The 57,474-nt window shown below is 31.3% G+C and overlaps 6 protein-coding genes and 1 pseudogene across 7 annotated transcripts; 6 read left to right on the forward strand and 1 right to left on the reverse strand.

Moving 5' to 3' along the window:
* The first annotated feature begins 3,831 nt into the window (after positions 1–3,831).
* LOC114408550 (expansin-A11-like) lies at positions 3,832–5,743 on the forward strand. The gene is made up of 3 exons (XM_028371642.1): positions 3,832–4,072; positions 4,298–4,619; positions 5,141–5,743. Exons 1-3 carry the CDS (start codon positions 3,931–3,933, stop codon positions 5,445–5,447), a joined length of 771 nt encoding a protein of 256 aa, XP_028227443.1. The 5' UTR covers positions 3,832–3,930; the 3' UTR covers positions 5,448–5,743.
* A 3,558-nt stretch (positions 5,744–9,301) lies between these two features.
* Positions 9,302–12,192, forward strand: LOC114408552 (FAM206 family protein-like). 2 transcript variants are annotated; one of them, XM_028371643.1, is made up of 6 exons: positions 9,303–9,623; positions 9,744–9,792; positions 9,891–10,017; positions 10,390–10,460; positions 10,615–10,687; positions 11,777–12,192. In XM_028371643.1, the coding sequence occupies exons 1-6, from the start codon at positions 9,452–9,454 to the stop codon at positions 11,888–11,890; spliced, it is 606 nt and encodes a 201-aa protein (XP_028227444.1). In that variant the 5' UTR covers positions 9,303–9,451; the 3' UTR covers positions 11,891–12,192. The 2 variants fall into 2 exon arrangements, with proteins under 2 accessions (XP_028227445.1, XP_028227444.1); XM_028371644.1 differs by lacking the exon at positions 10,615–10,687 and having other exon boundaries at positions 9,302–9,623.
* Positions 12,193–13,967: 1,775 nt separating this feature from the next.
* Positions 13,968–15,679, reverse strand: LOC114408287 (UPF0496 protein At1g20180-like). The gene is made up of 2 exons (XM_028371326.1): positions 15,637–15,679; positions 13,968–15,273 (listed from the first exon to the last, which is right to left on the reverse strand). The coding sequence occupies exons 1-2, from the start codon at positions 15,677–15,679 to the stop codon at positions 14,240–14,242; spliced, it is 1,077 nt and encodes a 358-aa protein (XP_028227127.1). The 3' UTR covers positions 13,968–14,239.
* A 5,141-nt stretch (positions 15,680–20,820) lies between these two features.
* Positions 20,821–26,519, forward strand: LOC114408553 (la-related protein 1C-like). Its single transcript, XM_028371645.1, has 6 exons — positions 20,821–21,631; positions 21,862–22,453; positions 22,533–22,677; positions 22,771–22,861; positions 25,556–25,627; positions 25,819–26,519. The coding sequence occupies exons 1-6, from the start codon at positions 21,218–21,220 to the stop codon at positions 26,065–26,067; spliced, it is 1,563 nt and encodes a 520-aa protein (XP_028227446.1). The 5' UTR covers positions 20,821–21,217; the 3' UTR covers positions 26,068–26,519.
* A 1,977-nt stretch (positions 26,520–28,496) lies between these two features.
* LOC114408554 (protein FD-like) lies at positions 28,497–30,657 on the forward strand. Its single transcript, XM_028371646.1, has 3 exons — positions 28,497–29,284; positions 29,389–29,466; positions 30,309–30,657. Exons 1-3 carry the CDS (start codon positions 28,892–28,894, stop codon positions 30,390–30,392), a joined length of 555 nt encoding a protein of 184 aa, XP_028227447.1. The 5' UTR covers positions 28,497–28,891; the 3' UTR covers positions 30,393–30,657.
* Positions 30,658–40,260: 9,603 nt separating this feature from the next.
* Positions 40,261–44,915, forward strand: LOC114408288 (annotated as a pseudogene).
* Positions 44,916–51,852: 6,937 nt separating this feature from the next.
* LOC114408557 (CO(2)-response secreted protease-like) lies at positions 51,853–55,874 on the forward strand. The gene is made up of 9 exons (XM_028371648.1): positions 51,853–52,104; positions 52,198–52,454; positions 52,611–52,722; positions 52,953–53,475; positions 53,855–53,955; positions 54,048–54,290; positions 54,593–54,707; positions 54,799–55,009; positions 55,265–55,874. Exons 1-9 carry the CDS (start codon positions 51,911–51,913, stop codon positions 55,819–55,821), a joined length of 2,313 nt encoding a protein of 770 aa, XP_028227449.1. The 5' UTR covers positions 51,853–51,910; the 3' UTR covers positions 55,822–55,874.
* Positions 55,875–57,474: the final 1,600 nt, after the last annotated feature.

Below are 57,474 nucleotides of genomic sequence, written 5' to 3' on the forward strand. Positions count from 1 at the left end.
ATCAACTGGTGCGTCATTGTGGGATGCCATGAAAGATGAATTTTCGACTGAGTTTGACACCTTTTTCTGCAGTGCTGTTTCTTCCAAAATGATCATGGAACGAGCTTTATAGAACTGAGGAAGTGAATCAGCATGACGAATTTGGGATCCCACAGCAGCATATGCATCGGTTAGTCCCGAAATGAGTTGAAGAACTAAACGTTCATTTGATATAGGGGCACCAACATTAGCTAGTTGATCAGAGAGAGACTTGAGATGCTGACAGTAGGAGGAAGCATCAGAGAATTGCTCCATATGAGTTCGCGAAAATTCTTGCTCTAGGTAGAGAGCCCTAGAATTCTTGTTATCATAAAAGATGTCGAATAAGCGATTCCACGCGGTTGCAGCGGTGGAATTATGTTCGATGATAGTGTTGAGAAGATCATCGGAGATTGTTCCATATATCCACTGCAAAACGACGGCGTCGAGACGAAGCCATAACTGTGGATTGGTAGTTTTGAGAGAGGGATCTGCGGCTGGTTTAGAGGGAATGATATGGTCAATCACTTGAAAAACTCGAGCATGAATTTTGAAAAGTTCGGACCACGTGTTACACGTGCCTTTTTCAATGCTCAGAGTAATCTTAATGAAGTCGGAAGAATCAGCAGAGGTAGTCATGGCTGTTTTGCAGTGGTTGAAGAGAGAAAAGAGAATGAAAGATAGGAAGAGAGAAGGGTGGCAGCTAGTTTTAGGGTTTGGGATAAAACCAAGTCTGATACATGTAAGATAATTTAGGCCGTGTCTTTTCCATTGATCTGATAGTCTTTTATATGCACAATACAATTATGTGGTTATGATTCTAATAATCATTGGTTATGATTCTAATAATCATTGTAGTTAATACTATTATGTGGTTATGATTCTAATAATCATTGGTTATGATTCTAATAATCATTGTAGTTAATACTAATAATAATGTTTCTATATTTACATATCTAATACTAAAGACTCACTTACCGTTTGCATTCATAATTAATTTGGCTTATTTTGTGGATGAGGTCGCGGATCCTTTGCAGTTAAAGATGTCTCCGGAAATATTTAGGTTTTTTATATGTAAAGTCATGATTGTATGTGGTTGTAAAGTCCCTGCAGAGTATCCGATCGGATGAAATGTGCAAAGGAACTTAGCATTTGATACATAGTCTCGCCCATTTCACCTCAAAATTAGTTAATAAAGATGAACACGTACTCCGTCAACGAACATCGTCTATTACTTCACTGCTTGGTGGTGTCATCTACGTAAGTAAATGGATGATATGCCTACGCATGTTCACGCGATGATGTATGTGAAGTGCCCAGCACACATTTTTTATTTGCATCTAGTGCTAATACAAGCGTATTATTTGTCATGGTTCACAGAGTTGACCCTCGTTTTGGACTTAAATTGGATTGGGATTAAAAAAAAAAATGGATTCATCCCATTACTTGTGTTTGGACTTTGGAGTAACTATTGTTTGTTTAAGACTTTATTATTTTTAATTGCTAAATGACCTTTAGGATTACTTTTGTTGTCCGTTCATTTATATTGTATACTATTCATGTTTTATATTTTAGAAAATGAAAATAAATTTCTGAAATATTTTAGGATTGTAAAATTTAAAATAGATTAAAATTAAATTCTAATTCAATTATGATGTAATTTAATGTTTTTCTATGCTTTTTTAATGTATGTTTGATGACAGTTTTCACTTTTTTCTTGGTTCACAATGAAAAGTATAAAGATATTGGTACTCTGGAAATAATGACATTGAAGCAAACACTTTTTGTAATTTATTTTTTTTTCCCAATTATGACACCCAACTTTATCACGTTTTTGTACATAACATTTTCGTATGAAAAAATAGTTTTCTTAAAATAATAATTATTGGCAAAAAAAATGAAAAAAAGGTTAAAAAATATTTATTTAATGTCCCAAGGCTTAAACTGTTTCGTAGGAGTTTTACACTTTTTTTTCTCAGATGTCTCCTCCTTTGGAGACAATTATGTTGGAGGCATGATCAGACCCTAGAGTTTTACACTTATGATTATTGATTACAAAACCCTTTTTATAATTTTTTTAAAAGATTTTTTTTTTATCAGATCTCCAAATTGTTTGAATCGTCCAAACATTCACTTGCAAGAAGTGGCAAGATGTTTACTCAAACTATATATATGATAAGGATAGAATTTGAATTATTTAAAAAAACAATAATAAAATTAAAGTACCGTTAAACAACTTATATGGGAGGATATCATCAATATATGTGAATATTCACATATTGTTGCAAATTAATTGAAAAGTGTTATATGGTGCAAAACAGTTATTTATTTATTCTATTTATTATTATTATTATTTGCACCGAAAGTATTTCTAAATAAAGATTCGCATCATAAAAAGTATGTGAATTTTATATTTCTTAATAATAAATTATTTTGCTTCGGTAATTTTTTTAATAATTTTACTTTCTATTACCCATTAAAAATATTTTTTTGCATTAAATATATAATTTGATACAATTAATATATCTTTATCATAATTTTTTATATTTTATTTATTAATTTCTAATTCATTATAAAAACACTCAGCAAACTAATCCAATACAGATTTCAAGAAAAGGAGTTCCTGATGATATAAGTTATACAGTCAAAATTTTCGAATGTTTTTCGCACAGAATATCCCTTCGTACTCCGACAAGCATTTTGGTCTTTGGAATGTAAATACTCATGTCGGAAAGAGTCAGAAATAAACAAAAAAAGGTAAAAAAAAAATGAATAATATTATTTCCAGGATTTTTTTTTTTTCAACAATGTTCATAATTAAGAGAAAAATAGAAAAAAAAATATAATGTGATAAGTAAAGTTTTCTAAAAAAATTACGAAAGTTAGAAAAATTGGAAAGCCGGTGAATACTGAATTATATCTTGATTGTAGTTGCCTATGCGTCCAATGTGAACTTCATTGTCGCTCGCTTTGCTTGACGGTGCCGACCAGTCATCACTAGATTAAATCAAGTAATGATCATTTCGATAGGTTTTCAGTATTTTATTTCACAAATGAGACAATATATATCCAACCACCAATACTGTGATTTTAGATGCACATAATATAGATGACACATTGTGTATTTTATTTTTATTTTTATCCATAAATATCAATTATTAGTTTATTATTACTTTTTGTTTGAAGGAGGGATCAAACTCACATAGTTTTTTCTCCTTTTTTTTTTTTTTTAACCATCCAATCCATCAAACCAATCTTATATGTATTCACGTTGTGTATTCTCTAATTAAATCAACGGTGATATTGCCAATTAAGCTTGTGACTTCTAGCACCATAATACAGTCGTGACAATCTGTATTAGTAGTCAAAATGGGACATGTGGATATTACTCATTAATTATGACATTGCCAAGCATTTGCATGTGACCATCAGTGACATTTGCTCCATTGCATAAAAATATTACCTGTCATTTTATCCGCAAATAGCTGCAAACCAAGAAGTCAAATGAAACGATGGAACTAAAATTGGGAAAAAGATTGAGAAGGAAAATAAGAAAAGACAGGACCAGATGGGGATGTGCAATGAATCGTTGGATTTGTTTGGATGCATTCACGGCTCTTGTGCATGTGAGCAAGAAGGGAGGTGTCAGACGAGAGAACGTGGGAATAATTGAATGGCATCTAGAACTGTACCGATATGCACACACAAATATAATGCAAGTAAATGATTTTTTTTTTCTCAGTTCTTTCTTGTTGCGGCATTCACATGTGGCATCGTTGCCTTAGCGACTCTGATCCCTTATTTAAACACTAACTCCGTGCTTAATACAAATTCTCTCATCACATCCTTTCTTTTTCACTCGGGGCCATTGACTTGAGCATATTCAGTGCGTCGTAAAGCAAAAAGATACTAATGGCTAAAGTCATGTTTGGTTTGGTCTGCAGCTTCCTCGTATTATGCTGTTTCACAATCAACACTAGCGCCTTCTCACCTTCTGGATGGACCAATGCCCATGCCACTTTTTATGGAGGTAGCGATGCCTCGGGGACCATGGGTTAGTCATAGTACTAGTAACCTTTAACGTTAACTAATTAAGTAGTTTATTTTTCTATATTTTAATTCCCTTACGATCCCTGTAAAATATATCATGGTACTCGCATGATTGAGTGTAGAATGCACTAATTATTATATTTGATAAAAAAAAATATGTTTTTGACATGTCACTCAACGACAACAAAGTAAGAGAATTTAAAGTTTTTTCCCTTTTGCATGAGTGCAGGAGGAGCTTGTGGGTATGGGAATCTGTATTCGACAGGGTACGGAACTGATACAGCGGCATTAAGTACTGCCATATTTAACGATGGAGCTTCATGTGGGGAGTGTTACAAAATCATATGCGATTATCAAACAGATCCCAGATGGTGCTTGAAAGGAGCATCAGTAACCATAACTGCCACAAACTTCTGCCCTCCCAATTTTGCTCTTCCCAACAACAACGGAGGATGGTGCAACCCACCTCTCAAACATTTCGACATGGCTCAACCCGCATGGGAAAAGATTGGTATCTATCGAGGAGGGATCGTGCCAGTGTTGTTCCAAAGGTTTGAACTCTATTCAATATCTGTCTTATAATACTACCTTTAAAACTAGACGGAGGGGTGCATGTATCTTTTCTAACAGACAGACATTCTATTGATTAAAATTTATTAAATTATAAGAGGTAGTGTCAAAAAGTAAGTTAATTCTAATTTAATCTTAAAAAATTGGTATTAGGATTGTTTTCTATTTATGTAGTCTATGTCGACATTATTTTAACAATGTGAGATTTAAATATGTTTTGTCTTTGTTTATATTACATATGTGAAACTTTTAACCTATTTTTTTATCTAGGGTGACTATAATTTAGATTCTGTTTCTAATATGTAATTAAATAAAATATGAGATGAAAAAAATTTAAGATTTTTAATAAATTTCAATCAACAATATAATGTGGTAAAAATAGTATGTTAGAGATATAGAACTGGAAATGTGTTGCTATGATTTTCTCAATTAGATATAGACATGAATATAAGGTGAGCATTTTTTGTAGGTGGCAAATGAATTAACGTTGTCTTGCTTGCAGGGTTCCATGCGTGAAGAAGGGAGGGATTAGGTTCAGTGTGAATGGGAGAGACTACTTTGAGCTTGTATTGATCAGCAACGTGGGAGGGGCTGGATCTATTCAATCTGTGTCTATCAAAGGCTCAAAAACTGGATGGATGACTATGTCAAGAAACTGGGGAGCTAATTGGCAATCCAATGCGTATTTGAATGGTCAATCTTTGTCCTTCAGGGTCACAACCACCGATGGTGTAACTAGGTTTTTCCAAGACGTTGTTCCATCAAATTGGGCTTTTGGCCAGACTTTCCCTACTAGTGTCCAGTTTTAAGGGCCCAAAACAACTATTGAGTTGTGGGTTTTGGACTTTCTCATGGACGAAACGGCAGTGGCGTGCTTATTATTTTACTGGGAGCAGCCCGCCACCTATCTACTCTGCTTTTGAATTGGGTAAATATAGTGAGACCGAACCCATGAACTTGATGTCCTTAATGAAGGAGCCCAAAGTGGCATTGCATTTACGTGAATTATTATTTTATAAGGAATTATATGTCAGCTGTAAGCCACGTAAAAGTAAACATATTCAGAGTTTGAATCATACCATACTATAAAATGTTGTTATGCGAACACTTTTGTTGAGTTTTTAGTACAGCTGTATTGCGGGAATTGGGACCACACTAATTCCCTGAAATCGTTGTTTCTGCATACCAGACTATTAGGTCGTCAGTTGCATCACACACTTAAAAAAGCACAATAGTTTTTTATTTGAATTTTCTCTTGAAAACGAGATTGCTTTATTATTTAAGTAAAAAAATGTCACCAAGACTATTTTTTTTATAAAATATTTTATGAATTTAATGGTCATGTAAAACAGTTTATATTATCATTTAGATATAAATTATCATTTGTGTGATTTTAAATATAATTATTATAAAATTAATAAATTTATCATTTATAATGTTTTGTGTGTTGGAAAATAAAATAAAAAAGGAAAGAAAATAAATACGAAGAAGATGCATAATCTTGAATTAAATAACAAAATAACAGTAGTAAAATAAATTTAATTGACAACATGAATAATGCATTATGACATACAATAAGCACAAGGAAAAAAAATTAGGGAAAGAAAAATTTAGCGTGGGTTTAAGTGCGTAAACGTGATCTTTAGAGAGAAAACGCCCCAATGCATTGGTAGAAAAATTTGATTGCCCTCCTCTCCCAAGCGACAACTCGTTGATTCGGATCGTGTGCAACGAAAGGATCCCCGAACCTTTTGAACAATCATGCTCTTACTCTCAAGAAATAAGTTTTTACAAGAGAAGAGATATAAAATTTTAGGGAGAAAGGAACGAGACTGTAACTCTGTCGGTATTCTCTCTCTAGAGAGGAAGAGATATAAGCATTTATGCAACAACAGAATGATACATGACTGTTGGAAAATATGATCGTTAGATAACAATTTAGAGGTATCAAAACAACCCTAACAAATTGTTGACTCGTTACAACAAAATCTTAAGAAAATCTAAAATAAATATTTTATTTTATAAAATAGAATTAATATAATTAATATATATTCATAAATTTTAAATTAAAACACAAATATTTATCAACATGTTGGGATGATATGGTAAGATTATCATGTATTATTTTTTTTCATATTTTATTATTATTTTAAATTTATCAAAAATTATATCAATTTCATTTTATAAATTTCACTTCATGATTTTTAATAAAGTTTAATCTAACAATAATATTTTTTATTAAATTAGTAAATGTATCATTAACACTTATAAAAAATAAAAGATATATATATATATATATATATATATATATATATATATATATATATATATAATTTTGATACATTATATATTGGTGTAAACATTCTACACTGTGAACACTCAAAAAAATTAGAAAATACTTATGACTTTACAAGTAATAATTATTGTGTGTATGTTTAGCAAACAATTTTATTGGACTTTTAGTTTTTTATGAGTGGAAAATTTTATTTGATCTTATTAATCATTTGGATCATAAAATACATCGAACAGTTTAAACTCATCCATGCAATTCTATAGTACAATACCATTTACGACAGTCATAGAAGTAAGGAAATGATAGAAATAGTGCGCCAAACTAAGACATGAATATAAATTACCGATTGATATTCCATTGTAGAACCAAATTGATACCACACCAAAACTAGAACTAAAATTGAGGAATACATGAATTATAAACAACAAAACAACAATTAAATTCATGTGACTGCATCAATTTTATTATAGGCCACGAACCTAAAATTATAAATACATGAAATCTCAAAGGCGGTAGCACAACCAACTTTCGCAGAAGCAACTTCCACGATTTTCTTAGAACCGAAACCGATTTGTCTCTAAGCAACCATTTCACGAACTAACGAATTACATAGGTGAAAAGGAAAACTCACGATCGAGGAACACAAACGTCAGGGGAATCCACGCCATCACTATTCGTCACCAACACAATTGGCTTCGACGCGTTGAATTCAACAATATACGAGTTCTCGATGGGTTGTTCTTGTTCCGCATTCTTGTTCAAATTTAAATTGGATTCGAGATAACAAAATTAATTTTGAATGAAATTGATTTTAAGAAATTAATTATTGTAAAACAGATTTTGATAGAAGTGGAATTATTTTTACTTCAATTTTATCTTATTTTTTTTCATCGTAATTTTTAAAAAATTTGATCAAAATCAAGGTTGACTTTTCTCATCATGTTTTATCAATGATTAGATTTTGATCAAATTTTGCATCATTAGATTTTTTTAAAATCAACATAAAATCGTACGAGTTAAATCGTGAGTAAAATCACAAATCGAGTAGAATCGATAAAAAACTCAATAGAATCGAAGTAAACTCGATAAAATCGAATCAAACTTGGAGTTAAGTTATAATCTTCAGCTTTTTATATTATTTATAGGTTCATGCAAAGAGAAAAAACTACTTGCATAAAAAAAAAGATGAATGATTTGGTTTATGTGATGTATAACTTGAAGGTGAAAAATAGACAAATAAGAAAAATTGTTGCTAGATCTTCCATTTGAAGATATGAAATCTGATGATGTGTGGATAACAGAAGAGGAATATGATATCTTTTATGAAGACAATGTCCAAGTTGAGCAACCTCTAGGCGAAAGTGATAGTGGGAGCAATATTAACTTGGTTTGAGGAAGTTTAAGTGATCTAACTTTGAATGCACTTAATATTGACAATTTGGTTTTGAATGACAATGTTGAAAATTACTTGTCAACCCAGGAAGATCTTGAAGATGATGGTGGTGGTAGTGATATTAACAATTATTTAATTAAAGGATTGATAGACATTTGAACTATTTTTATGTTTTTTAAATGCTTTTATTTTAAGAACTTATGTTTTGTATTGTATGAATTTATATTTGATTACACACACATGCACACACACATTAAAAAAATATTCACTTCCTTTATACTTTTCTCCCCCTACTATCTTATTTTTGAATTCTTAGCCTCCACGAGTGGTGCACTTTTTTTGGCATGTGTTTGTTCAACAAAGATGTGATTTTGCTGTGTGACAATATGTAACAGAATCATATTTTCATTGTATGTTGAATAAAAGTACACAACAAAAATGTGAATCCATAGTGTATGTCATTAAGATACATAATGAAATCATATTTTCGTTTAGTGTTTAATAAAATTGCACAACGAAAACACATTTTTGTTGTGTATCTCATTGGGATATATCACAAAAACATATTTCCATTATACACTTTTATTATACACCAAACAGAAACACTGTTTTATTAACAAGGGAGTTCAAAAAGTTTAAAAGAAAACACATTTTTGTTATAATAATGACAGGTGCAAAAAGTACAAAAAGAAAACACATTCCCGTTATGTTATATTAATGAGGGCGGTACAAAAAGTACGAAACATTAATACGATTCCATGGTTCCATCAATAGGGTATTTTCATAAATAAGAAAATTTTCAGCACATGGGTAGAGAAAATAGCAAATGATGGGGTGAGAATAGCAACACGGAAAGAATCCTCAATCCTAAGTCAGATTGAAAAGGAGGTATGTGGAGGCCGTGGCCCATCAGTGGGCAACATTGGATTGAAATGGGTGAGGCCCAATCAGATGTAAGAAGAAACACAGAATCCTCAATCATACGTTGTTGTTGTCACTTCACTTGTAACTTGTAAGGTGGTTCTGTAACCTCTGTTACCACTCACGAGTTACGACTGTTACCCTATTTGTAGAAGGCTGGTTGTCGCGGTTGTTATTTTTCTCATTTAAATTTGAATAAATAAAACATGTCAACAATAAACGAGGACCATATCGTCGACGAATCGAACTGTTCAGAAACCAAACTAGTCGAAGAGGAAGAGGAAGACTTACAGAAGCTTCTAGTCCCTGACTTGCAGAATCTTCCTCTCACTCCTGCTTCCGCCGTTGAAACCAACTTTGCCATTTACTTCGCCCTAGGTAATCCTTTTCACACACTCACATAACATAACATTTTTCTCATAAACCCTAATCCTCGATTCTAGTTCGGTTAACATTTAATTCTGATGAGGATAATTAATTAATTAATTTGAATTGCAGATTTCATGAAGCCAGCTCACGATCAGTACGTTTACCGCCACGCCAATGGGTATATACTATTCATTCTTTCTTTTGAGATTCTACTTGGAATTGAATTGTGTTGGTATTTTTTTTTAATTCTCTATAACTGTTGTTGTTACCTTAAAGCTTGTGTGTGATTGGGTTGGCTCCTTCCCACATTGCTTTCAATGATGAAGGTGGAATCACAGCCGTTGATTTCAATGTTGGAAAGTCTGATCGCAGCGGGATAAAAGTCACTGGAAAGCGGAAGAAGGTACGTATTTTCTCAATTTTGAATTTTCACACTCTCCTTCTCTCTGTTTTTTAGTGCAAAATTGAAAAATGCTTTCATATTAGTGATATTACTTTTAAGACTAGAAGTCTAGAATGAATGGCTTTGTCGTTGTTAATGATATCCTTTCATTATTTCTCCAAGTGAATTGAGTTGCAAATTTTATCTTGTTATATCATATAGGGCGTTTTCACGAGAATGCAGAGCTTCTTGTTGTTTATTCCTTGCAATATATGTTGATGATCTCGCTAAGGCATGTGCCATAAAGTCACTGTTTAATGAATTTTGTGCGTTGTACTTTATGAAAAATAGCTTCTTCATCTCCTTCTTTTAATAGGATGTGTTTTCATGCAGAACGCACAACACTTTGAGTCCAATACGGCTCTGTGTAAAATTTCTACCAAAAATGATACTTATATTGTGAGGTAAATTTTCTATTATAATACATCCATATGATTAAAAGTTTGTTTATGTGTCTGTCTGTGTTTGTGTGCTTAGCCAAGTAAGCCAACTCCTCTTCTTTCATGTCCTTTAAAGTTTTAACTTTCTGATAGCTTGACTTGTGGTCATTTTTCATAGATGTTGCGTCAAAGGCTCCCTTTTAGAAATCAATCAACAACTAATCAAGCAGCCAGAACTGCTTAATGTTTCGGTAAGAATAACCAAGTTCTTATCCAGCCTGTTTTTTCATGCTGGATAACATAGATAAACTTTTCTTATAACAGGAGCAATTATGCATATTACAATGGTGAATTGAAAACCAGTATTGCCCCTTACATCTTAAATTTTATGATGACACCCAAAACTATGTTTGATCTGCTAACATTCTTCACAAATCACAATCAAATTTGGCTTGTAGTGGTTACTTAAATAGGGAATTTTTATTTGTTATTGAAGTTTCAGTGTGAACTAATAGGATCTTTGTGCAGAAACAATACCAGATTTATGTCTCACTCAAGTCTTACTTATGGTGACCAATGGGTATTTTATAGGTGCTGTAGTCTAATACTAGTATAATCATTAATGCAAATACAGTTCACAAAGGACAAGAAAGAGATGTTGAGAACTGTTGGTTGTGGTAGTATGGTTAAAAAAAATTGTGTTTATGGTTCATAGGATAGTGGGAAAATGCATGTAAGGCACTAGAAATATACTTGGGTAGATATGCACCTCATGTATGCACACCTAAGAAGGTTGATACCATCTCCAATCTACTCAAGACCCTATGAAGGAAAGGAGCCAATCTATAACTATACCTTAGCAGATGCATCTGTATGAAACATTATATTTTGAAAAATGATTTGTCTGATATGTGTTAGAAGAGGGAAAGTAGGGAATGACCCACTCCTCAGTCCTGATAGTTAAATATCGTTAAGAGTTAGTTAATGACTAATAAGAATCTGTTAGTTGGGAAATAGTTAGTAGCAGGTCGGGTAATTGATAATATGATAGATTAGGATGGAACTGTTTATAAAGGGATGTAGTAGGTAGAGTTGTGGGGCAGATAGGGGAGTAATCAGGAAATGCGAGGGAGAGTTTAGGTCTCTCAAATAAGGGTTCCTTGTATAAAGGTCCTTTTATATATTCATCTTCTTATCCAGTTCTATCAAAATGATTGTTGCTACTGCTAAATACTTGGGTCGTTGAGATTGTTAGAGCATACACGAGTTTGTGCTATGAACTATTCTCTAAGGTTTTTCTATTCCTCCTCCTTATGAATTTATTTTCATCAACCCTTCAGGCTGGCAGAGAAGGATACATTGCTATTATCATGCCAAAACCTGCTGATTGGCTCAAGGTCAAGGCTTCCCTTGTTAGCCTTCAGGAGTACAAGAAATCGAGGGAAGTCAATTGAATCTGGAACAAGAATGGTGCCATAATCAAAGTGCTAACCCCACATGATGCTTCATTTAGAGAGGTCCCAAATGCTACAAACTGGATCAAATTGATAAATTTTTAGGTGCAGTAGATGATGAGACACCTTACACCGTGGCCGGATGATTAGTTAAATCTCTTAACTCCCCATGGGCAACCAAGAATCTCATGATATTGGATCCACTTCATTCTTTAGGTTTTTCTCTTTTATTTTTTGCTTTGTTATTTTATTTCTTCTTTTTAACTATTTAAATTAATAAAAAATAATGATGATGATGATGATATGACTTTTGGCCACTTTTAAGATAATTACTGGCCAGAGGTGAGTGTTACAAATGTTTTTTTTTTAATAGAAGTGTGTTATTATAGTTTTATTAGAAATAAATTAAGAGTCGAAGTTCACCATTTATAAAGTATGAAACCAAAACTATTGTTTTTGAATCATAAAAACTAAGGCCAATTTTGATAAATAAAAAAATAAGAGATTAAAAACATATTTACCTGAAAAATATATAATATATAAGAGAAAGAGTAAATATTTTTTTATACTTTTTAATTAAAACATTCACAAAAATAATTGTACCAACAAAATTACTTTAAATAAGTATAGCTTTTTTTCTTAATTTATCCAAATATTTTGATGTATGTTTTTTTTGAAAGTTTTTGTATCGAGATTGAATCCCGTCAGTATGATCTAAATGTTTAATTGTAAGACAATTATCCGATATATTTTGATGTATGCTACTAACACGAGTAAATTAAAATTTGGATTGACACATGTTATATAAAAAAAATATTTAAATAAGATGTCCATTATATACTCTTGCAGCCAACTTTTTGTGTTTTATTTAATAAATTAATAGTTTGATATTTTATATGTCAACTTTCATGGAGAATGTTCTACCATGATGTTCGATATCACTGAAAATAGAAGAAACTTCCAAGAGAGGATTGAAAATAAATAATAAAAAAAAGGAATGAAAACAAGCTAACATTAATTCATTCATCTATTTTGGAGCCTTCCTAAATAGTGAAGGAATGAAAAGTCTGACTGTGCGAGTAGGTCTCGCATGAAGATGTGATCCTCTCAAATATGCAGGGAAGAGCTGAACAGGAAGAGAGAGAAGCATTTTTTTAATTATTTTTTGCCCTTTTAACTCTAGCCTTCGGCCCATCTATGTTTGGGCTTTAAATAATTGTGAAATCAAAGCCTCACAAATCCGTTCACGTAAAAGCAACAGGACTCCGGGAATTTCCTGCAACCCATTTTTTGGTTCTTGCACCCCCAAAAATTTCAATATCCCCTACTTACCCTCCTCTTCCTAGGCTCAAAACCCTAAAACCTCCTCTTCGTGAACCCCAAAATTATGAATTTTCTAAATTTTAGGAACTAAAATTGCAAATCAGAAATTAAAGGGAGGCAAAATTGTAATTTAACCTTGTTTTCTTGTTATCATGTTATAGGTGTGGAGTGTTCATCTATTTTATCAAGAGTAATGACATATGAACATCCATATGTCATAAACACCAACAACAATGCTTATATAAGTGATATCGGTTTGTGTTTTTTAACTAAGTAATTCAAGGTCCGAATCTTAACCTAAAAATGCTTATATAGTTGATGGAGTCGTCAGGTTATAATTTCACGCTGAAAAACACAAACCGATAGGATAGTTGATGGAGTCGTCAGGTTATAACTCCATCAATTATAACCTATAAATCATAAACATCTATTTAATACCCTTTTATTTTTTTTTATCTCTTTTTCCCTATCAAATCATATCATCCATCAAAGCTACACTTCTTTCTCTTTCTTTCTCGGTGTCAAATAGGATAGTTTCATTATCTTCTCCCGAACTTATTTTTCTTTTTCTTTTTTTACAAGATCAGCTTCTAGATGTTACGTACTATATTTGAACTCAAATATACTTTAACTAATATAATATTAGTAAATAGTTGATGGAGTCGTCAGGTTATAATTTCACGCTGAATAAAAATAAATCATGCGAATCAAGACTTATAACAGAAATTCTTGGCAACAAGATTAAGGAGGGGAGAGACTGTACAGTAAGAATTCTTATTATTTATTATGAATGAAGACGTAAAAAAAATCAAAAGAATTACGAAGACTATTTGAAAATTGAAAGAATGAGCACTGGTCAAAGTCACCTGGTCCCCGAAGGGAAGAAAAATTAATCCTCTTGTGAAACATTCCTCTAGGAACGGTGGGTGTGACATTGCAGAAGTTTCTAATCGAACGTGTCTCGCGCACTACTGCTAAAAAAACTCCTTCGCTATGATAAAAGCAAAAGAGTGGTGTCAATTTCTTTTAACGTTGTTTCCCCATAATTTCTTCCATAACCAATCTTCTAAATCTGTTTACGGTGAGAAAGCACAAATAGATATGCTCTTCAAGTTCTTCCAACATATCCAAAAAGTTAGATTCGTTGTCCTGAAATTCCTTCACAACCCGCTTCAATATTTCACACTTACAGTAATTCTTCACACAAATATCAGCAACCTGTCTCCAATGTTCAACCTCATCATCTAACCTCTTAACCATTCGGCTCATAGTGTCCAACTCATTGATCACCACATAAACCCCTTTGGCAGCAACATCAAGTTGCTCACACAATTTCATACAAGAGTTTCTAGTGTTGAACCTTTCACAACTCCTCTTAAATCTCTTCTTCATGACCAAACCAACTATGCACGGTGCAGCAGCCACAAACCCAATTACACTATGAAACGCAAATACCAATAAAGCCACCATAAGAACGCCTTGCGAAACGATTAAACCGATTCCTCCAACCTTCTTGCAAACGCTCTTTATGGTTAATATTCTTTGAATTTTCCTTTTCTTTGATAACAGCCTACTTAAGAGGGTCATGTATCTGTCGTGAATGTCATGGAACTGCACAATAGACAAAGGGTTATTTTGTAATAATACGAAGGAAGAAAGTTGTGTGTGGATAGGGTTTTGGGATTGGTCATAATAAGGCGCTGTTTGGCTTAGCTTGACAACGACATTGGTGACTCTTGCGTAAGCAAGTCTTGTTTGATGGATAGCTTGAACGATTGTCTCGCAACAACGGCATGCTTCTAAGCTGGCTTCGAAGTAGTCCACCAGAAGACGGTGCACCTTCATGTTTGCTACAATTTCTTGCTGGGGTGGTTCTAGAAGATATTCGGTAAGGTGCATCTTAAAGGAATTAGTATTAGTGCTTGCATTTCCCAGTTCCCTGTGTGCTATGTTGCATATTTCAACGTAAGACTTTGTTCTGAATGCCTCGAGGTATTCTCCATTCACGTTTGGCGTGCCGCAAAAGCTACCTTCTTCGTGTTCTTTCTTTCTGGATCTACCTGCATGGTTAATTAATTTGCATATGAGAAAGGGTGAAGGAGAAAGAGAAGAGAGAGATTACCGGTTTAATTCCTGTCTCCTATTTCTAATAAAACTAACAAATTAAACTAATCACCGATAAAAAAAATAATTTGCATAAATGAATTTCATTAATTAGATAATTATTTGGCTCGATTCTCTACGAATTAATTAAATTACCAATAACACTGATTTGGGAGTTTCGTGAAGATGAACAAAAGCAAAAAGAAAAAGAAAAACAAGGAAGATCATATATATGTAAAGTGTAATGTATACATACATGCTCACACATAAACGAAAGACGTATAAAAAAAGTTAAGTGCTGCAGAAATTATTAAACTCACCCGTTCTTCTTTGCAAGAGAGATAGCCACCTAGGGTTTGTCATCTCCTAAATAAAATTTAAAAAGGTTTAGAGATTAGAGGTGTAGTGTTATTATGTTGATCTTCTTTTTGTATGATATGTGTGTGTATATAAAGAGAGAGCTAGGTGTGTTATATATTTCTGGCTTGGGGAGAAATTAAGAGATTGAAGAACAAGAGAAGAAATCCATTTGGCAGTTTGCTACACCACAAATAAGTATGTTGTGGTAGGGCTTTGATTACAAGTTAGCTTACCTCACACGGTGTGTTCTCCCACGTGGACACTGGACAAGTGCTCCCACCACAAGCTCAATTTATCTATTTCTATTCATCTACGGTATATAAACTCAACCACTTCTTTCGTATTTTGGTCATTAGTCAAGTTAACCAAGCTTCTACGTACATAATTTCAAAGTAATCATTGATGTTTTGATTAATCCAAAGCGGTTAGGTCAATTAAGTTGTAAGTGACTAGAAGGATCAGCCTGGGGACTGGAACCATCACCTTAGAGTGTCTTTGGTTAATTTGGTGATAAAAAAACTATGATGAGTTAAAATCATAGTGAATTTGATCACCACAAAAATAATTATTTGTTGCTTCCAAAAAATTATGGTGACTTCAACTCATCATCAATCTAAATACACACTTAGTATGATTGGAATAAATCATGTCCAAAATTAGGGATTAAATTTCTTGGTTTAATATTCTTATTGAAAAAATTAATGACATTTTAATTATATAGTTAATAAGATGTATATATGGGACTATTATTGGGTTTTGAGGTCTAATTAGACAACGAATCTTAGAGTAATTTTTTATTTTATAATTTAATCATATATTCTAATATGCGTATGATGAAATTATTAGTTTTTATAATAATTGTTAATTAAAATCATATTTAGAATATTTTTAATATATTAACAATATTGATGTCCGTGTTAATGTGCAGCAAACACATTATTTTACATTTGTGTAATTGTATGTAATAAAATAAAGATATATCAGTAAAAATTAAAATAAGATTTAATTGCAACCCATATAATAAATATTGCGTAAATATAACCATTACCCACACGCATACAAATCATATGAAATGATTTATATTCCAATTAAGTCTGCAAAAACTTGGGCATGAAGCCTTTATACTAGCACAAAATGGTGGATGGTTTTGGAAAATTCACGTTTGCTTGCAAAACAGCTGGGATACTAACATGAGATAACATTGGTAACGAACGAGTTTCTGTACAAGATACAAAGCACATATGGCGTCATATAAACGTATTAACGTGGGGTCTCGCAACTCTCGTTCAATATTTCTATGTGCCTTTGCCACGTGATTTGAGGAGTGATTTCATTTTTACATCCTTATTTATTAAATTAAGTTCTTTCTAAAACAAATTATTGGTATGGTCTCTTTTGATTAAAATTCAAGATTGAACTCATAATTTGAAAATTTGACAGTCCAGTTAATAAAAAAAATGAAATAATAATTTTAAATGAAGTAAAATTTTTAAATTATTATTTTATCACATCAAAACAAAAAAAAAATTTGAAATTGTTGGTTTGTCACATTAATATTCAATAATTTAACATTTTTGGTTCGTTGATACAGTTATCCAATTATCTGCAATGGTTGATTTATATGCGTGCTACTTAATTATGTATGTAATTAAAAAGTACACAATATATGAATCAATATTAGTTCAAATACACTTGAAAATAACATTACACTTAAGCATCAAAACAACAATTTGCATTAAGTGGGTTCTTTGTTTCCCTAATTATATATATGTAGGTTTTTGCTCTTATAATTTTTCCTTCCATAACCCTTTTTTGCATATATAATTCAAATGTTAGGACCCACTAATCTAGATGTTATTGCTCAAAATGGAGCTAAGTATAGTGTTGTTTGAAGGTTAAGCATAATGTTGTTTCAGGTGTACTTAAACAAATGTATATTCATATATTCTACAATTTTTTATCAACAATTGTGGGTAGGTGTATCAAACAATCTCAAATTGTTGAATGTTAACGTGGAAAATCAATAATTTTAAATTATTACTTTATTTTGATGTGACAATTTAAAATTATGGATGTGTCACATTAACTTTTAATTATTTAAAATTACTGATTTATCCTTTTTTTGGTCTGACTGCAATGTCCTCAAATTATCCTTTTAACTTTGGATTATACATATGCTAATAATTTATTTTACAAAGAATTCATTTTGATATAATTTTTTTTTTGTAAATATGACCTAAAAGGATTAATCACTCCCAATTAGTTTCTTTTTGTAGTCTTTCTTTTTTGGGCTTTTTAGCCCGTTAAATAAAAAATTAATATAATTTTGTAAAATTTAATACAAAAGCTACGCTTTATTCTTTCTAATAAATTTAAACTTTGAAGACAAAATATTTTTTTATATTTTATTTTAGGTAGACCAATTAACTCGCTTTTCAAACAACACATGGTGAACCAATTCAAGTGAGTTGGGTTGACCCACTTTAACAACTTTGAAGATTTATGATCAAATAATGATCTTAATAAGAAATGATAGCATAGAATATACTACTTTTTCATTTTTTTAGTTAGTTATTTGATGTATCCATGAGATATGATTATTGTTGTTGCTTATTATCTATTTTATTTTCTTAAGTTGATAAATGTTCCAACTTCAAGTTTGTTGCACCACTAGAGTCGTTGCACCATTAGAGTCACTCCATTCCTAAAATAAAATAATTTTTTTAATTATAATAATGGGAAATTATCAACAAACGACGTCAAAATGGATCTTTGTAGAGGTAAGACTCTTCATAAACAAGAGCAGGCTTTGAGCGTGTCCATCGTTCACCCTCTTCTACATTTTCTATAATTTTTCAAATTCAGGATTATATGTTAGGCTCAAATTTTCATGTTGATGGCAATTTTTTGGTTTGGAAGTTAATTAAGCTCAATATTTTTCATATAAACGCATTTGATGAGACACAATTTAAATCAGTAAAAAATATTTAAAATCGTGCTTCAAAATTAAAAATATCACTATTTCAAGAAGTGTATAAGTTGTGACCCACATTACTTTTTTGGGTGACTTTTCCCGTGATTTTTGAACGGTTTTGCATGATTACTGATAAAAAACTTATATATGATGATCAAATATTATTAAAATAGAGTATTTTTCAAGCCAAAAAATATAAAAAATTAATGGTTATGTGCTCATGTAAAATGATTTTATATTCTTATTTAATTGCATATCATAGTTTATATGAATTTGAAGATGATTATTATAAAAATAAAAAGTTATTAAAATAAAATTATGATTGATTTACAATATAAAATAATTTACACTGATAATATATAACCTATTTTTTAAACAAAAATGGATAAAAAAGTGGGTCCATAATATCAAAACGAAATACAAAAATTTGTTGGCGAGTTAGTCGGTTGTAGACTCAGCATGTTAGGAGTGAAATTTCTTCATGATTTTGACATCATTACTATTTAAGTCTATGGATCGTATAGAATAAATGTTTATTTTATATAACTAAAATTTATAGGAAATATTCTTTTAATAAATAAATTATATTATAATCAAATTTTTAATAGATAAATATTTTTTAATATATAAATTATATTTTGAATTTGTTGTATATAATTTATATTGTGATGTAAAGTTAATTTTAATTATTAATAATTCATTTTATAAAATATTAGAATTAAAGTTAATATTGGAAATTTTAAATCAAAATAGAAAATATATTAGTTAAGAAAATATCCTAAAAACGCTCTCATTCAAAATAACTATTTTTTTTTGTTACAACCAGTTCAAAAAAAAAATCTAAAATATATAGTAGGACTTTAAATAGTATAAAAGTTTATCATAGTTTTATTATATTTTTTTCCACCTTTTGTATCATATGTTATTCTTGTGACATTAACTCTTCTAATAGATTTTTTTTTGGATACATAAGATTTGAGTGCAAGACATTGCTCAAGAAAAATCAAACATGAACCACCTAAAATAATTCATTGATAATTCATTGTTTTGATACAATTTTCAACCACATTATTAAATTATTGAAAAATAGTATTGCACAAAATAAATATTTATTTTATATAATTAAAATTTATAATAAATAATTTTTTAAATATATATATATATATTATATTATAATTAAATTTTGTAACAAATAATTATTTTTAAACATATAAATTATTTTTGTAAAAATATATAAATTATATTTTAGATTTATAATAAATAATTTATATTATGATATGATGTTATTTTTAATTATTAATAAATTATTTTACAAAAATAATAAAATTTAAGTTAGAACTATATATATTAAAGATGATAGATTGAAAGAGACAATTTTTTTAAAAAAATATCTTAAAAGATGCCATTTTAGAAGAAAAACTCCTAAAAAACTATTGTTAAAATATGTATTGTCAGTGAAAACATTGCCGTTCAAGATAACTATTTTAATTTACATGCAAAGAAAATGAATACTAATTTATAGGCAACTTTTTAAGATCATATGTTAAGAAAGTATTAAAACAATTTAACTGTAAACAATTATAAAGGATATCAATAAATTTTTATATATTGACAGATAATTTAAATGACAAAGTATTTCTTAAATTAAAAATTATCCAAACCATTCTTAAAGTGATTTATATTTGAATATTTTTATGTGAAAGTAAGTTCGAAGTAAACCTCTGAAAAACAAAGTTTTTGAGTTTTGCTAAGAAGACTGGTCGTGCTTCTCCCTCTGCTGAAGAATTGTGGGAAGTGCATCAAGGATTGAAGTTAGCCAAGGAGAAAAGGTTGTCTAATATAGTGTTGCAAACTGGTTTCAAGGTAGTTATGTAGAGTATTACTAGCACCTTTTTGGGGTGTGTTTCTGGATTCTGATGTAATTTTTTATTCCTTATAATAAAATTAAAATTTGAAGGCAAAATAAATTTTACTAAAATGGAGTGTGTAAAAGGAGGCAAAGTCAACTGTGATAAAATATACTTGCACAAAAGAAAATAGAGAGAGAGAAAAACAGCATGAATTTACCGTTTTGTACAAAAGAAAAAGAAGAGTCTTGTACAAGAAAGAGGGGTAATATAGTAAAGGAATATTTTGACTACTAGAATTAAAAATAAAAATAGAGAAAAGAACTAGGTTTCGTAACAGCTGGGGTAGCTGCTACTGCTGCACTTTGTTTGTGTTTCCGCCGAGTCGTGAAAACAGAAAAGAAGAGAGGCGGAAGAGATCGCAGGTTGCGCGCCTCGGAGAGTGAAAGCCAACGCAACGCAAGAGAAGAGGGTCCTGCTACCATACCAACATCCACACCCTTTTGTAATTTTTATCGCAAACCCTTCTGCCATCACAAACCCTAACTCATTATTTCTTTCTTTTAATCTTGTTATTTCTCTGGCCTCTTTTTTTTAATTTTCGAAACAATTTCATCCATAACCCATACCGATTTATTAATTTATCTGTCCATGCTTTTCTTTATACACTGATCAATCAATAATAATCTGTCTCTGTGAAACCGGAAACCCTAATCGGCAATGGTTACCACCACCGTTGATTCTTCCTCTAACCATTACTCACCCACTGCTGCTACTGCTGCCGCTGACACCTCTAATAATTTCCCGCGAAAAAACCTGCCATCCCCGTGGGCCCAGGTAGTTCGCGGTGCTGACGCTGAACCTAACCATCAATCGCCGCCATCTTCTTCCTCTTCCTCGTTCTCGTCCCTCGATTCCATTAATTCTAACGGTCCCGCCGTTCAAACAAGCGATACCACCGTGAAACCTGCGTGGAAGAAACCGGAGTCCAATGGCGTCTCGGAAGTTGGGCCTGTAATGGGCGCTCATTCTTGGCCCGATTTATCTGAGTCCACCAAGCCCACCGCTAAATTGACATCTGACTCCTCTGTTAAGACTGCTGCTGATGAAGAATCACTCACCACCACTCCTCAGGTCCGCTTTTCATACCAAAGCCTGATTCTATCATTGTCTTCAGATTCTATTTTATTTGAAGGAAGAAACAAATTTAATTGTAAATCTTAAGGGTTTTAGGATTCATATTGGGGTAATGTTGTTCCTCTGTTGTTGACATTGTAAACGAGTTGATGTTTTCCTTATGAAGGATGTGTGTTTATTTATTACAGAAAATAGTTGTATCCTCTCTGATGTTTGTTGTTTTGCAGGATCCTGTTAATTCAGACTCCCCTCAGAAACAAGCCATTGGTAATGCAAACCCTAGTCCTACTCCTGCAATGAACTATGGTATGGCTAATCGACAAAGATCAATGAAGCAGCGTGGAGGGTCAAATGGCTATAATGTTGGGTCTGGTCCTGTTCAGAACAACTTCTCCGGTGCTACCCAGAATCTTCCTCCACCGCCACCACCGCCCCCCTTTCCTGTGCTTCCGATGCCTCCAAGAACATTTGCCCATGGGATACCAGGGGTTCCAGTTCCTACTCCAAGGGATCCTTACAGGAACAATAACTGGGATGCAAGACCTCCGCATGGGGGTTTTATGCCACCAATGAGTGAGCATCGGAGTCCCTCTCGCAGGGGCAATGCTGGGCACCATCCACGTGGAGACGGTCCCTATCATAACAGTTATGGCAGCAGGCGTGATCAGGATCGTGGAGGTTATGCAAATACTAGAGATGCTCATGTAAATCAACAGAGGATGCCTCCAAGGGGATTAATGAGGCCCCCGCCACCTAATCCTGCTCCATTTATGGGGCCTCAGCCTATGCGACCTTTTGCAAACCCTGCTGGGTTTCCTGGTCAGTTATTTTTTTCTTCTTTTATTTGATTATGTTACTACAACAAAACAAACCTAATGCACTTTCTCTTCCTTTATAGAATTCTATTATTTCCCAACGCTACAATTTGAACCCTTTGGGGGCATGCCATTTTTCACACATGCACCTCCTCCTGCAATGTTCTTCCCAGTTGCAGAAACTCCTCTCACCAATACAATAGCCAACCAAATTGATTATTACTTTAGGTAATTTTTTCTGTTCTGTGTTATTTACTATTTAGTTTGCCAACAAATCCTGGCTGTTGAATTTTCTTTTCATTGCTGGTTTGTTTATGACAGTGATGCTAATTTAGTGAAGGATGAGTATTTAAGGTCCAACATGGATGAACAGGGATGGGTTCCTATTACTCTGATTGCAAGCTTCCCAAGGGTAAGTTAATTGTGCTTGATCAAGTAATATTTTAAACATTTTTTCTGCCAAGTCTGAGTATGTGAAACAGTGTATGATATATGTAATTGATTGTATGGTTTAATGATTTTAACCATATACTGATCGTTTGTCTGCTGTGGATATTTTTAATAGATTTTTATTTTCCATTAAGGAATTTTTCCTTTCATGGTTGATGCTAATGTTTGTTACCTCAGAAGCAGTTGTTGTAGTTGAAACTGAAGATAAAATATAACAGAATAATAGATCTGGAAAAAGAATGGATTTACTTGGTGCTTATGAGGAAACATTCTATTTTTCTTATGTTAGATTGCCTAGCTTTTTTGGAATATATTTGGTATCCTTGTTATGCTGCTTTTTAATACCTTTATGATTAAGCTCTAAGCTCTGCGTTTCACCAGCAAAGATCCCTTCCTGGGGGGTTTAATATTTTCAAAAATTATTTCATGAATGTCAAAGCAACCTGCTGCCACAAAAACGTTGTTTTTTGCTTGAAATAATATTTAACATGCAGTGTCATCTGTATAAAATGATGGAAGGAACTGGTTAGGAACAGCTATGGGTTTTACAGAACTTTGGATATGGTTTTAAAATGTGTTCTACTTCCAAGTCATTTTTTTTTAATGTTACTCCCACAATTTTATTGTTCTTTTAATTGAAATTTTCATTTTCAATATAGACAATGCTACTGGTATGGATATTAGAAAGAACAAGTCTTAATATAGTCCAACAATAATATGTGCTTTTCTACAATTGGACTATGCTATCTATAATGATCTATGGTGTGGACTGGACTAGAATGAGATTTATCTGTTTCATTCATTCCATTTTAGTTTAAATAATCCAAACAATGACAACTTATGCCATTCCATTCTATGCCTGGTCCTAATATTGCAGGAAAATTTCTTAAGGTATTAAGAAACCAAATTCCATCCAAAAGCATACAAATGTGTCTCATCTCATTCATTTTTTATATTGTTTTTACACTTCCAGACTTACACTTATCCTTACAAATATTTCATCTTCTAATAAACAGCTGTTTGCTTGAATGTATCAATGAATTATTATTTGTTCATTTATGCCCATATGTCAACCTCCTCTTTCTACCTCATTGTGCTGTGTGTTATTCTTGGCAAAACTCACCTTTGGTAGCTTTATAGTAAATGGTAAATTTTATCAAGAGCAAATTACATTTGCACCCAAGTTTTTTTTCAAATTGCACACAACACTGCCCTTTATTTTTATTCCTACACTATATCCCCTTAATGTTTGAAAACATTAAACATACACCCCCTTATATATTACACTAACCCCCCTAAACCCCTTATAAAGGAGGTTGTTGTAAACAATAATTTAGGAGGGTATTGTGTGCAATTCGAAAAAACCTCGGGGTGTTTATGTTATTAGATCTTTTATCAATCTATTGTTTGATTGATAGTTTTCATGGAGTAGATGAAGTCTATAATTCAATTCAGAAACTCATTGAGGAGAGGGGGAGAGGTCTCTTTGTATATTTCTTACGCCTTGTGTCAATGAATCTTGTCCCAAACATGCCTTCCATGTGCATGTGTGCACACACCAGTGTAATCATTACCTGATCGCGGAGAATCACGAAAAGCTGAAAATCCGCTATAGAATATAGCGGATACGTCGCGGTCAAATAGTGGAAGCCGCATAGCGGTTGAAATAGAATATATATAACAATTAAATATGTATAAAAAAGAATCCTATATGCAAAAAAAAGAAGCTGGATAAACATTAACATAATATTATCTCAAAAGTTAAATTGTTCAAGACAATATATGTTCATTCTCCTCTGCCCCTTCCCCAATAAAATAAAAAAATGCTATAAACAGCTGAATGCTAATTAGCTAAACAAGCCCTAGTGAGGCACATAATCAGAATAAGCTAAAAGCTAATTTAGCTGAACAAGTCCGATAAAGAAAACATCTATTCATTCTGCTCTGCCCCTGCCCCAGCATCAAGAAAACAGAGGAAGAAGAAGAAAAAAGAAGTTAAAATGCTGGACGAAGAAGAAGAAAGAAAAAACAGAGGAAGAAGAAGAAAGAAGTATTAAACAAAATAAAGAATTGTTACCTTACCTGTAAAAAAAGAGGCTGGACGAAGAAGGCTATGTGGTGACTAAGAATCAGAGGAAATGAGAAGTTCTAGAATGCACTGGAAAAAATTTACGTGAAGTTGAAGTAGAACTGAAGTTAAAATGCTACTGTTGTCCCAAGTCCATAAGTAAAAGGTAAAAATAATTGAGTAAAAAGTAAAATGAGTTTTAACTTTTAACAAAGTCAATAAGTAAGGCTACTGTTGGGCCCTTGTGTGCATTCTGCTAGCCCAAAACAACAGCCGCGACCCAACTTGGTTCCGTGACGCGTAAGGTGCTGGCAAATTCGATTATCGTGGAGTCCGTGACGCCATCACGATTCCGTTTTCTCCAAAACCCACTATGCTATAGCGTGATAGCGCCGCTATTTGACAACACTGGCACACACAGAGAGGGAGGGGGTACCTTTGGTGAACATGCACAAGATTTTGGGTATTAAGATTAATATATATGTTTTGGAGTGATCCTTGACCCTTATGTTGCTAATAGTTAGGTTATGATTTGATTAAACTTTCATAAAATGATAAGTATTCTAGGTTTGTTTTATCTTTTTGCAGGTTAGAAGTTTGACAAGCAACATTAAGTTGATATTGGATTCATTGAGAACTTCCACTGTCGTGGAAGTGCAGGTAAGTTCTTATTTTAAAGTTTTGTGTCATTCTCATTCAGCTTTCACTGATCACACTTTCTACACATCTCATTTCTGTTCATTGCCATGTTAGCGATGCAGTGGAGGTATGTTTGAAGTATACTTTGATTAAAGCTATTCAATTTATTATATTTTCTAATTAGTTATTTCTGCATTTCAAATTTGCTGTAGGGGGACAAGTTAAGGAGGTGCAATGAGTGGATGAAGTGGCTTCCCTCCGCCCAGCTTCGGGCCAACTCTGGTTCAATATCCCCTAGCGGATCAAGTTCTAATAACCTAGCAGCTGATTTTGAAAAGATCACAGTGGATGAAGCTATTTCACATAAAGTTAACACTGAGCCTACCACAAATGAAGATGCTGCAGGAGAGTCCTCAACTCAGTCCCAAGTCCCAAATGATGCTACTGTGAGCAGCAATTAAAACTCAACTCAGTTTATCTTCCTCATCCCAAAATACTTGGCCCATTCTAGTTTTTGGCCCTGTGCGACTCTTGATTTTGAAAGGGTTTTTTTGGAGGGGATGGTAGGATAGGTTGATTCCTTTCTACGGTGACTGAGATCGATTTTGGTAGCAATTGAATCAAATAGGGAAATAAATAAGAATTCTTTGGAATTATTATGGCCTAAAAAGATAAAGAAAGTTAACGAGACACAAGAAATCTAGAATTTTGATGGAGGTGAATTGAGTTTTGGGTTTTGTATAGTTTTTTTTTGCTGCGGATGATTTATTCTTTATTTTCTGGTGGCTTATGGTGGTATGTGTGGGTAAAGTATTTGTTATGAATTGAATTGAATTGAATTGAGCACTTGAGTTCGCTTGTGCCAAGTTGCCCTGCCATTTTAACAAATTAGGCCTTGATGTTTGCTCTGTCACTTCTGTGTGCTCACATAAATAGGTGGTAGATTGTTTGATGGTCTTGCCCGTTTATACTTGTTGCCCTAAGTAATTTCTTCGTTCGTTTATTTTTCCTTATCGTTTCGTCATTTATTTTTTAATGTTCCCGCATTTTTTATGTACATATTCCATTGGCATTTGTTGCCTTAATCTCTTACGAGTCTCATCACATCTTCCCCTGAAATCTTGAAATGGATTCTGCCGTTTAGAGGTAGAGGTGTGAAATTGAACTGTTTTAATCTGTCAAATCGTTTAATAAAGAGATTGAAAATGTTTGGTTTGAATTGATCTTTTATTTTTTATTATTAAAATTGAATTTGTATTATTTTGTGTTGATATTTGAACTAAGGTAGTTTTTATTACTTTATTGTTTATAATTATGTAAATATCATTTTGAAGAACTGATCAATACTTAAGTTATTAAGTTGTTTTACGTTGTTAGTCATTAAATTGCAAATAGTTGATATTATATTCAAATTAAATCAAATATTATGTTTAATTCAAATGATTTTGTTTAAAAGTTAGACTAAATCGAACCCTTTCTGCCCTGATAAACTGATAGCATGCGTGACGTTCCACAACATTTGAGTTCCGTCCAGGCAGTGTTTGGCCGGTATTATGGTAGTTTTTGGCTGATTGTTTTTTTTTTAATTAAATGATTGAAATGGAATCGTTTTATTTTTATGGTGTTTGTAGTCATTAGTCAAGAATCACAATGTTAGTATATTCGTTAGGCGATCGGCTGGAAGTAACATAAAATCATCATTATAAAGGGATGTGATAAGTTCAAACCACGAAGAAGCCTAAATTAACCACAAGTAGTCAAATGCTCATAATATTAAAATGTAATTTGTCGAATATTTCAGAATACATTAATCACTCATCTTCAAGAAAAATTCAAAGCGTTTGAGCTGTATAGCAATCCCGTAAAAGATGATAGGTTCACTATGTTGTCCACTAACAACAAGCTAAAGCTATATAATACTAGTATATCTGAGCAACAGTTGCAGAGTGATTATGGGAAAACGCTATTTAGGTTAATGTTTTAAAAAAAATAACTAAAAAGATAGAGTAAATTTTTTTTAAAATGCCCACAATTTACATGATAAATAACCTTATAGAAAAATAAACTAATAAATCAAATGCCTCCCTAGAATATATTGTTTCAACTATATGAAACAAGAGTTATGTTTTCATGAAAGTAAAAAAAAATACCTTGGTTAACGGGCTTCAAGGACAAGTTTAGAATTGTATATTATAAGTCCTTTTTTTTATAGAGTTGGAAACAAAAAGTATTGAATCAAACAAAAAGTAAAACTTATATTGTAACCAAACCCAAATTTGTAACCAACCTCCATCAATTTCCTTACCAAGAAAAAAACCTCCATCAATTTTTCTTGCCCTTACTCTACTTGGTTTTCTTTTCGTCGGAAATTTTTAAAAATTTAGTAAAAATCGTAACGAAGGGGCATTAATATTATTATTAAATGCCATATTTTTAGTTTTTATTCTTAATTTTTTAGGCATTATCTTCAGAATAACAAACTTTTTCTGTTATCTATATCTGTACAAGACATTTCATGCATTGACAAAAAAAAAATTGCATTTCATGTCTACACATATACATCTAAGTCTCATAATTTATCCTTCATTTGAGTGTTTTTGCATGTGTATGTAGGTTTAGTTGCTCACTAAGATTGTTGCCGCTCGTGAGAATCATCATTATCACTTGAATTGTCTACCGTGTTTGTATTTTTCTGAACAAAAATAAATGCTAATAGCATATTCTCTAATATATATATATTTTTAAAAATATTTTATATTATTAATATTTATTAAAATTTATCTCCTCCATCTCATTTTATAACTTAATAAATTTCAATCAACAATAAAATATATGTTGGATATTTCTGTTTCTTTTTCTGTCACAATAAATTTAGGAAGAGAAAATAATGTTCCACTTCACTCCAAAGCAGAGAAAGCTTCTAAACTTGAAAAAAAAAAGTTATGAAAGAACACTTGACTTTAAAAAGATGAGTGAAGACTTGAATCCTCCATGATCACATGTGAAACCCCCTATCTTCTGATTCTTTAGTACTACCATCAATAGCAAAACTGTTTACGGTCTACATTAACAAATAAAACTCTTCCGGTTACCTGTATTTGTAACCAAACCAAAATGTCAGATGAAAAGACAACCGAGTATAATAAGAAGAAGAAAAATGAGGTGGTGGTTAATTTGTGTGGGGACATGAACCTGGGACCTCCTTGTCAACCCCAAATGTGGAAATACCCTTGTTATTGCCAAACAAAGTAAAGAAAAAAGAGAGAAAAAGAGAGGGGGTGAAGCATGGCCTCATGGCCACCCAAACCTACAGAGATTTTTTGTGTGCATGCGAGGGAGAAAGCGATGGCCTCATCGCCATGTGATTGCTGGCCCCATCTCTCTCCTCCTTCTTCCATTGAGCATGTCTGGAACGACATCAAACTCGACTCTCTCTCCAATTCCCCTGTTGACATAGACTTCAACAACAACCACTCTGTCTCTGATTCTTCTTTTCTTAACCTCACTTCCACTTCCTCTTCTGTCTTTCACAAACATGACCATGACCACTCTCTTCTTTCTGTCTCCAACACTTCCTTCGAAGCCTCCGGCTCTAAGAAAACCACCCTGCTAGATCAACGCCATGCGCGTATAATAAAAAATCGAGAATCCGCGGTTCGGTCCAGAGCTAGAAAACAGGTTACTAAGCTATCTTTCTTTCTGCACTTTGAATCTTCTTAATGCTCAAAAGTTGTGTTTTCTTTCTTATTAACTAACTGTTGGAAAACAATTTGTACGTGCAGGCTTATAGAAAAGGCTTGGAAGTTGAAATTGCCCGTTTAACGGAAGAGAATTCCAGACTAAAAAGACAATTGAAAGAGGTTAGCTGTTTTTTCTTTTTTTAATTTTGTTGTTCCTTCTTTTCATCGGATCTTAACCATTTTTGTAATGCAATATCTTTTCATAGTTCTTGCGTTTTTTGTAAACAACCTTTTAAAGGAAATAAAGAATAAGGTCATATTTGTATAAACCTTTTCACAAATAATTGTACAGAGAGAAAAGAAAATAAAAATTATTATATTTTTTTATGTATCTAAAAGACAATTCTGTTCCAGCGTTTCACGTAGAATTACAATAGGCAGCTGGAATGCAATTAAACCTCTTTTTTATTTAATTTCGAAAAAAACATGACATGTATTAGTTGATTTTTTTTAGAAATTCAATTTTTTTCTATAAATAATTATGAAAGAAATATTTTAATATGACCTAATTATGTGAATAAATAACATATGCATATGCATTAACACAATAAACCTTCATGTCTAATAAATTTGCTGGTTTAAATAGTAATTATCTTAAAAAGTTATCTAAAAATTAATTTCGCTACATACTTTTAGATTAACATCACATATTTATTAAACTTAAAATATTCCCTAAATATATGTGATATGTTAGAAAGTTAAAAAGTATTGATATACTTATTCGGTAGGAAAAATTTGTACTGGATTTAGGAAAATGTTGTACCTAGATTTAAAGAAAAGGTGAGCGAGAAATTAAGACGCTTCAGCTGGTTTGGTATCCATCACTTTTATGTGTGGTCATTTCCATGCTACTGTGAAAAGTGTATGGAAACGAATTAAAAGAACAACTTCCCTTATTCATTATTCTGTAGTGGTCAGGGTTTGGCAGCTTTAATCTATTCTGAAATTATTTTTTGTTACAGTTGCAGTGCTGCTTGTCCTCCTCTGATAACCCTCCCACTCCCAGAATGGCCGCTCTGTGTAGAACCTCATCATCTCCATTTTGAGAAGGAAAGGAACCCATCATGACTCTTGGATGTTTTCAACTTTCAAATGTTTGGGAAACAAACACAAGGATTATAAATGGATTGAATTCTTATAATTTTTTTTTTAGAGGAAGAGTTTTCAATTTTTTGATAACCTGATTTTGGAGTTTTTACTAAGATGGTCTAGTAGTTGGGATTTTAGTAATTAATGTGGAATCTTAAATTTAAACTTCATTAATTACCATTATTGTATATTTAAAAAAAAAAAATGGGCTGCTTTCTGTCATCAAGGGTCTCTACTGTCTATAAGATTAGAGATCCCTATAAGCACGTTGCTGTTTGATTTTCGCCTTTGTTTAGACATCTAATCACGAGTAAAATAAAGATAGGATGGTTTTTTTTTTAGAAAAAAAAAATATAATGGATTCCTTCTTAATTCTACGGTTCTACCACATTTCATTATATTATATTTTAATAAAACAGATAATTTAACTAACTAAATTTTATTCCTTATGAGCCGAATGTTATCCTGAGATTTGTCTTGACCTTGAGGGTTTATTTACTTATTTTCCTATGATCAGTCTCTATCTTTGCCAGCTTGTATCGTTGGCGGGAACATGGTTTAATGTTTCATTGCGGGATTGTCCTAGCTAGAATTCACGCGCCTTGGGTATTTCTTGGTGTTGCTACCTCCTTCCCAGATTATTTCTACATTAACTTATGTAGTAGTTGGTTGTTATGGAGATATAAGATTAGTTCACTGATTAAAAAAATAATAAATGAAGGATGGAAGATTGTAAATTCAAATCTCATTAAAAAAAAAAGTTATTAGTTATTAGTTATTATTATGCTCGCAAATTGTCTTATGTATCGTGAAATCGTCACTACAAATTACAATTCGGTGGATTGGCCAATAATTATGCTAGCTATATATTCTGTTAACATGTTTTTTTTATTAATTTTTTAATAAAAATATTAAAGAAATATAGTATTAGTTATTAACATTTGTTTTGGCCTGATACCATTAAGAGAGGGAGTGACTTGTTTCTTTGAATTCAATAAAAAAAATTCAATGCAAGTGAAATAAAAAATATATATACGCATATCAAAATAATGGAGGATAAAAAGACAAAAAAATACACAATGATATAAAAATATACGTTAACATTAGTTTAGTTATAAATATAACCTATGTTAAAAACATATAGCAACCAAAACAATTGACACTAGTAAGAGTGGCTCCTCCCACACTCTTGAAGAAAAAAAACACAAATGCATTATTGTGAAAACAATCTAGGATGATACCTCCGAAATCCTATGTACCAAAAATAGTCCTTGTGGTGCAAGTTGTTTACAGACTACACTCTTTGCATAAATTGTTTTTTAAAACACCTATTATTGCCCGAAAGTCCTTTTTCATTGAAACAACAATATTTCAATTCTCTTTGGAATAAACTTACTACAAGTATAGAACTCACAATGAGAAAGAACAAAAAATGTTGAAGGATGAAATCATTCTTTAATTTACATTTTTTCAAATCACTCAAATTCTTCAAGAAGGTATTTTTTGTAGTTAATGTGTTTTCTTAACTTTTGCTAGTTTTTTAGAAAGAACTATGTGAGTTCAGAAAATATCATTCTTAATTTGTGGAGTGTTCAACTTGTTTTAGTTGAAAAATACAAAGTAGTTAAAGAGTAAAATCGAAAAGTGAAAAACTTACAATCACCATCTGCTTTTAACTGATGTTGTTCTAAATCCAAAAATGAAACAAACATAATTTCACCATGTTGCCCTCTTCTTGTGAATCTGTCACGATGGATTATTATTGTCTTATTATTATAGGGTACAGTCACTATAGGAAGGACTGCTAAATATGGATCGGTTCAAATCTCCATTCGTTCCACGTTTGGGATGCGGTTGAGGAAAGTTTCTGTCTGCCATATTCTTATTCCCTCACTTTTACCAAATCCTCAAAAGAAGGAAAAAGCGTGCTCTGCAAATATTTATGGTCCTTTTACGAATTAGTTATACTGATTTTTATTTTTTTTACAACACTTTTTCCCCTCTCTTTTCAATATCTTACCCTTTTATTTTATTTTTCATTCTATTGAATATAGTTTTATGAATTAATTATATAATTTGCGTACGTATTTCTTTTATAACATTTTATATTTTTTTTTCTCTTTTCAATATCTTATCCACTTTATTTTATATTTTTCTGACCATTGCTCTCTTAATTGTAAAACAATTATAAAAATCATAAAAATATAATTTCACTTAAAATATAATTGGGAATGGAATTTTAAAGAAAAATAAAAATGATTTAATTAAACATAAAATATTTATATAAAAATTGCTTGGTTTATTTAGTGCAGATTTTGTATCAAATTAATTAATTTCTATGTTGAAAGATTTTCTTAATTAATTTTAATTTTAATAAAAAAAACTGTTGGAGTATATGAAAGGTATTTTGTTAAGGTTATTCTCTTATGAAAACTCCTGTTTCTATTCATTTTATAAGTGGCGAGGAAAAGAAAATAAAATAAGAATTGATCGTAGTGTTTGGACTATTTTTCAAAATTAGCCAAAAGGATAGATCATATTTCATAGATGAAGCATTTCATGAGAAATGAAAGTAATGTGGAGCATAGGGTTTTTGTTGTTGTGGTTATCTGATTGTTAATAAATATTAATTATTGTATTTGTTATAGTTAAATATTACGGTATATTTGATTTGGTTTTATTTTTTATTCTGAATGTTATCTGAGAAGTTATAAATAATGACATTTATTAGTAAGATTTAATTTTCAATACTATAAAATTATGAATATTATGTTATTTTTTAATATTATTTAATATATTGCATTAAAAATGGAATAAAAGTATTATTTAATTATTATCAACTTAACTATAATTTATATTAATTCCTTAAAAAATAAGTTTACACCATTAAATTTTGAAACACTAACTTTACCCGTTCAACAACCCTCAGTCTTTTTTATTTTTTACGAGATGTATCTTCTGTGCTCAAGGTGGATAGCACTAATATGAAAGAAGTCTAATAGATGGCCCCGGTTTAATAAAAGCTGAACAGAAATTAATTACGAAAGCAATCCTTAATCCCTTTTTAGTACACAGAATGAAGAGATTTAAACTAGTTTCTGCGGCTTTAATTTTTGAGTTTTGTTGACGTTTCTTTTGCTACAGTTGCAAATCCGCTTGAAGGCACTGCAGCGCCTCCCAAAATGTGCACTATGTATAGAACCTCCACATCTCCATTTTGAGAAGCATCACTCGCAACGCAATTTGCAATTTGCAATTTGCAATTTGCGAAGGAGTCAAAATTTGAGTTTTGCTACATTCTGCTCCAACAAGAACAACTCCCTTTATTATCTGAAATTGGGATATTCGCGGCTGATTCAATTTGGTTTAAGAACTAATTTAATTAAATTTAATTGATTTGATTCCGTTTGGTTTTTATAAATTTTTTTTAACTCAACCCAACCCAATCCATTCATAAACGGATTGATTTGGTTTGCACAAAGCAATTACTCATTTAAATTTGATTTTTTTCCTTAGAACTACTATTTTATATCATAATTCATTCAAATATCCAATACAATTAACATAATATTATCAAATGTCTTAAAGTAATAAAATTGATTCATTTAATACCCATTAACATGATATTCTAAAATACACTAATACAAATTAAGACAAAATATTTTTCAACGAGATTTATAATAACCCGAATTACAACTATTTTCCTACAAACTAATTTCTTGTAATAAATTTTGCTACAACTAAATTTGTTATAATTAGATTTGCTTAAACAAATGAATAAATTATGATTCATTAATATTATAAATATGACAAAAAAAATAAATATGAAAAAATGTGAAACAAATAATAATGTACGTGAAAGTAATAACTTAATAAGTTTGAACACCAGTAATTTGAACATTTACAGTTACAACACTTGGAGTCTCAATATTAACAATATTCAAAACCAAATCAAACAACTCTAAAAAATTTGATCTGTTCGATTTTGATTAAATCTATAAATCTAAACTCATGACTCAATTTGTCATGAAGGATTTTGATTGTTTCTGTTTGATTTTGACATAAATATATAAAATAACTCAACTCAAAATATTCAAATTAATTTAAGTCAATTTTAATTTATAAATGACTCTATTATAAACACCCCTAATTTAAAAAAGGAGGACCAAGTGGCAATGGTCACCCATGTTGTTGTTTCATCTTTATTTCTTTCTTAATATTTTTTCTTTTTTCTTTTATAAAAAGACAATCTTCCTTCTATAGTATTTTTCAGGTCAGAAAAAAAAACAGAGAGAAAAATTATACAAATTAAATGGAAAGTGGACTCAATCAAATCATGAAAATATGTTTATTTTAAATATTATTATGTATCACTGATGAACCAAAAATTTTAATTACTAGGTAAAAAATTCCTAAAAAATCGTGTAAAGGATTACCTAAAATAATAACGTAAAGAGTTGTAATCATTTAATAAAGAAAAGTCATACAATAAGTTTTTTAAACTTTTATTAAAACTACTTAAAAGTTATATCTATTCTGATTTTTTTTATTAGTTGAGTATGTAAGAATTTTTAACATTTAGATGTTAAAATCCTTATTTATAATCACAGATATAATATTTAGGTTAAATTATAGTTTTATATCTCTTTATTTATTTTTTTTCAGAAAGTTATTCTCTTTATTTTTTTGATCTGTGATTTTAGTTTTCACATTTAAAATTTTTTAATTTTGATCAAATTTTTAATTTTATATATGTTTGTTCCTTTTAATTTTTATATTTTAATTAATTAAATTATTTTTTATGATACCTAAATGAATATATTAAATTTATGATTTAATTTGATTAAAATAAAAGAAATAAAATATGAAAAATTATGAATTAAACTAAAATTGTATTTTTTTTAAATACAAAACTAAAATTGTAGAAAAAAATAATGAGACTTATCCCAAATAATAATTAAATGAGACTAAAATTACAATTTATCTTAATATTTATAAGAAGAAAGGGTTGAAATTATTAATTGATAACTTGCTGATAAAATGTGATGGAACTTGTGAACATCAAAATAAAAATCCAAAGAATCTTAGCAGCTTGATTGACCTTTCAAAACTTTGCATCCACACTCGGATTTCATGGGTTAGGGAGTTTCATGTGCATTATCAAAACCAATAATCTCCTGATTTCCAGTTAGAAGATGCGTTTCCATAAAACAGTTTTAATTTTACGCCACCCTAAAACTTAATATCGAAAATAGTAATATGTAACTAATAATTAAAGTAACTTAAATTGAACCATATATAAACAGAATAATGGTATACAAATATTTATTTATTTTAAATACTTTACCAATACTTTTTATTTATCTTTATCTATTTTTCCTATTACATAAAAAATCTTATCATACCTATATTTTTCTATATTTTCTCTATCTCTCGTGTCTCATATCACAATAAATGTCTATGAAAAATTGTCCATATAAACATGACCGCTAAAGCAGAAAGGGATATTGAAAGCAAGTTAGACCTATACATCATCAGAAAAAGGACGACACATTACATAAAAAAGAGTACTAGTATTTAAGAGATAATAATGCTAGGTAACGCAACACCCAAATTTCAAATTAAACAGGGGTTTTGAAGGTGCTAGGATAAATTGAATCTGGACATCTCATTGTTGAATCAAGTAAACTTGGGTCCTAATTGTTTCATAATTGAATCTTCTTTTGTATTTTGAGAATCTCATTCTGTCTATTTTTTCTTTTTATTATCTGATATTGCTACTTTTGCATTTGTTCACATAATACAAGAGTTTAAAGAGTCTGATAATGATAAATTAATCCAAACCCATGGATATAATACTTTGATTTAGATTCCTTTACTGTTACTTTTAAATATACTTTTCCATTGCTGTAAAACAAAATACTTTGCCTACATCACACCACAGTTTTTTTTTTTTTTATGTAGACAAAAAGGATAAAAGGCGAAAATAAACAAAATTAACAGTAATAATAATAATAGTAATATATATAAACAAACTTTCTATTCTTTGAGGTCCCATAATTTTTAGCTCTAATAAACTTATACATTTTTATATCTTTTTTTCTTCAATCATTAGTTATGTGTGATGCATGACTTTTGCTTAAATTTAACCGACTGCTGTAGTTGGCATTTATCAGAAACAAAAACAATCATGTTTTATGTGACTACGAAATAACTTCCAAGATAATGGATGAAAACAGGAAAATACTTATTTAAAGAATATCTTAAAAATTATTTCTTAAGATAATTATATTTAAAAGTAGATCCTGATTAGAGAATAATTTTTATTTTTAGCAAGTAAAGCAACACAATATAAAAAAAGCAACATATAATTTTAATACAAAAAAGAATACCATTTGAAAATATTGTTTTTAACTGACAAGTGTAATCCATACTTTTTTATATCTTTAAGTACAATGAAAAAAGAAGAAGTTGCATAGATTTTTTATAAAATATTTTTTTAGTAAATTAATTTTCAGACATAAATATATGATGACTAAGTAGTCCATTAATGTCATAATTCCGTTATACCTTAGTAAAATGTAGTATTAATAACACATCACAATTAAATTAAATTTCTTTTTAAATAATAATAATAATTGTAATAATAATATCAAATTATCACAACTCAAATGTCAAAAACTAAGTTGTTGGATTAATAAAGTATCATGCTTAAATTAATTCTTTTTTTTAAAGAAATAATACTAATATAAAGAATAAATTATAATAACGGCGACGTATTTGATAAAAGAGCACCAAATTTCAAAACTCATATCACACATCAATTTATTGGATTAATAAATTGTCCTTTTTCATTTATTTATTTATATTAATGAATTGATTACGTGCCTTGCTTAAAGTAACTAATTCTTGTTTTAATAATAATAATAACATAAAAGAGAAAGTCAAAAGCACTTAGTTGTCATAGCTTAGATGTACAAAAAAAAAGATTAACAAGATATCACATTTCCGTTAACTCATTTAATCATAACTAAAATAATTTAAATATTTATAATCAATTAGTTGATATTGATAATGAACCTAATTTTAATAAAATAAACATTTTATAAAAATATGATATGTTAATATAAATAAATAATTTTATTTATTTAAATTTATGTCATAAATAACACATAAATAATATGCAAAGCTGTTGTAAAAAAATACCAAGTGTGAGAAATAAATGGCGCAAGATTATTTCAATTTTAATAGTTTTAAAATCAAGTCTTATATAAGCAATCACATTAAATATTTATTTTGAGAGAAAATTTTATTATTTATAATAATCTTACCTAACTTAAACGGAACATACATATCATCTACACAAGAAAAACAATGACAAAAAGAAAGAAAAAATGGTCTCAGCTTGAACAGTTGAGAATTTTTTGAGCAAAAAAAAATATTTATCCAAATAATACAAAAACAAATTAACATAAATGATACAAAATAATATATATATATATATATATATATATATATATATATATATATATATATATATATATATATATATATATATAAAAGAGGAGAAATCAATTCTCCCCAAACTGATTTCTTCACTTACACAGTTTTATTTTTTATTTTGTATAAAAAACGCACTTTAGAAATAGGTTCCTTAGAACTAATTTTTAAAGTGTGTGTTTTTTCCTATTTTAGAAATCAGTTCCTTGAAAAACTAATTTTTAAAGTAGGTTTTTTTTTTCTTATAAAAAACTCAGTTCAGAAACAAATTGAGTTTTTTTTTATATATTTCTTTAGTTTTTAAAATTATTTTTCTTACAATTTTTTTAATATTAAATGTTTTCTGTTTTAATTTTTTTATTTTACTAATTTATATGTATTAATTTATAATAAATAGAATATTATTTAAGAAAAATACATGTGTTTAAATACTCAATATGAATATAATTTAGTTAAATATTTATAAGAAATGCATATCTTATCTAAAATAGCATTTAAGAAAAATACATATATTTAAATACTTAATATAAATATAGTTTAGTTTAATATTTATAAAAAAACACATAAATTATCTAGAATAGCATTTAAGAAAAATGATATATTTAAATACTCAATTTAAATATAATTTAGTTAAATATTTATTAAAAATACATATACTTAAGGGATCTAATTTTTTTCTCCTAAAAAAATTAAATAAATAAAACATGTTGAATTCAACTTGTTGGTTGCATAAGTTTTTTTTTTTAAAAAAAAAAATTCAAATATTATTTTAGTAATCAAATAAAATAAAAATACAAAAGAATTGAAATTTATGTAAGGGTGACCTGTTGTCAAATTTTTTTATTTTAAAAATGTAAAAGTAATTGAATACTAAATATTTCTATTTTTAACTAAATGAATTTTAAATTAATTTTATTCCATTTTAGTAAACTATTTTAAAATAAAATATATAAAAGAGATGTGTGCAACAAAATGTGTGTAAGTGTTTCTATGGACCGAACCAAGTTCAAACAAAATGAGAGGGAGAAAATAGAATGCTCTTTAGACAAAAAAAAAAAAGAAAAACTTAATCCAAATTAGTTAAGAAAAGGAATTTTTTAGTTGAGTACAAAAGTCAGAAAATATAATGAATAATAAAAAAAGGATTTATGTGTTAAGCCCAAATAAGTTATAAAAAAAGGAATTTTGGCATGAGCCCAAAATAAGTAATTTAATTAAATAAATAATTTTGGCCCGAGCTTAAAATAAATAAAAAAGTCCAAATATTTTTTTCTTTATTTTTACTTAACACTTTAATTATATAAAAAACAATATTCATGGCCACTTTTTTATTATTTGATGGAACGAATTCTTGAATTAGTTGGCGATAATATTTAGAATCTTCAAACACATTGTTTGAAGCCTTCGAGCAATACAAAACACACGCCACGTATCAGAGAGATAGCAATGTTAGTGTTCAAAATAGAGAAAGTTTTGTTAAAAATTTTAAAAGTTATAAAAAGTGTCAATATTGTAGATCATTTGTGTGAAAAAAACTATTTTAAATGGTATGTTCTAGATCATTTCTTACTAGTACTGGTACATCAAATCTAAACAATATTTTTTAGAATATCAAAAGTTGTACACATTTTAGACCGATTGTTAAACAACCCGTACATAACATACTTCCTACATTAGTTCTTAATACAATTTTTTGGATAGGTTTTGTTACAATTAATATATAATATTTATTTTTTTCTATAAATATTAATTGTTAATTTTGTCAAAAAAATATATCCAAATCACGCCCTCTATATCTTCTTCTTTCACTACCAAATTAACTTTATATTTTTATATAAAATAGTCATTTTAATATTACAAAAAATTAACTACAAATATGCATATGTATATTGATTGCCAAGCTGTTACTACTAATATGCATAGTGTATATAACATTCGTAATGCACTATATGTAAATAGTTGCTATCTCCACTTCCAGATATGGTATATACGGTGGTCAGCACTATCTATAAAATTTTCATACATGGCTGGCTACTATATCTTCAAATGGCGCACTTTGCGTGGATTAATTGAGTGATTGACGCACATGAAATAGAATAAGTATGCAATAATTAATTCCACCATCGCAGGTTGTAGCTTTCTTTTTTTATTTTTAAATCATAACCTACTGATGGCATAATTAAGCACCTAAATAAAGTAACTTAATATTGTTATATATATGTGCTGGTGTTACGAAGCATGCATTCTCCCTATTGGTCTGTGCAAACTACGGAGGTCTTGTACATGAACTAATTGAACACCAACAAAGTGCAAGAGAATAGAAACATGAAAGACAATCCAATTTTCTATGTTCTCTTGCTGTTTCTTGGAGAGTCAAGATCATCATCTGCAGACATCATTCAAGCAGGGAATGGAAGTGATGATGACACTAACCGTGAACTTTATATTGTGTACATGGGGGCCGCCAATTCAAAAAAAAAGATTCTCTTCCGGATGACCATTGCTTATATTCTGAAATAAATATGATATGGACATTATAAGAATTCTATTCCCTCAATACTCTTATATATATAAGTAAAACAGTTGGACGTTAGATTTGAATATAAATAAATCTAATTAATTTTATTCTTTTTAAAAAAAAATTATTTAATTTTATTTTTAATATTTTATTTTCAAATGACTTCTTTTTATTTTAAATCAAATTAATGACAAATGTTATACCAAAACTGTTGTATTTTTCTACCAAAACCTGAAATGAATATTACATATTATGATGAGAAAATTTGATTAATTGGAAGGAATGAGAAGGCCCCAGTTCGCAACTTCAAGCATGGTTTCTCCGGGTTTGCAGCTCGTTTAACAAAAGAGGAGGCGAACTCAATTGCCCAGAAACCTAGGGTTGTGTCTGTTTTCCCAGACCCAATTCTGAAGCTCCTCCACACAACCCGTTCTTGCGATTTCCTTAAGGACCAAAGTACCCCTGTCAAAATCCACCACCCAAACACGGTCTACAACTCTGCTCCCTCGTCAGACGTCATCATTGGCATCTTGGACTCAGGTTATCAAAACTAATCTATTTCCATTTTCAATTAAAAATGTTACTATAATATAATATTAAGACACGTCATTAGAGTCCCAAAAATATACCTACATTGATATAACTAGAAGCAACTCCAGTGCATCTGCAGCGGCAAAGAAAGTAAAAAGAAAAAAAAATCAAAAACAGTGGGTCCGTGCGCGTTAAAAAGAGAATGTGTAAAACAATAAAATATTTTGAAAAAATTGTCATGTGAACACCTGATAATCAAATTAGATGCCGGATGGTTTTAATATATCTATTAGTTACTTGTAACGAATTATATATTAGTACTTATTTTCTGGATCGGATTGTATTCCAGTCCTTTTAACCGAATTTCTCTGGATTGGTCTCTATAATAATCAGAATTTTAAAGTATTGATATACGATCCAATCACCTTCAAATATTTAGATGCACCAAAAAAGTGGCATAAACATAATCATGCACCGAGACCCATTAGATATAGGTAATATTTTAATACGTTCCGACCCATAACTATTAAAGGGATACGCGCAGCAAACAACGATAAATAGTGTCCTCAAACTAAAGGTTAAACATTTGAGCATTTTGGATTAAGTGGTCTCCATTCCTCCAAGGAAGTCTTTTATGAAAGACTACCGGATTTATTTTCATAATTTCATTTCAATGATATTTAACTAATGGATTCACAAACGATATTCAATTCAGGTATATGGCCAGAATCGACAAGGGTATGGGCCCTGTTCCATGCCGTTGGAAAGGCACGTGTATGAAATCCTACTACTTCTATTCATCTAACTGTAACAGGTGAAAAAACGCACCACACACAGCCCTGAATCAAGCTTAATTATATAATCCATAATGTATGATGATTTTGATTTTGATTAGGAAGATAATTGGAGCAAGACATTACCCCGACCCTCAAGGAGACAGTGAGTATGAGACACCAAGGGATAAAAATGGGCACGGAACCCACGTGGCATCCACAGCGGCGGGAGCCACCGTTCCTGGTGCGTCATACTACGGTGTCGCGGCAGGGACCGCCCAAAGTGGGTCCCCAAAATCACTACTGGCGATTTACAAAGTGTGCTTCAAATATGAGTGCCCTGGCTCTGCTGTTCTTGCAGCGTTTGATGATGCCATTGCTGATGGAGTGGATGTGATTTCGTTGTCCGTTGCTTCCCTCTCCGAGTTGAAATATAACCCAATCGCCATTGGAGCATTCCACGCCGTCGAGCGCGGCATTCTCGTGGTTGCCTCCGCCGGAAACAACGGACCAAGCTTAAACACCGTTGTCAAAGATGTACCTTGGATTTGACCGTTACAGCCTCTTCCATAGACCGCGATTTTATGTCCAAGGTTGTCTTAGGCGATAACAAACTGATCATGGTATTTATTATTTACTGCTTCAAGTATATAATCAAATCATTCAGTATATATAAGAAATATGCATAAAAAAGAATATATCAGAAGTAATATTATTAAATAAATAATATTCTTTTATAGTTGTATTTGTTCGGGTCTAATTTTTATTAAGGAAATTTCTATCTAGTTTTAGAGTCAATCAATTAAAATTTTTATAGTAATAAAGACGATTTTAAAGTGATTACTGAAAATGTCAAAATTTATTATGCATACTAATCTGTAATTGAATGATAATTTAAAATCTTTTTACACTTTAATGGGCATATATTCTTAGGATTTATTTGGATAACCTTCTCCTTAAATATTCACGTTGTCATGCATAAAGCTAACTTTAGTGTGGGAGAAAATTTATTATTCTCCTCTTTAGTAAATACTTACTCAAAAACTTATTCATGATCTTACTCATACAACAATATGTAAAATTTATGCACTATTAACTAGCAGGGGATGAAATACTACTTTTTGAATTGAAAACTAATAAAATAGTTTAGATAATAGTATCTAATCATAAACTATGATGTGCTCATATTAAAAATCACTACTCTTAAACTGCAGGGCGAAGCCTTAAATTTCTCCCCTCTTTCACATTCCCCAAGTATCCACTGATATATAGTGAGTCTGCCCAGGCAAAAGACGCCAAGTTATCTGACGCAAGGTATGTATATAAAATCTACCAATCAATTTAATTTAACAAGACTAAAATTTCAAGAATTTGGGATTTGCCAACAATTAAATTAACAGAGGAATGCCAAACATACATTAGATAAATCATTTGTAAAAGCTCGAGACAAAAAATAATTATATCAACTATGAAATGCAGACAATGCTTCCCATATTCATTAGATAAAGTCAAAGGGAAAATTGTGGTATGCGACGGCAAAGATCACTCATGCAACTATTTTAAAAGTTCAGGCTGTGCAAGGGGTAAGTGGAATACGTGTGGTTCATATTTTTGACCCAATAGGAGGAACAGAAAGAAAAGATTTTGGGGACTTCCCAGTAACAGAGATTAAGTTCAAAAGATGCAAACAGAATCCTTCAGTATGTCAATTCAACCAGGTATTAAGGATGCATCATGGATGGAGTCACTATTTAGAAACATCATTGGAGACTAAGGTTAACCATCATAGTTGATCACAAGTTAATTCGATTGTATGTGCATAATTTAATATGAAGCAATCCAGTGGCAACAATTCTACCAACAGTTTCAGTCATTGATTTTAAGCCTGCACCCATGATGCCATCCTTTGCAGCAAAAGGGCCTTCAGCAATTTCGAAGAATATTCTCAAGGTAAGAATATAGACATAGATATGATAAATTGCCCACAATTAATTAATTCTTAACTCTAAATAGGACTTTGTTTCTTTGTAGCCTGAGATTACAGCACCAGGAGTTAACATTCTTGCAGCATGGATTGGCAACGACAAAGAAGGAGTTCCAAAAGGGAAAAAGCCCTCCCAATTCAACATCAAATCGGGAACTTCCATGGCATGCTCACATGTTTCAGGACTTGCAGCTACCATCAAATCTCAGAACCCTACTTGGAGTGCCTCTGCAATCAAATCAGCAACCATGGCCACAGGTTTGACTTTTGATTTAATTTATTTATCTCTTAAAACATCATGATTTACTTATTTAGTTTTCATCTTTTAAAAAATATAATGTATTTTTATGAGAAAAAAAAACTTTTTCATTTTTCATAATTAATATAGTCCCTCTACTAATCTTTTTAAAAAATAAGAAACACATTCGACAAATTTTCACAAATAAGAGACAAATTAATGAAACGGTTTATCTTTTAGGGACCTACTAAATATAAACATTATTCTTATATAATACCTTTTTAAAATGAAGGTCGACTTCAAATAAAATTGTGATAATTTGACTAAACAAAAACATAATTTAGCCATAACAAATGATGTCCCTTGGATATGAGATCTCATCAACTCCTATATTTCTCAATGCAGTAACTCAAGAAAACAATTTGAAGGCTCCCATAACAACGGATAAAGGATCAGTAGCCACACCTTATGACTATGGAGCAGGGCAAATGACAATATATGGAGCATTCCACCCAGGGCTAGTTTACGAAACCAACACTATTGACTACTTGAACTATTTATGTTACGTTGGATTTAATATAACCTTGGTTAAGACTATCTCTAGAAATGCTCCTAATAATTTGAGTTGCCCCAAGCATTCGAGTTCTCATCATATTTCCAACATCAATTACCCTTCCATCGCAATCTCCGATCTCAAAGGGAAAGAATTAGTGGACGTGAATATAACTGTAACAAACGTTGGTGAAGAGGATGAAACATTGTACTCCCCTGTTGTCGATGCTCCCATTGGGTAAAGGTCAAGTTGATTCCAAACAAACTCCAATTTATGAAAAGTATTAAAAAACTAAGCTACCAAATTCTTTTTTACTTTAATTCCACCCTGCCGACACTGTTCGAAGTCCATTTGTTAAACTAGAAGCATCTATATCTTTATGTATGAATAAATGAAAAGCTAAGTTTTGCTTCTCAATATTTAAATATTTCACTAATGCTTCCTCCATATTTCAAAAATTATTTTTTGTTTAAGGTTACACGTTAGCTAATAACATTTATTTAATATAAAACATTGTTAATTACACTTTAACTAAAATATTCTCGTCTCTATTGATGGTAGTTAAGAGAGAGAAGGGAAAATATTAATAATAAAGATGATAGGGCCGGGGAAAAAGAAAAATGATTGAAGACATATACAATTATTAAGTGAGATATAATTGGCAAAAAAAAAAGTTGCCTAGGCCTTAAACTTCTAAAACAAGTTTTAAATGAAATACAAAATTAAAAACAATAATTTTGAAATGGAGGAAGTAATTAAAAATAGAGTATGATAACTCCGAGATTTGAGTTTAATTGATAGTCAATTTTGATTAATAATGATTAGAATTCCTTTAATGTTGTTTTTAATGAAATAATGATGTTTCAAAAGAAGAAAATTACAAGTACTTTTGAGGAAAAATTGATGCAAAAACTTTACGAAAAAGTCTCGAAGAAAAAGTTGAAGATTGAGCCAGCACAAACTTAGCATGAAGAAGGCCAACCAAAAAGTCTAAAGGCACGCTTAACGCGAATCTTACGCTAAGCGCATGATTATCACCATACTCGCTAAGCTCAAAAGATCCGCTTATCGCGAGGTGACATGAATTTTAAGTTACCTGCCTATAAAAAAAGTAAGAAACAAAGGAGAAAGACACACCGAGACTCACTCAGAGCTCTCTAATGAATACATCCTATAAGCCTGAGTATCTCAAATAGGGGAAATCTTCTTTCTATCTCCATTATCCCCTTCCCCTCCTATATTCATCCCTATTCTTTTATCTCCATCAACCCCTAAAGTGTAAATTCTCTCATGACTATGAGAGGTTAAACCCCATTGTTGGAGAGCTTGACAGACCAACCTTTTGTAATGTAACTCTTCCTTAGTATCTATTTAATGCAATTCTGGTTTTTATTGTTTTTTATGTGCTTTATTGTTGCTCATTGCGGTGGTCTGATCACCTATAGTCATGCATTGTTTAGGAAGTAATACATTCAAAAATGGTTATTTTCTAAAGAATTGTGAAAGGGCATTTAAATGAAATCATTGTTAGAAATTGAGTGATGTTTGTTTAGCTTATTTCATGCATCTTTATTCTTAATGTGATTTACTGTTTTATCTTTGAAAAGGAATTTGAAAGAGAAAATAAATAAATTAGACTCTTCATGCGATGATCAAAAGATAAAGTATCATAATAGACGTGGATGCAAACTAGAATAACATTAGATAGAGAAAAAATTATTAAAGTTGCATCACAGGTAGTTTTGACATGTTAGGCTCCAACATATTTATATTTTATTCTAAACTTATCTTTAAGCATTCAAACTTATTATCATTATGTTTATCTTCTACTTGTGATACTTTAGACATCTGAGTAACTTTACTACCTGTGATAATTTGGTACATTTGTCAATGAGTTAAGAGAGTATTGATAACTAGCATTACTAGTTAAAAACAATCAACTTATAATTTTTTTTTATATTAAAAATTACATTGGGAATCAAGGTCAACTTGCATTAAGAAAACAAACAAGTATTTATCAAGGTAGACTTGCATTACAAAAGAATTTAATAATTCACAAGTTAAAAATATTACTTATAAATGTATATATTACTTTTTTTTTGTACAACTTATTATTATTTAATAAAAAATTAAAAAATATAGCAATTTGGCAATTTGACAAACCAATTATACACCAATCTTATAAAAAAAGGAATGTTAGCAACATTTTTTTTCAACACTCTTGATTAAAATTTGTGAAAAATAAGAAAAAATTACAAACTAAAAGCTACCAAGAACGGGAAATACTGTGAATGAAACATTCACTAACATGCGAATAACAATAAAATCAAGTGCTATATCAAAAATTCTGAAAGAAACCTCACTTTCAATATTATACTTAATTTGCACGACTGCACGAGCATCCGCAACTTGGTGAACTTCTCTAAAAAAATGTGAGAACATTGACACTCTCTCATCGATCCATCACGTGCCGAACCAAGTTAACAAGAGGAAAAGGAGATGAGTTGTAATAGAATCTGAAATGCAATAAGACATAACAGAAAACAATGAAGTGCAGGAAGTTCTAGCCCAGAATCAATTGGAGATGAGTTGAGTTAAAATGACTTAATGAGAATGCTACGCAAACTCCTCTCCCAAGCCATATTCTAGGCGTGCAGAAGGGCCCAAAGTTACACTCCCCCAACTTAATTGCATAGGCTACAATAAAAGAGAACTACTATTGGCCCCTACTTTCTTTGCTATTGGCCCAACAAATCTGAGAAAAGACTCCCTTATCTCTTCGTGCAAACCTTCCTCTTTCCCCTTCCCCTTCCCCATGCACGACCCCCCCTCTACCATGGTCTAGCCACCACTGCATCGCCGCAAAGCCACTTCTGCAATTCCATCCGCGCTGCCACAAAGCCACCTATGTAACTCCATCCACGCCGCACATCACCATGGTTGAAATAACAACAAAAATACGACGATTGTATTGAAATAGTAAAACGGAATCATATTTCTGTTGTTATTTTTTTAACATCCCCTCTAATGAACAACAAAAATATAATTTTATTGTACTGTTTAAATGGAATCATATTTTCTTTGTTAATTTATTTTTGATCCCTTTAATTTAACGAAGACATGATTCTGTTGTACGGTGAATCATATTTTCATTTGTCATTCTTTTAACACCCCTCTAATGAACAATGAAAATATAATTTTGTTGTACTATTTCAATGAAATCGTATTTTCATTATTAAGTTTTTTTACCCCTTTAATAATATGGAAACACAATTATATTATACAACTATTTAATGAAATCATATTTTTGTTATGTATTTTTATTCGCACCCCATCAAGTAATGGAAAATTTCGTTGTATAACTGTATTGTACAACAGAATCGTGTTCCATGAAAATGACTGTTTTAGAAAAAAAAAAAAAAAGGTATCAACCCGTTGATGGGACCATTAGTCATGATAATGAGACCAATAGTAACTCCCTGGTAAATTGCCAAGGTCGCTTATATTGTCACCACATCAAACTATTTTGTATGGTCCAACAGCTCACAATTGATCTTTATTGACGATATATAAAAAAAATAAAATCGACCTTTATCTGCCCAAAAGTAGGAGGCTAATTAAACACTGTAAACAGTCGGTAACTAGACGCCAATGCCAATCGGGCCATTGCTTCCTGCACCCTAGGAAATTAAAAACAAGTTGAAGGGACAAAAGTACCCCTTTTGCCTTTTTTACTGACTGACGAGGGTATTCAACAATGTTTGTTAATGCTTCGGATTGGTCTTGGATTTACATGATTATTTTCTTGAATCATGAACAACTCATCCTTTTTGTGCGCCACTCATATTGAGCTTATTACAAATTATGGCATACACATGATTCTTCGATCTCTTGAATCATGAACAACTCGATCGGTCTTGCATTGCAAAGCAACAAAACTCTAGTTTGTGGCATAAGCTGTGCTACAACAACCTAGCAAAACAACATAGGTTTAGACTAAAGTGAATCAGTTGATCACTAGAAGAAAAATTAAATGGTAACATAAAAATTAATCAAACTACTTTTTGCAGAAATGCACTAACTTTTGATATTACTTTTCAAGCTTTCTGTTTGAAAAATTAGAAGACTCATCCAACACATTTCTCTTACAAAATACTTGAATGAAAATATATTTTCAAGTAAATCCACATAGTAATCTTTAATAAGAAGTAAAATTTATATAAATCTATAATTTTCAATAAATTTTAATTAATAATAACAAAATATATTAAAAAAATATGTCATCAGTAGTATATATTACCAACCTATTTTCTAACACATTTTTTTATAAAAATATATTTCTCTGACTTTTATAGACCCATATATGTGATGATTTTGAAAGAAGAATTAGAGGCAATCAGATATATATAAAGTAGCTAATGCCGTCACAGAAGTGATCTATCTGTTTCTAACTTTAGACCGGTCAGTTGTTTGCACAGGAGAAGATCAATCCCTGGGTTGAGAAAGAACAACGAGTTTTACATAACGTTGCATGAATAATCGGTCCAGCTTAAATTGTGGAAAATGACTTGCTCTCAGCAGCAGCTGGATGTTCACCTTCATTGTTAAGTGTTAACGGTGTACCAACTGATATTATAGCTAGCGTGTCCAAAAAAGTTGGGATTTTAATTTTATTTTCATCACATAAGCTTCGTAAACAAATAAATGTGCTCTCTCTCCTTACATGCCCTCTTATCGTCATCATTATTATGATGGAATTCTCTCAACAGTCGAAATATTGATTCTCCAACGCCATTGAGATTTGATATTGCACTCAATTAGGACATTTTGTTCCCTATTAATTAATCTGAATCACTTATCATCACTACCATAGATCGCCTATGCGGTTGTGCATACTTATCGCAAGATCAAATGTGGAAAATGGAAAATAGTGGCGCACTAGAACAATTCTGATCGATGACTCACGCAAAAGGATAGAAGAGACAGATAACAAAACCAAAAAAATATAAATTGGGAATATGCATCCAACTCCATCACTTGAGATTTGAGAAAACAAACTAATAACACCTTCAGCTCCTCTTTATGGAGAAAAATAGCTTTGTCTGACAAATAAGATAAGCATTATTTCTCGACAAATGGCGAACTTAACAGGGTGACATCCCTCAGCCACAAGATTAGTTTCCAGTTTGATAATCTTTTTAATTTGTGCGTCAGAACGCACTCAGTGCCGTGGAAATGCTAATACCAATTAGGCCATTACCTTACCTTAGACCTCCCATCAAACTCTTAATTTTATATATATTTATAAAAAATTAATTTAAATTATTAGGTAATATATTTTATTATATTATTTATTGTTATTTTGTTAGTAAGATTATAAAATTTTAATATACGTATACACATAAATATATTATAAATTATTTGAGAAATTTATAATTCATTTGAAAATTATTGAAAAAATAGTTTCCATTTACTTTAAATTAAAAAAATCATATTAAAATGAATATAGTGATTAAATTTTATAAAAAGAATATGATGTATATTTTGATGAAAATGAGAGTGGTGACATGACACACTTTTTTTATTGTAAAATATAAAATTATTTTTGTACTTTTTAATTGAGAATAGTAAAAGAAAGTGAATTGAAAAAATATATTATATTTATCTTGATCTAAATTTAAGTTTTAGTGAATATTAATTTAATATTATTGGTCTTAAATTTTTTCCCTAAATTGAAGGTATTAGGAGAAGTACTGGTAGAAAAATTAATATCTTATTAAAAATATTAAAGTATATTAAAAAATTAATCCTTTTTATATGCATCTAATGCTTATAAATATAATTAATAATACTTGCAATTGTTATTTTTGTCAAAATATATTCAAAATTAATTTTTGCTAGATTCAATTTGAAATCATTTATTTTGTAAGATAGAGTTGAATAAATTAGTATTGAATGAAATATGAAAATATTGCTTGAATATTAAATTCTAATTAACAATTTTCATACAAAATAATGAAAGAATAAAATGAAGATAGATAAGACTCACATACAAAATTTTCCTAAGGCCAAAAAATATATAACCACTGTCCTGAACGCACTCATTTATACAATTGCAAGTTTATGTTATACAAATCATATTTATGAAAATTTCCGTTCATTCAAAATTAGATAGAGTTTAATTTATTTATATATAAATGAAATATTTAATAAAAATAAATAACCATTAAAATATTAAGATTTTTTATTTTAATATTTTCAAAAAGTATTTTAATAAAAGTAGCCAATATTATCATGTGTGACTTTATATACTAAAGTTTCATAAAAATAGTTATCAATTAAAGAGTAAAAGTATAAAAAAATTTATATGATTTAACACATGTACAAATATAAAAAACTTTATTTTTAATCTTAAAATCCTTATCATGTCATCTTAGCATTTGTAGTATATATGAAGATAAAAAAGGTCAAATATGTGTGATAGTGCTGGTCATAACTGTAATTACCATACCCGTAATTTATTTCTCAAAATTGAAAACTTCTGGCTGCAAAGGTCCAAGGATAAGGAATCTTTTTCACTCAGCTGAATGAATCGCATGGCTTTATTGGGTAATTATATTTATGAACAATGATATTTCGATGTCTCATTATTTTAAACCTTCTATTAATAGTTTTTATTTTTTTCTCTTTCTATTTATATCACTTATCGTACTTTTATTTTTTTCCCTCTCTCTCACTAAATTTTTGAAGTGTCCAAGTATATTTTCTGTTCTTATATTTATGTACTTAAAATTAATTCTATTAAAACGTACTATAGACTAAAAGGATGTTTAATTAATTTCAAAAGAGTCCTGTAATTAGCGAGCAAGAGAAATGCAGCCAATAGGTGTGTCTTTCCCCTACATTAATTCTTTTATGATGACTTCGATTTGATAGCATACATTGCGAAGCTTTAACCGCCATATATGTTGTTTATAGTATAATATTGAAATGCCATGCCGCATTAAATGTTACTAACTGGTTGCTACCTCCACTTATAGTTAACGAATATATGGTGTTTGGCACCAACTACAAAATTTTCCTATATGGTATTGGTAACTATATCTGCATCAAATATTGGCGCACTTTGCGTGGACAGAGTGCTTGACGCGTAATTGCAGTGCGCATAAGGAATAAGCATGCAATAATTCCACCACTGCAGATATATATTGTACCTTTTCTTTACCCAATATTAATCACAATCGCTAGCTGTTGAGTGCTGAGTGCTGACACTATTAAGCACCGAGGGAAGACCGATTGCTTTATATATAACAGCGTGGAAGGGTGCTGCCAAGCACACTGAGTGCAACTAAGAGTTAAGATAATAATACGAACTAACATGAAAGGCAATAATACACTTTTGTTGCATTTATTCTACACTCTCTTGCTGTTTCTTGGAGTGTCAGCAGGAAATGGAAATAACGATGACACTAACCGTAAAGAAGTTTATATCGTCTATATGGGAGCCGCGGATTCAACAAATGTTTCTCTTCGCAATGACCACGCTCAGGTTCTCAATTTAGTTCTAAGAAGGTACGTAATTACATAATATTATTCTGTGGACGTTAATTAATTAATTTGATGATTGATATGTTTACATATACATTTTGTGTGAATGAATTGAAGGAATGAGAATGCCCTAGTACGGAACTACAAGCATGGTTTCTCAGGATTCGCAGCTCGTCTATCAAAGGAGGAGGCAGCCTCAATTGCTCACAAACCTGGTGTGGTGTCTGTTTTCCCTGACCCCATTCTGAATCTCCACACAACACGTTCCTGGGAATTCCTTAAATACCAAACCCACGTCAAAATCGACACCAAACCAAATGCTGTCTCCAATTCTTCTTCCTCGTCAGACATCATTCTTGGCGTCTTAGACACAGGTTATCAATAATAAAATAAGAATGATATTTACGTAATATGTACACGTTATTCATTATGGATATCACAAATAACGAAGTACCGCTACCATATATATTCTCATGACGTACTAAATATATGCATGTTTCATCATTTTATATAAAAATGGAAAATTTCAGGTATATGGCCAGAGGCGGCGAGTTTTAGCGACGAGGGTATGGGTCCTGTTCCATCTCGTTGGAAGGGCACCTGCATGAAATCACAAGACTTCAATTCCTCCAATTGTAACAGGTAAAATGTCAACAGCCCCACCAAAGAGATGGGAAACCATAATAAATAAATAAAGGCAAATGTTATTTATATTATTATTAAAAATGATAATTAAGCCACAACCAACTTACTTGATTAATTCTTGTTTAATAGTAGCATTTAAGAAGTGTTTCAACTTCAATCCTATTCACCAGTAATGGGTCCCAATAGAGTAACGGTTAGCTTTGTATTCGTTTTTCATTTTTGATTAGGAAATTAATTGGCGCAAGATTTTACACCGACCCTACTGGAAACGATGACGACGAAGGGGACAACACGCCAAGGGATTCGGTGGGGCACGGGACCCACGTGGCATCGACGGCGGTGGGTGCCACCGTGACTAATGCATCGTACTATGGTCTGGCGGCGGGGAGCGCAACGGGTGGGTCCTCAGAATCAAGATTGGCAGTTTACAGAGTGTGTTCTAACTTTGGGTGTCGTGGGTCGGCCATTCTTGGGGCGTTTGACGATGCCATTTCGGATGGAGTGGATGTGTTGTCGCTGTCGCTGGGTGCATCTCCTGGGTTCCAACCCGATTTGACCACTGATCCAATTGCCCTCGGAGCATTCCACGCTGTGGAGCGAGGCATCCTGGTGGTCTGCTCTGCCGGCAATTCCGGACCCAGCTCCTCCACGGTTGTCAACGACGCACCTTGGATTTTAACTGTTGCAGCTTCCACTATCGATCGGGATTTTCAGTCCGACGTCGTCTTGGGTGTCGACAAAACCGTCAAGGTAAATATTGAGCATCTTCTTTTAAGAGGTTGGGAAAGAAGCCTCTTCCTTGCTCTTGTTAGAGCCAGAGCTAATTAATATATACGTTCACAAGTTTATCTCATACTTTTAATTATTTAATTGAAAAAGCTTCAGATCATATAAAAAAGGAATCTGATGAAAAATAATTCATTTTAGGATTTTGATAATACATGTTTTCAAAGAATTTTTTGTTAAAAGAATATTTAATAAACTATATTATGTGTTTTTAATTACTTAAAAATATTAAATGTTTTTTTTTATATTTTAATTACAATTTTCTACTTTTTTTTTTTTTTTTAAATCGCTACAGTGCAGCTAATGTCATCTTTGCTCATCATTGATAATTATAAAACTTCAGGGCAGAGCCATAAATTTCTCCCCTCTTTCAAATTCCGCCGAGTATCCAATGATATACGGTGAATCTGCTAAGGCGGCCAGTACCAGCTTAGCTGAAGCAAGGTACGCAAAACCTCCAAGTTATGAAAAACTCAGCAATAAATAAAAAGCTCAAAAACCTCACAGCAAAAGATTCAATCATTTGTTAAATGCAGACAATGCCACCCAGATTCTTTAGATGCAAATAAAGTCAAAGGAAAGATTGTGGTCTGTGATGGAAAAAATGATGGATATTCAACTAGTGAAAAAATTGGTACGGTGAAAGAGGCAGGAGGAATAGGTCTGGTTCATATTACTGACCAAAATGGAGCAATAGCATCATATTATGGAGATTTCCCAGCAACCGTGATAAGCTCAAAAGATGGCGTCACAATCCTCCAGTATATCAATTCAACCAGGTAAGGATGGCACTCAAAATCAGAAGCAAACATTGTTAATTTTAGAATTTGCTTATAATTGTGTTTGGCGAATGTTAGTTTTGTTAGCTGGAGGAATTGAATCCGCAACTTTCCCCTCCTTTCCTTCTCCCTTAACCATCATATTTTCTTTTATGGGCAAATGTCAATTGTGAGATTTTGTTAGCAGGAGATCGATTCATCCCATGACTTTTTCCTCTTTTCTTCTTTCTTAACCACCTTACTAAGCTTATATCTCCTGATTATGGCTTAATTAAATTGTTTGTGCATATAAAAATATAAAGCAATCCAGTGGCAACAATTCTACCAACAGCTACAGTTCTTGATTATAAGCCAGCGCCCGTGGTGCCAAACTTTTCATCAAGAGGGCCTTCATCGCTTTCAAGCAATATTCTCAAGGTACGATATAATGATAAAACTCTACATACCATGATAAACTATCCTAAATGCTGAACACTAAACAGAATCTCCTTTCTTTCTTTCTTTGTAGCCTGATATTGCAGCACCAGGAGTGAACATTCTCGCTGCATGGATTGGAAATAACGCAGATGATGTTCCAAAAGGAAGAAAACCCTCACTATACAACATAATCTCAGGGACTTCCATGGCTTGCCCACATGTTTCAGGGCTTGCAAGCAGTGTCAAAACACGAAACCCCACTTGGAGTGCCTCTGCAATCAAATCTGCCATCATGACTTCAGGTCAGACATTTGATCCTTATATATATATATATATATAAGGATCAAATTATACTCACTTATTCCTAAGATTTCCTGAGATTGCACAAAATATTCCTACTTTTATAACGATTACAGTAACCCCTTACAGATTACATGGTGTGATATATTTCTTGAGTAACATGGAGTTCAGTATAATCTACTCATAAATTAAACCAATATTCTTGAAGTGATGTGATCCAGCAATGTGTCAACTCCTATCTTTCTATATATGTGCAGCAATTCAAATTAACAACTTGAAGGCTCCCATAACAACGGATTCGGGAAGGGTAGCCACACCTTATGACTATGGAGCAGGGGAAATGACAACGTCTGAATCATTGCAACCAGGCCTAGTTTACGAAACCAACACCATTGACTACTTGAACTACTTGTGTTACATTGGACTTAACATAACCACGGTTAAAGTCATCTCCAGAACTGTCCCTGCTAATTTCAGTTGCCCTAAGGATTCAAGTTCTGATCTCATCTCCAACATCAACTACCCTTCCATAGCAGTAAACTTCACCGGCAAAGCAGCCGTGAACGTGAGTAGAACTGTCACAAACGTTGGTGAAGAAGATGAAACAGCGTACTCTCCCGTTGTGGAAGCTCCCAGTGGAGTAAAAGTCACAGTGACTCCAGATAAACTTCAGTTTACAAAGAGTAGTAAAAAACTTGGCTACCAAGTTATTTTTTCCTCAACTTTGACCTCTTTGAAGGAAGATCTGTTTGGATCTATTACTTGGAGTAACGGCAAATATATGGTTCGAAGTCCATTTGTATTAACTAAATAGTGAAATTAAAAGCAGTGATGAATAAATGCAAGTTAAGTTCTTCATGGTGCTTACTCCGCAGTCTTGATTATTTATTATTCATTTGCCCTCTATTTTAATTTAATTATAGTTTTAGCTTCTCAAATATTATTTTTTTTCCATTTCACTCAAAATTTGTTCCAACTTCCAACTTATTCATGCGACTTTTGTCACAGCTTAATACAAAAAAGAAACTTGATTCAATTTACATTAATGTCATAGCTGGATGGATGCAACCTCAGTTTTTAATACCAGTTGGTAAATCAATTGTACTTGCAAACTAAAAGATGGATTTTTAACAGAACTTGTACAAGGTAAGGGGGCTGTGATTCCATGATATAAGGAAATCTGGAAATGTTAGTTTTCGACTGCTGTAACTGGAACAGTTTGACTGTTTGCGTCATATAAAAGTTTAGTCTGTGGTCTACTTAATCAGAGGGTAATTGAATTTAGAAGCTGATAATATTTACTTTAAAGTTGACCTTATTGATATTTAAAATGTATTTTGAACAAAATAAAATTTGAATTTAAAAATTTCTGATGCTTTTCATATTTTGCAAGAAAAAGTTTCCAGGCTAATTTTTGCAAATTACATTTTGGTAGGAAAAAACCAAAAGCAGAAGTAATGCATTATGTTTTTTTTTTTTTTTTAATAAGTTGCATTTTGTTTGTTTGCGTTTAGATTATTATTTTAACAGTAAAAAAAATCTGTCAGCCCAGAATGCAGAGTACGCAGGATGCATTATGAATCACTTATGCTAAACATCATCTTTACCCCCAAATTAATCTTGAAAGCCAGAATACATTCTAGCCATTGCATTATGAATGAAAACCAAACATCTTTTGAACCAAACAAATCTATAAAAACTAACCACACAATATATTTCATAACAAACATGAGGAGAGAGTGGATGATTTGTTTCATGTAAGTTGAGCTTAACTACATCTGCAATATAAAAAAAGATGCTCACGCAAATTGCAATCGTTTCTGTTCGAATATGTTTATTAGCTACCAATCAAATAACAAAGGGGAAATATCAATAAGAGGTGGACACTACTACAAGAAAAACGTCCTTTAAACACAAACAAAATCAGTCGCTAAATTACATAAATCGGTCCCTATTTGGATCAGCAACCGAAGCAGAGACCGCAAAGTAAACGGTCCCTAAAACTCAAGTGGCTATTTAGAACGTACCTTAGTTCATGTTCACCCATAATCCCGGAAGGAGCATAGCCCGTCTTTAAAATGTAGAACCTTTTCACATCTCGAATAATGAGTTCTCTGCCTACAAGCTATGAAATAATTTTCAGTGTCGTATTGTAATTGCCACAAACTCAGAGTTTCTTAATTTACCCTGATTGGAAAGCGAGCAGAGCTGCTATGGCGACCATAAGCAACAACTAGTTTCTCGCTTTGCGCAAGAAGAGCTTCTTCTTTGCCTGCTTCCAGGTCTATGTCATGCAACCTTTGTCAATCATGTCTACTACATTAACAAAGGTTGCTTTCAAAATTGGCATCACGACATAGCCGTAAGTACCGAGACCAACGCTATGTTCAGAGTTTTCTTGTAGTGAAATCAAACTACAAATTTAAGATTATATTAGTTTAGTTTAAATATTATTTTCAAATCGAAC

The sequence above is a fragment of the Glycine soja genome, chromosome 4, assembly GCF_004193775.1.
Source record: "Glycine soja cultivar W05 chromosome 4, ASM419377v2, whole genome shotgun sequence".
In the NCBI taxonomy this organism is placed as follows: Eukaryota; Viridiplantae; Streptophyta; class Magnoliopsida; order Fabales; family Fabaceae; genus Glycine; species Glycine soja.

Coding starts and splice junctions, on each gene's coding strand:
- LOC114408550 (XM_028371642.1), top strand. CDS start 3,931: ATGGCTAAAGTCATGTTTGGTTTGGTCTGCAGCTTCCTCGTATTATGC. Junction 4,073..4,297: donor CGATGCCTCGGGGACCATGG/GTTAGTCATAGT, acceptor GCATGAGTGCAG/GAGGAGCTTGTGGGTATGGG. Junction 4,620..5,140: donor GTGCCAGTGTTGTTCCAAAG/GTTTGAACTCTA, acceptor TCTTGCTTGCAG/GGTTCCATGCGTGAAGAAGG.
- LOC114408552 (XM_028371643.1), top strand. CDS start 9,452: ATGTCAACAATAAACGAGGACCATATCGTCGACGAATCGAACTGTTCA. Junction 9,793..9,890: donor GTTTACCGCCACGCCAATGG/GTATATACTATT, acceptor GTTACCTTAAAG/CTTGTGTGTGATTGGGTTGG. Junction 10,018..10,389: donor TCACTGGAAAGCGGAAGAAG/GTACGTATTTTC, acceptor GTTTTCATGCAG/AACGCACAACACTTTGAGTC.
- LOC114408287 (XM_028371326.1), bottom strand. CDS start 15,679: ATGACAAACCCTAGGTGGCTATCTCTCTTGCAAAGAAGAACGG. Junction 15,274..15,636: donor TCTCTTGCAAAGAAGAACGG/GTGAGTTTAATA, acceptor TTAACCATGCAG/GTAGATCCAGAAAGAAAGAA.
- LOC114408553 (XM_028371645.1), top strand. CDS start 21,218: ATGGTTACCACCACCGTTGATTCTTCCTCTAACCATTACTCACCCACT. Junction 21,632..21,861: donor CACTCACCACCACTCCTCAG/GTCCGCTTTTCA, acceptor GTTGTTTTGCAG/GATCCTGTTAATTCAGACTC. Junction 22,454..22,532: donor AAACCCTGCTGGGTTTCCTG/GTCAGTTATTTT, acceptor CTTCCTTTATAG/AATTCTATTATTTCCCAACG.
- LOC114408554 (XM_028371646.1), top strand. CDS start 28,892: ATGGCCTCATGGCCACCCAAACCTACAGAGATTTTTTGTGTGCATGCG. Junction 29,285..29,388: donor GGTCCAGAGCTAGAAAACAG/GTTACTAAGCTA, acceptor TTGTACGTGCAG/GCTTATAGAAAAGGCTTGGA. Junction 29,467..30,308: donor TAAAAAGACAATTGAAAGAG/GTTAGCTGTTTT, acceptor TTTTTGTTACAG/TTGCAGTGCTGCTTGTCCTC.
- LOC114408557 (XM_028371648.1), top strand. CDS start 51,911: ATGAAAGGCAATAATACACTTTTGTTGCATTTATTCTACACTCTCTTG. Junction 54,291..54,592: donor CAGTATATCAATTCAACCAG/GTAAGGATGGCA, acceptor AAAAATATAAAG/CAATCCAGTGGCAACAATTC. Junction 54,708..54,798: donor TTTCAAGCAATATTCTCAAG/GTACGATATAAT, acceptor CTTTCTTTGTAG/CCTGATATTGCAGCACCAGG.